Raw genomic sequence first — 72089 nt, 5'->3', positions numbered from 1 at the left:
TGCATAACCTGCTCTCATTATCAAGTCCATACCATTTTGAAAGTAGGCTTACATGTTTCACTTGTTTATATAAGAATTGACTGTATTTCTTTAATTTTGAAGGTTATTGATTATTTTGTTTGTTTCTTACAATTGCTGTGTGTTGAAGCTGTAGTAATAAGTCAGACCCGTCAGCAGAGTGAGTGTGTTCTACTGCATCTGATGCCTAATTGTTCTACTGCTCTTGAGCAGAAAAGATCATTTACAAATAAAATTATTTTTTTAAATCAAGATTCTGCTTAGTATAAAAAAATAGCTCATGGCAAATAAAATACTGTAACATGGTTAATTTTCTTATTGTTTATTTAGCTAACTATCTTAAAAACCAACTTACTTGACAGACTGAAAGACTTGCTGCAAACATTTAAAGGAATCATCAACTGCAGTACTCTTTCTATAAACATTGTCCTCCGGTTCACCAAGATTTGTTTCTACAACTGACACAGGTTGCAGTCTTCTATAACAAAAATAACAAAGTCAACAACAGGTAGTCTATAAAAGCTTCGGTTTCAAGGCCTTTCGTAACCAAAGATTTATTAACATTTAATACTATTATAATTTAAACATTTCTAAAAAGAAATCTTTAGTATCTGAGAAGCAGATTTTAAGACAAATTCTAGAATTTATAAAAATTAAAAGAGTAGCAAAACGTCTTAAGAAAATTGTAATACATTATTTACTTTAACATCCAGTATACTCCTTTGAGAATTATTTAACTATTTGACAATTTTAGAGAACATACTTTGTTTAAAAATATGATTTGATAATATAACAGATTTAATGAAGACTTACATACAACATTAAGTATGTTATGTTGTTGAGCTTAAGTGGTAGAGAAGACTTGACAACCCTAACACCATCTATTTAATAAAGGCATTTTTCACTTTATTTCATTATATAAACAAGTTTTATACAAAGTTGTTTTATCAATTTCTACTTTGTTAAAGTAGAATTTCTTGTGAGCAATGAGTAAATATATCACTCACGATAAGTATTTAACCACAGTTCATGTGATTTGTTTTGTAAGCACATTTTACTTTTATATAAGCATACATGCTTCTCCTCTTGTTTCATTCACAAGCTTCTTCTTGTGTTCTATACATTTCAAACAGCACAGTAAAATCAATAAACAATAATATACGCAATGTTTATATTAGGTTTTGTTCATACCAGCTGGTATATTTAAAACAGATTATTAATAAAGCCACTACAGTAGATGGAAAGTTTGCATTAAAAATGTGACTAAAATTCAGACTTTATTCTAAAATACAAAAGGAAGAATTCCTCAACTTTTAGAGGCCAGTGGAGCAGAGCCTGTGTACTTTAACCCTTTGAGTGCCGGAGCATCGCTATTTGTGATCTTGCATTATATGCAAGAAATGCCACAATCGCTATTTGCGACTTCTGCAGTAACGCTTATATTTTATCTAGTATTTATCTAAATTGGCTCAATGACTATACATACGCACTTCAAAGGCTTCAACGTAACTTTTGATGTAGGTTTTGTTGCATTCTGGTTAGATTCTGATTTTTACGGCAGTTGTAAAGTGAGCGTGTCAGTCGAGTTTAGAATCGACCATTACACGGACGAGCCGTCACATGTTTTGTTTGCGCTGGTGTTTATTTCACAAATGATTGTGAATATTGAAGTTTTTAAGTGTAAATGGGTTTGTAGTGTTAGTATCTTCAAATTATTTCGTTTCTGTATGTTGTTCTAGTCTGTGTGTAAGTAGAACAATGACTTGACCGTGAGTTACGGTGATCGTAAGCAGCTAGTACTTTACTAGATACATTTGTATAGTTTTTATGTTTTTTGTGTTTGTTCAGTGATATTTATAAACAATGAGTCTTAAAAACATTGCTAACAATGAAGACCTAGTATTGCAGGCATTAGATTTAAGCATTAGCAGTGTAGACAATACACAGAGTGTTAGGTTACTTTAGAAAATTTCTAGTTTTGTAGTGGTTCATATGTTCACATTTATTTTCCAAACTTTATTTATAAGTATAAAAAAGTTTGTATATGTCTTTTTGTAAAGAATTAAATGGAGTATAAGATAGAATAAATAAAAGTGAAAAAATAAAATATTTCAATAACACTAAAGTTGTGTCAAAATAAAAAACAAAATGTTTTTGCTCATAAAGTTTTTTTTAATGATTTTTGTTATTGGTATAAAAACGTTAAATAAGTGATCAATTTATTATATGTATAAAGAAAATACATTTATTTATATAAAAAAAAAACAAAAACCCAAGACATTATACCAATAAATAATTTTGTTATTAATTTTTAACCAGACCCTCGCAGAATCAGGCATTTTCGCTTGGCATTTTATGCATACCATATAGCAAAACGCCGCGGCACTCAAAGGGTTAATTATCCTAATTTTTTATGACATGTTTTGTGATTTAAGTCTACATACAAAACTTCAACTAGATCAAGTAATGAAAAGTAGTTTAATTTAAGCAATGTATTTTTGCATAATGACAATATACACACAGAAAGAGTTTGCAAGCTAATATTAGGTACTGAATAAGTATTATATTTTCTTAAAAAGTGACATATAACAAAAGAACTTATCGTTTATAAATATAATACATGTATTTTCATGAATAAACAATTTTTATCCAAAGACTGCAAGCCAGTTGAATGTCCCAATTGGAAAGGTTTTCTCAGGAACCTTTTAGAGCTCCTCAAGAAATGGAATAAAAAGAAACAGAATTTATGTTTAAAACAATATCTGATTAAACTGTCTTTTCATTTTTAACAGTACCTTTTTATTGCAAAAAGGGATTTTCTATCAAGTAGATAAGCAGACAGAACCTCACAGAAAGATAAATTTGACTTCAACAACCTCATATGAAGATTTGTTGCAGTGGTTATATAAATTAGCACCTTATTTCTGCACTTGATAAAATACACAGCGTACTCTGAAATTCCTAGATGACAAATGAAATTGTACATATTTACCTGTGATTCTGGGAGAAGAAGGTGAACCTGAGGGAATGTGTGGCGTTCCGATCGGTTGCTGAGGTTGTTATGATACAGAAGACAAAGAACTGGGCTGCGCTATGACCCAGGACTCTTCTCAGCTCTCTGTGTAGAATTGTTTCTCTGAGTGAAATACTGTGGTTGCAGTTGCGCCGGAAACTGTACCAGCCCACTACTTCCTAGAATCAAATGATTGCCTACACATAACGCAGCTATGCTGGTAAGGGTTGATTCGATGCAAATGTTGAGTTTAGCTCCAGATCTTCCAGAAATCTTCAGATGCTGCACGTAAGAGGAATATGAACTTGAGCTAAACTTAACATTCGCAAATTAGTGTCTCATTACATTCTTAATGGTTTGAGTAAAATCATTCAAATTGGTACTTTTTCTGGAGAAATTTTGTATATTTTTGTAAAACGATAAACAGTAATATAAATGTCTAGAAGCAACATCTTGCATAACTTATTACTATTTATTAGCCATGTTATACATAGTGAGAATAATAGTTTCACCTGCTCCACATAGAATGACACCATAAATCATTCAGTTTAACAGATGTGCTGTGATAATCATTAGAGTGAAATCTAGAATACAGAAATAAATGTTAACCCTTTGACTGGTAGGGTTTTTTCTCAGTAAGTCTGCCCTAAAAAGTGAGTTTTTTTTCAATTTTCAATTTCTTTAGGTGATTTGGGTTTACTATAGAAAAACACTCAATGAAAACGTTTTTAAAGTTCTGCTTTGTATTTATACAGAAATTAATCTAATTATGCTATTGCGCAATTAAGCTATTATATTTTTTGATATGTACCTATCTATTATAATATTTAGGCAATTCTTATTATTATTAAAAAACTGGTTTATAATAATAATAATATCCTTTATTGAATAAACAATCAATCGCTCTGCATGCGTTAATACTACCATAAATATAACAATAGTAATATATATATATATATATATATATATATATATGTATATATATATAAATATATAATGCCAACAATAAGGCTTTTGATATCAGAACTAGGATTTCAATCACACTATAAATTATAATATTCAAATATTTTCTTTCCAGCCGACTATTATGAGCTCTTCAATGGAATAAAACGCCTTTGACACCAAGAGGTGTTTTAATCGAGATTTGAATTGTTTGGAATTATTTAGAAGTTCAACACTCTCGAGATGTTTATTGATAAGTCTCACAGAAATTTGAGATGGCCAGTGTTGAAACATTGTCGTCCAGTGTTGTTTATTTCTGAAGTTGTCTCTGTCTATCATCTCATATTGGTGGACATTCCTGCCTTAGGCCATTTCGCATTTGAAATGGCAATACAAGGCGACGAGGATATAGAGACAGGGTAACATTTGGAAGTCTCCTGAAGGCAACTTTGCACAACTCTCTGGAATTTAATTTTAAAAGAATTCTAACCGCTTTCTCTTGTGCTCTAAATGCTTTTTCAAATTTTTATTTAGAACAGCTGCCCCAAAACGTCAAACTGTAAAATAAATATAGATGTCTCAAACCATGATAGGCGGTTTTTAATACATTTATGGAACAAAATTTGCAAGTTTACGGAGGACATAAATTCCGAAAGCAACCTTTGAGCAGACGCTTTTGATTGATAGTCCCATGTCAACCCTCAATCAAGGTATAGACCAAGGAACTTGGTAGATTCAGCTTCTTCCAAGAGAAAGTCATCCACCATCACCACGGGTAGATTCTCTTGCTCCAGTTGCCTGAGGCTGAAATTCATCAAATTTGATTTTGAACCGTTTGTTTTCAAATTTATTCTTGAAAAATGCTCAATGCATGAATTTAGCTTAATGAATGACTTCACTATAAGATCATGTTTAATTGTTTATCTAATGCAGAGAGTTAAGTTATCAGCATACTGAATCATCTTTCCATTTTGAATTGAAGAATTCAAGCTGTTAACATAAATGAGGAAAAGGCTGGCCCCAATATTGATCCCTAACGGAGACCATGGAGCATTTTCACTGTGCCTGACAGTGCATTCACAATCTATATGCATTGCTCCCTGTATGTAAGATAAGATGAGAGCCAATCATGCGGCAAACCCTGAATATCTCATGTCCAAAAACTGCTGCAACAGTGTCGTATGATGCACACAGTCAAAAGGTTTGGAAAGGTCGAGAAATATGCTTAACATATGTTGTGCAAAAGATTGTCTGAAAAAAGCTTTTCAACATTTTTAAAGAAAACAGCAAAAATAGAAATCAGACAATAGTTGCTTGAAATGCAAGGATCGTCTTTTTAGAGGAATAAAACTTACCTTTTCAACACTACCTAAAACTTCTTTTAATGTAGTTTCATCCACTCTACCAAGAGAACTGCAGAACACAAATGGGAGGCCAACAGGAAAGGTTCCGTTGATGGCTGAAAAACAGACATTCCACTAAAATTCTTGTTTCAATAGTTTCAAGAGTTTTATACAAGGTAGGAATACACCACACCACGTGTCCCAACAGGTTTTGCTGAGGTTGGGAATTTCATACAAAATTTAAAGTATAAAATCTTTTTCAACATGTATTGCTACATGATACATTCACATTTTTTTAATTAAATTTCTTTTCATGCAAGTGCTGAAATAATACAACATAATTGGTCTACACACCAATTCAGTATTGTTTGAGATAGGCTATATGTATTAAACGAGGCAGAGTCAAAAAGTTCACCCAATGCGCTTGCTGGTGGGAAATTTGTTTTGCAGCAGTTGGTACTACTCCTGGAGTGAGAATATCTTAGTGTTGATAATGCTCAGTTGCCACTATTTATTTGTGGAAAGAGTGTTTTTGTATGTCTGTAATTTAACTTTCTTGATTTAAAAAAATTGCAATTAGTGAACTGCGATAAAATATTAAATTCTGTGTTTTGCGTCGTCTCTTAGTGAGACTATTAAGTAATTCGTGCTTACAGAAACAGCGATGAGGATGAGTCAATTTTATGAATAGCACAAATGTTTTCGCGAAGGTCACAGAAGTATTGAAGACAGCCCTCATAGTGGATGACCTTCAACTACAACCAGTGATGTTCATTGAGCGAATGTAGCAAGTCGTACAAGCAAAAAAGAGACTAATGATTGACAAAATTACATTTGAGGTAAATCTATCACATGGTAGTGTCCACACCATCCTTCAAGATCACTCGAACACAAAGAATTTGTTTGCAAATGGTTCTAAAAGTGCTAATTGACATCCACAAAGAAAATCAAATGGTAATGACTGGCGAAGTTAATTGATATAGCTGATGCAGATCTGGATTTCTGGACAAAAATTGTAACTGGTGGCAGAACATGTTTTCTCTACAACCCTCAAACAAATCGAAAGTCCTCTGAAAGCGAAACGAATCATCTCTAAGGAAAGAAATATTTTGCTTGGATAAAGCGAGAATAACGTTTTTTGACTAAAAACATTTAATTCACAATAAGTTTATTCCAGGGTGGCCTACAACTGTGACCAAAAACTTGATGTGGAAATATTTAGGCATATAAGAGAAGCCATCAAGAGGAAATTCCATGAAAAACAGGTGGACAAAATTAGTTTTTGCCTCATGACAACATCCCTGCACATGGTTCTTGTTAGTATAAAGCCAAGAACAGTGTTATCACGCTAAAACATCCACCCTACTCGCCTTATCTACAGCCAGCTGATTTCCACCTGTTACCACAGTTGAAAACATCGTTAAAGGAAAAAACGATTTGCAGATGCTGAAGCGGTCAAGGAAATGGCAATGAATACAATTAAAAAACTTTCACATGATGATTTCAAAAAGTGTTTCGAACATCCTATAGGAACGTTAAGGCAAGTGTGTTCTTATCGAAGAGTATTTTGACAAAATAGATTTGTCAGTTGTTTTAACTTTCTTCAATAAATTATGTATAAAATAAATAGTTCTATATATACGAGGGCCATCCGGAAAGTAGTACCCGTTTGTGAAATAAAGACACAGAAGTAAATATTAACAAATATAAACATTTTTATTGAAAAGAGCATACCTTAAACTACTTCTCCACATAATCTCCAAGCAAATTTAAGCATTTGTCATAACGTGTGACGAGTTTTTATATTCCAGCGTCATATTCCTCCGCCGCCAGGCGATTGAAATACGTAGTCACGCCTTCTTTAAGTTCTTCATCGCTGTCAAATCTTTTTCTCGCCAAAAACTCTTTAAGTTTTGTAAAGAGATGAAAATCTGAAGGGGCCAAGTCCGGGCTATATGGTGGATGGTCAAAAATTTCCCAATTGAATTGCTGCAGAAGTTGTTGTGTTATCCCCGCTGCATGAGGCCTGGCATTGTCATGGAGGAGAATGACGCCATCAGACAATAGACCTCTCCGTCGATTTTGTATTGCCCGCCGTAATTTCTTTAATGTTTCACAATACGCATTAGCGTTAATAGTGTCTCCACGGGCCATAAAATCAATAAGCAGTACACCACGTCGATCCCAGAAAATGGTTGCCATAAGTTTCCTGGTGGACAGAACAGTCTTGAATTTTTTTGGTTTCTTTGGTGAATGAGTATGATGCCACTCCATTGACTGTTATTTACTCTCAGGTGAAGCATAACAAACCCACGTTTCATCACCGGTAACTATGTGATTCAAGAAGGTGTCTGCTTCATCAGAATAACGTTCCAAAAATGTGAATGCAGCAGCCATACGCTTGGTTTTGTGCTCATCTGTAAGCATGCGAGGGACCCACCTTGCACAAATTTTTGAATAATGCAGATGGTCTTTGACAATTTCATGAACAATTGTTCGAGAAACATTAGGGAAATGTTCACAGATGTCATCAATTGTGACGCGCCGATCGTTCCTCACAAATCCGTCTACTGACCTCAGCAGTTGATCTGTAATGACAGATGGTCTCCCTGAACGCTCATCGTCGTGTGAGTTCCCCCTCCCCAAGTTGAAATTACGACACCAGCGCCGAACAGATGACTCTTCCATCACATTGTCTCCATACACTTCCTTTAATTGGCGATGAATATCACAAGGTCGAACGTTTCTTGCGTTGAGAAATTTTATTACAGCCCGCACTTCACAACTGGCGGCGTTTAAAATTTTTTTAAACATTATGAACTGCCACAGAAACAACACAGGCAATGCTAGCGTCACGGAACTTGTAACAGAGAAGGTGACCTTGACCGACGGCTACTCGCGTCATCAGCGCCTCACGCGGCGGAAACGGGTACTACTTTCCAGATGGCCTTCGTATATATATATATAAATCAATTCCAGCAAGGTTTTGACTCTACCTCGTATGGCACATGTTTTAATCTGTCATGGATGGATTGAGTTTGTTTACAAATTTATTTATTCTGCTGTTTTCTTGTCATCATGGTTACCCATAAGACCCAATGTGAAAATATTCCCTAACATTCAATGGAGTGACAAGCGCAATCAACGAACTCAGTGTTCCTCGTATAAAAATGAAGCATCGTACACAATTTCAATTTAACAGGTCAGTTCGTTTTCGAGATATCATGCGGAGAGATAGACAAGCAGAAGTGAAATTTTTCCAGCCCCACAAGTGATAGGCTTCACTAAAGCTCAGCCAAGGATATGACTGTTTTTTATGGCATACAGTAACAATATGTAAACCATGGGTTTCAATCAAATATGAGATGTGACTAGATAATACAAATTTAGAGCTGGAAAAATTTTAATCAATTTATTTATATTGTTACATTGTTTACCGTCAGCATACTATGATTCTTGATGCTTTCTTGACACCACACTATGAGTAGAGAATGGATTACATTAAACACAACATTATTGAAGTCTTTTGTTTATAAGTATGTTTGTAATCTCCACCACTTTTAGCTTCAATAATTCAAATCTCTTTAAGGAAAGAGAAAGGTCTGAGATATGTAAACCTTAGTATCCAAAAACAAATTCAAAGTGAACTAAGTTCTGATAAGATATATTGTAATTGGCCAAACATTGCTAGACATTTAACCTTCGGTGAGCCACTAACGTCTATGGACGTCATGGCTGAATATGTTATAACGGCCACAGACGTCAATGGACGCAAATGTACGTCAATGGACGCAAATGTACATTAATTGTTTAATTTTATTTAAATGGAGTTAAAATTTATAAACGCGAATGTACAATACAAGTTGATGTCAAAATAAAGCTTGCTGGGATACTGGTGCCGTATTGAGGTCAAAGGAACTAAAGCGTAGAGAAAATGGTGTGCTGTCTATTGTTTGTGTGTCACTGTCAGAGCCGCAGACGTCCCCTCACACACACTCACTGCTTATCGGCACCGCGCCATCCCTTGTGCTGCCTGCTGTGCTACGACGTAGTCGTCTCGTTTATATTGTAGTGTAATTTATTTTGTGGAAACTTATGATACAACATCAACCTGTAAATATATCGGAGCCTTGTAAATATAACTGCAAAACTTGTGCGGGAAATCCCTCTCTACACCCGGACATGTGCTTCGAAGAGTACCATACTAAAGTTGTTTATGGTTAAAGACAAAACTTGTAATTTAATTTATATATAAACTGTGAGGGAAAAAACTGCAGTTTATACAAACTTTTCATAAAAAAAAAACAAAAAGTTTCATTTTAGGCAAATTTGTTTCAATTTTTTAAATTTTGTATTTAGGTTAAATAAGTATTAAATAATTATATAAATATTTTGTTTTTTGTCTTTTTTAATCCTTATTCAATGACAAACTTAAAATACATATTAGCTTTAGAGATATCAATACTTTTATTTTTAAACTTGGTGTGGCTTTTTAGGAAAATTGGGCAAATAAATTTTGGCCTGCAAAGGGTTAAAATAGCCCATAAAATTGTTATGGTGAAGAATCCTAGAATGTACATCAAAAGCATGTTAAGTAACAGAAAGAAAAAGCAAAATCTGATCTCCAGCTCAGAAAGTAAGACTATTTTTAAAATTTTCATAAATTATTTAACTAATTGGAAAACGGCAAAATGATCACGGATCTGGATTATGTATTGTTATTAAACCAATTGAATAAAATATTCTATAGAGTGCCCTAGGATTGCTTATAAAAATCTGTCTTCATCCCCTAAACACACAAGCTTATATCTCTAAAGTTTTTGCCTCAATATTCAGAGAGGCAAGGTTCCAAAATGTCCTACATCTCAGCCTGCTCTCCAGATTTGGTCCCAGTGTATAATAATAATATATTTTCATTTATTAATAATGTAAAAGAAAAAACACATTATGATTATGATAATAATAATTTATATTTAGTAATTTATTACACTAAATTCTAACATATTTATCATTATTACACAGACATGCCATGAATATCGTTAAAACTGTAACCAAAACAGGGTGGAGAAATTGAAGAGAAGGTATACCTTATATCCAAGGTCACCTAACAAGATAGAAGTGTACGTAATTAGATACAGAAAGGTAATTCTTCTCAACTATATTTGTACTAGAATATAATGTACCAACTCACAGATTGTCGTTTCAATCTTTTCCTCCTCCATTTCAGCATCACTTATCGTCTGTATTGTGACACTAGACTTCTCACCTACAAGAAATCCCATCTGAAACAATAAAATCAACCTTAGAGATAGAGTAAGTTGACTTATCACTTGTAGTTCTTATAAAAAATTCAAATACAAGTAATTCATAAATTTAATAGCCGTTTTTACTCTATGCATATTTAAAAGATGTTTTAGACCAAACATTTTAACCATATAAACAACAGAAGACGAGGATATTAATTCCAGTAGATCTACATATTTCATGAAATACAGAAATCTGGATTTTAATACCCTGTGATGTCTGATTTCTGCAAGGACCTAAGAACAGATATTTCTCATCCCCACAATTTCTTAACATTTTATTTGGCATCAAATAACACGTGCAATACGCTTTCCTGAGGCTGCATGCTATATTTCAAGTATATAGCTCATTACATTCTTGAAGATAATCTGCGGACAGACAGCCATAAAATAAATTTTCACATCCTGCGACGAGTAACGAGACCCGCATTGTTAACCTATTTCAAAGTTCTCCTGAACTAAACAATTTAGTGTTTTAGGGATGTAAGTGACAAATAATGAATTTTAGAACATAAAAAAGTGGAACTACTTTTCTTGCGAGATAGTAGGAAGTCATGGTTAGGTGAATTGAAATATTTGTTTGCTTTGACAAGTTGTATTTCCTAGTTAGTTGGAAAGAGCAGAAATGGCCAGAAGCATTTGTGGTCAAACCGTCTAGAATTTGATCTTGTAATGATAAGTACTATCTGAAAGAATGATTTTCGATTGTTTCACCAACACATGACGCTCTTGGTCAGAGGCACTTGTGTACTGTAGGCCAATATGTACTTTAATTCTGAGAAGGTCTAAATTAACAAAATTACCTTTTATATAGATCAAATTCCCCTGATAACAGCATTATTGTCATTTTACATATCCAAAGATGGCGCAATGGCTGATGTTAGCAGCAACCAATACGAGTTTGACTCACAGTCATAAGACGAAGTGACGCCCGGCACAGATACATATCAAAGAAAACTCAGCACAAGAAAGGAAGTTCATCTTGTAATGTTCTATAATTTAGTAATTTATGATATTCATCACTTTACACCTTATATTTTTTTTGTTTCAAGAGGACAACAGCAATAGGTTAATAGCTTAAAACCCATCATTTGTCACTCCTGCCATTAATTTCACATTGGACTAACCTTTGCTCATAATTTTTGGGTTATAAACCACAAGCAATTGTCCATGATTAATCTCCAGTCCTTGGTGATTTTTCACCAAAAGAAATTTAATAACAACACGCACTTCATATTTGGCAGGATTTTCCATTACAACACTCATGTTTTGAGGTTATAACTGGACAACATGTGAACATATAATGTTCCACTTTTCACAGTTAGAAGCATACTGAACCACTGTACACATAGCTGCAGTATAATAAGGCCGACGTGAAACTGGCCACAGATTCCATCCATAGAAAGAACGATTACTCTGACCTCGTTCCTAACTGAATCCTAACCAAGTTCATCAAGTTAACTCATGCAAAATATATATTAATTTATAATGTGAAGATAAATTACTTCAAATACAGATTTAAAATGAACAAAGTCTTCTTTTATGATAATAACTGCTATTGGTAGCAGCAACTTTCGGAACTATACTGATTTAACAAGACAAGTTCTGAGAAACACTATAGATAATCCCAAACCTCAAAAATGTAGGAATAAAATTTTGACAAAACTTTGTATACACATTCAATTCAGTCTACTATATTACATTAATACCCTCATTCTTACACCACACTTATTTTCGAAACTATACAGATTTTTCAGATCAAGTATTGAAAAATAAATCTATGGATAGCTGTATCTCAAAAATGTACAAGCCGATTTTGATAAAACTTTCTATACACATTTAAGTATGTAGTCTTCTATATTATATTACTACCCTCATTCTATGGCAAGACCTATTTTCGGAGCTTTATCGATTTTATATGTTAAATATTGGAAAACCCTATGGATGGCTGTATTTAAAAAATGTACTAGTCAATTTTTATGAAACTTTCTTTCTATACACATTCAATACATAGTCTACTATATTATTTACTACCCTCATTCTTAGACTGTGCCTGTTTTCGAGAATATATAGATTTTACATGTCAAATAATGAAAAAATCTATGGATGGTCTTAGGTATGGCCCAATAATAATCCTGTGAGTGTGGATGCGATTATTCCGTTGTGTTGGCGCAGTGAGCACTTGGCCAATTCTGTGGCGCTGATCAGAAATATAAATTGAAATGTAATGCAAAGGCAATCATGTAAAGTTAAAAAACTTAATAAATCATGAAAAACTCAAATATAAATATATAGGCCTAGATGGATATTAACAGAGAACACTTACCATTAGTGTGTTGGCGGATATAGCTGAGCAGCAGCAAAAAAAAGTGGTGGAGCCTGGTATGTGGGTGGGGGTATTTTGCCTTGAAAAGGAATTCTGCCAGGTACCCAACAAAATGGTCAGTCCAGACACCATACCGAGGGATGTTGGCACTGACTTCCCTCCAGCGTCTCTCAATCGTGTTCGTATGGGCACCCGTGTCAGGATCGACAAAGTTTATTGAATGATTCACCGTTAGGTGCCTAAATCCCTCGTCACCGAGACAATTGTAGGCCCTCCAACAGTCACTAACAATTGTGGTACCTGGCAGAACCCATTGTTTAATTATGTCGAGCAGAGTGTCCCTATCGCGTTGTTCTACAGGAACAAGGAAGGACTCTCTGCTCTGCCTTTCTATTCCCCCAAAAACCCACTGTCCCTGAATTCTTCTGCCGCGATTGTACTTTCTCTTTCCAAATTTAGCCTCATCAATTTCAACGACTGTCAAAGGTCCGCCAATTTTCTTCGACGTCATTGAAATGTGATGAAAGTACACTTCACGGCAGAAAGAATACCAGTCCACCACACAATTTGCAGAAACGCCAAACTCCAAGGAAGTATAACGTTGTCTCTGAGGCTTTAGGTAAAGCAACGTGGTCACCAAACCAAAATAGGCCTCTAAATCAAAATGTGTTCTTTGAAAAATGAACCTGCCCCAGCCGATTTTTTAAAATTGCAACATTTAAAACTTTTTTTACTACTTTTCCTATTGCAACAAAACGACAAAGTCTTCCGGTTTAAAAACACCACTCGACGAACAAATACACTAATTTTTAAAAATTCCATGTTCAATTAAAAAGGAGATATTTTCGTTTAGGTTAAAACGTAAACTCTTTACGTACCCTACGAAACACTCCGACACACAATTCACTAGGGTTGGTTGAACTAGTGGATGGTTGATTCATCATTGTAACGCACTCACTCAATCCGACCTACGGAACACGATATCTTGTGAAGCACTGACTCAGTGACTCATGCCCCGGAGAACTCAGATAACAGATATGCTATCAGTCCCGGCCGCAAATAATATTCAAGTAAACAGACTATCCAGACACAGCACACAAACTGAACAATAAAACATTAGAAACTTAACTACTTATGAATATACCCCCTAAAATCATGTTATTTGTCATTTGCACCCCCTAGTACTATATATATTTTTTGTTCAGGAGGGTTAGCAGAATACGTTGATAACGTCAAATTCGTGATTTGCCGCCCCGGCCTTTTATCTTATAGCTACCGTTCCTTTTTTAACCCTCCGAGTGGTGAAAGACGCTGCAGCGTCTATTAAATCTCGTTTGCGAGTGGCAGAGACGCTCTAGCGTCTATTAACGCAAGCCTCTCTTGTTCCGGTATTTCCGATGTTATGCCGCGAATTAAACTCTATATATTAGGTATGGTTAGAAAGACCAGATTCCAAACTTTAATTTTATATAGTATTTAGATATGCTGGCACTAATGGAACTCTTACAAACGGTTCATCCACCTACTGTACAACCTCCTGGACCAAGTGTAGATCTTCCTCACGGGATTGCTTATTTACCAGACTTTGTGCAGTGTGTGGACACACCAAAAAAGGGGGTAAAAGTCACTTCTGGTGCCCAGCTTGTAATTTTGGGGTTCATAGGGAGTGTTTCCCTTACTTGGAACATTACTGGAGGCCTCTCAAACCAGGAAGAATGAGGAGGAATGAGGTTGGCTCTGATACTGACTAAAATGCAGTAAAAAACTTGTACATAAAAGTTTTGATCAGCAACTAGAGCGTTGTTTTTAGGAATAATACACAGAAACGATACATATTTTAGTTCAGAATTAAATTTTAAACAAAATGGCTATTTTGGATTTGTGTAAAAAAATTAAATTTAGGAACATTTACTCAGCCTAACATAAAACAGAAAAATTTGAATTTTTATTTTTGGAATTCAACCCATTGGTTTTTTACACCAATCCAAGGTAAGTGTTTCATATTATTACCATTCTATTTTGTGTGTTATTTAGTTTAAATCGATGTATGATATGTCATACTTATATAATACACAGTATTTTATATAAATTTTCTTTTGCAAACATACAAAATCAGTAAAAATGTCCCGCCACTTAGAGAAAAAAGTACCGCCACTCGAAGGGTTAAAGAGCGCTTAGACATAGAGACATATTTTGGTTTGGTGACCACATTGTTGCATTTGAAGCCACCAAGAAAACGCTATATTTCATTGTTGAGTTGAGTTAGCCCCTAAATAAACTGACAGGTGAAATCTATCATGTGGATTTATCTTTTACTATACTTTTCAATTCTCTTCTATTAGCCAATAACTTTTCCCAATATGGACATTCATAGAACATTGCAACTTACAAAACCCTCACCTCATTGGGAATTCTACTAAAAGTTTAATAAACTTTTCCTACGTTGGGAGGATAGAGAAATATAAACCTAGTTAATATAATCAAAGCACAAACCACGATGTTATAGACCTATATGAAAGTCTCAAGTACTTGCCTGATCTGACAAACTGCACTCACAGTCCCGTAAAAGTAATGACAGACAAGGGCCTGTTATTCTAAAATTTACATCTGTTTTGACAGTCATCTTATTTCAATGACTACAGGGATTGCAAAATCTAAAAGGTGTAAACAATTTCAAGTTTATTTACTGAAATTCACTGATTCACTGATATGAAACATAACCAACCACCCTAACATTATCACATGCACCAGAACCTTGCTAAGTTTGTTTTCGATTTCCATGCAGCCTTGCACCACATGTCTTCTTTTGCATCCTCTTGACTTTTTTACCATACGTGTTCCAGGAAAGTGTCAAGATTTACTATGTGGTGTCAGTAATAAACACGAATATCTTACTACAGTAAATTATTAATATCACAAAGATTTATAAGTTTTCATTTCTAGTAAAGATTTCATATATCTATTTATATGAAAATATATATTTATCTCATATATATGTATAGGAAAATAGATATTCATTTATTTAAATAAATAAATATATATATATATATATAATATTTATGTTGTAAAGGTTTTGTATTGAACATAATTTTCTTAAAACTATATAGGCTTTCACTTTCCATTGCCAAAGACACAGGCCTTGTGATTTAAAAATTAATTAGTACCTAGAACTCAAATTGAAATTTCATTATAAACTAAGAAAGTATTATGATGTACAATCGTGGAAACATATCCAATATTTGATAGATACCCACTAATATGATGAATTGATAAAAAATTCTTTCGCTTGAGGGGCGTATTAGAGGTGATCCTCACCAAAGCTAGTCCCACGAAAAGGTTTGTTGTTACTACCTTTTTATCCAAGGTAGTTTTCTGGCAACTTAAAGAAACTTATAACACACAAAAAGGTGGCCAACAGACGCTTTAAAAAAGTCTTAATCTTGTTGATTATTATAAATGATCTAATCTCAGAAAAACTTTTAAGATACAATCTCGCGATTGCTACAGACCTTACATGTCGAATGTTGAAATGAATATGTCTTCAAATCCTCGAGCTTTTTGGGGCCTAGTAAAGGCGCAGAGGCGATTGTCGGATTTGCCGTTTAGCATGTATCTTGACAAGGAGGAAGCCAAAGACTCCGCATGTAAATGTCAACTTTTTCTACCTACTTCAGTTCAGTTTATTCTCCTCCTTCACGAGATTCATCATACTTCGACTTCGCCTTCATGGAATTTCTCAGCACTGTGACAACAATGAAGGAGGAGGTGCTCAGTAAACTCAAAAGCTTGGATACTTCAAAGGGTGCCGGCATGGATAATAATCCTCCATATATCCTTCGTTATTGTCGTTTTCTTTTTGCAGAACCGTTGGAGGAGCTCTTCAATGATTCTCTCAAACAAGGCATTTTTCCCACAGTACTGAAACAGGGATCTATCATTCCACTTTAATAATCGAATGACTGTAGTAACGTAAAGAACTATCATCCTTTAACCATCCTTCTGCCATCGAGAAATTATTTGAAGGAATCGTTGTAGACAGGCTTAATCATTTCTGTTCTAAAATGATCCACCCGTCTCAGCATGGTTTTGTGCGTGGGAAGTGAACAATTTCAAACCTCCTTCTCTTCCAAGAGTACGTGTTGAACGCAAGAACAAGCAAGTAGACGCAATTTATATTGATATGGCGAAGACTTTCGATAAGGTCGACCATTCAATTCTTGCATCAAAGTTGAAGGGTTACGGAGTGGCTGATCCTCTATTGCCTTGGCTCTCCAGTTACCTTGAAAATCGCTCTCTTAATGTCAAGATTGGCTTATCTACCTCGGCTTATCATTTACGCCTTCTTCTTAAGTTCCGCAGGCCCCCTTATTAGGTCCATGCCTCTTTAATATCTTTGTTAATGACCTACTGGACAATGTTAGCGTGGGTGCCTTGCAAATTCGATGATTACCTGAAGATTTTTGCTCAGTTTTCTTCAGATGAGGACTCCCGAAGGATTCAGGAAAGCATATCTGCAGTTGAAGAGTGGTGCATCGGGAACAACACGTCTGTGAACCCCGCCAAGTGCTCTGTTGTCACATACCACAGGAACAAGTCTCCTATGCTTGCATCTTACTTCATCAATAATGCACAATTATCTCGATTCCAGAATTTGAGGGACTTGGGTTTTTATTTTCAGAGTGACATGGGTTTTAGTATGCACGTGGGACACACATGTAACCAAGCAAACAAGATGCTGGTGTTTGTATCACGTTTATCCAGAGGCATCAATAGTCCTGCAGCTCTTCGCTCTTTGTACTGCTCCTTCGTGAGACAACTTCTGGAATACGCCAGCAATGTGTAGTCCTCCTACACTATTTATGCAAGAATGAGGTTGAAGGATCTGAAACGACGCTTTGTTCGCTTGCTTGGGACCCGACTATGATTTGAATTACTGGAGGTCCCATTGGGAATCTTGTTCAGTGAACTGAATCTTCCATCCCTTGCCTTGCGTCGTGATGTAACTGATGTCATACTTCTGCTAGAGATCATTAATGGTCGGATGCAGTGCCCGGAAATCCTAGCTGAAATACATTTCAGAATTCCGTCCAACACCAGATCCCGAGACCTGATAAGATGCAGACACCACACAACGGACTTCGACTTCTACAGACCTCTAGCGAGGAGGCCATTCATTCACCATGGAAATCGTATGGTTTCTGAGTATGACTTGTTTTGCGACAGTATCCCTCAGATTTGCAGGCACGCATTTGATATGCTCTCCACTGGTGCCTGAAGTGTGTACGGAACTTATATGCGTGTTCTGCAGCATTCCTCTATCTGTCGTTCTTGATTTCTTATTATATTCATTTTGTTTCTGGTTGCATTTATCTTGTTCCTTGTTGTATTTACCTTGTTTCTTGTTGCATTTATCTTGTTGTATTTATTGAATTTACACGAAGTAATGGTTTATCCCCCCCCCCTAATTATGTCAGTTGCAGCTGTAGTCACTGAACACTTGTTATGGCTTTCAAATTTTTATCCCTGTTATTCCTTGTACAGTCTATTAATTTAAGTATTTATCCTCAGAGTAATTATATCTTGTGATTGTATTACTGTGAGTATTGTTATCTTTCTATTATTGTATACATTATTCTAGCGGGTTATCAAGTATCAACTACGGCTGTAATATTCTAAATACCCATCTTGTTATTATCTGTATATTACTGGCTCTTTACAGTTGACTAAATAAATAAAATAAAATATGAATGTCATTTGTGTCACATCTACAATATGAGGGTACAGGTCTCAAGATCCAAAAAGCTTTTTTCATACACTCTTGTTATTTAAACATCAAAAGATAATTCAGTAATTAATAATAATTATTATTTAAAAATATATTTTTAGTAAATTGTAAAGGCCTAACCACTTTAGACGTCGTCGTAAAATCAAGAGAAACTGAACTTTATTATATAATCTTAGAAGTGATCTAATATGTGTGTTAATATAATCGACTGATGAAATATTTAGGATGTTTCAAACAAAAGGTTTTAAACATTTAAATAAGTTGCCTTTACCCAAAAGGCAATAGGCCACAATCAAATCAGCTTAAAAAGTACACTATAAATTATAACTCAATAATTTATAAGTAATTATATTTAGTTAGTTAATGGATGGAGCTTGGTTCTAAATAATCCAACCATGTAAATCGAGGCCTGATCAGTTGGAAGTCGTTTTAAAATATCAGGCCCCCAGTACAGTAGTACAAACTCATGCGCATCGCAATGATATCGTGCACTTTATAATGAAAGTGGCTATCCCCTCGTTACGAGTAGGGACGTACTAGTGCCGCAACGCACCGGAACACCATTCCGGTACTATTTTAGTGGAAGAAATATTAATTTTTGTGTAAAATGTGTTTCAATCCCTAGAGAAAGGCAGGTATTTGTTGCTTACATTTAACTTGATGCTGCATTTCATACTCTTGTCATAGCCAATATAATGGCATGAGATACTAATTTATCAGTTCCGAGTTTTTATAGTTAGTTAAGCCAATTTTCAAGTGTTTTAAAATGGTTTTGTACTGCTTGTACTTTTTATAATAATTAGTCCTTAATCAACTTTTGTTCAAATTGTTCAACTGTTTTGTCTTTCTTATCACCACTAAGACACCAATAAAATTACACTAAAGCATGTCGACATGCCTTATTGATAACTTTAAACATCATAATGAATCAAGCTCTTCATTTAAAGATGTGACGGCTAGTTGCGTAAGCCGATTTATATTTGTCCTTCCAGTTGGAAAATGACAAATGACTTTCGCATTTCACTCCCTCAGCTCGCTCAAAAAGAAGCGATAGAGGGGTCATTGGGAAGAACACAATTCAAAACGATCAATGTTGTAGTTCATGAGAGTTTTAAATGACCTTCCCGAAGTCAAAAGCCAAAGTTTAGTTGGTTTTTCCTAGGACTGTTGATTCTCAAGTGGCAGCCACAACTCAGCAGCAGAGACCCTGCCTATTTATTTATTTATTTCAACGGGAGAAACCCAATACATCAAAAAATATACAATGAAAAATTTACAAGTGGTGGCTAACATGCATAAACTGATGAATGACTAGGAGCTACGTATTACTTACAAACAAGCACATAATTAATTGATATCAAAACAAACATCCGTAAGTTACCAGTCAACAACAAATGAAAAATAAAATATTTAGAAGAAAAAAAAGATAACAGAATTAATATCTATGAAAGGATAAAAATTTATATAAAAATCTGAAAAGTTATAGAAAACGAATAATAAATACATTTCCAAAGAATCAAAGCAGTGCATCTACATATATACATACACATACACAAACACACACACACACACACACACACACACACACACACACACACACACACACACACACACACACACACACACACACACACACACACACACACACACACACACACACACACACACACACACACACACTAATATCTATAACAAATGTCGCTAATAATATATAATTCAACAAAAATCAATAACCATAAATGACTCTTGCAATTTCTATAATACCAAGACATTTACAGTTTTCTTCTTGACCACAGTGACACTATCAGCGAAGAAGTCCACGTGAGGAAATATTATGTTTCCTAGACGTTGGATACGTATGAGGGGCGAATAGGTCTGCCGAATAGTTCTGAAGATCTCGTACCCATTGGACAGCGAAAGAAAACTCCTCTTATGATCTCTGGACAAACAATGCCGCCAGTGATAAGTTCGTGCAGAAACATAACCCTCTGGATACTGCTTCTGGTTTCCAGAGAACAAAGTCCCAATTCTTCCTCGATAAGCCGCAGCGGTACGTCTCTGTAGGCAAATCCCAGCCTCCAACCAAATAGACGGATGAATTTGTATTGACGGGATTTATACGAATACTAGCCATTAATAGGCCTCGGTTAGTAATTGAGGGGGGTAGGAGAGCAAATATACCGTGGATAGCCAAGACTTCGAGTTAGGCTCTAAAGGATGAAAAGCCGGCTGGCAATACTACATGGATGTGCAACAGTTAATAAACTTGTAAAAGTGTTGTAAGTGTTCTAATTACTCCTATTGATCTTGAATCCATAGCATTAGCAGCCCTCAGAAACTGCAAGTTTGTAATGCATCTAGTTAGCAATCTAGTAGTTTTTACCTATAATAAAAAGATAAAACATAAATTTCAACCATTTTACAAAATATCCATAAAATATATTAAAATTTATTTCTCACAGATGGTATATAATTTTTCTGCGGGATTTGTTAGGTTTATGTCTGACTTTTAAATCACAGCTTTCCTCATTGTTATTAATTTATATATGACAGTAGTTTATTAATTTACACTAGTTGTTTTCCACTTCGTACTTATTTTATTTTATTACCAATGGTAAAACTATTTTTCAAATTAATGAATAGTGTGTAATTCCTCCTTTATAACTTGTGATTAAATTTCTCCGAACATCCATTAAATTCGATGTTTTTGTCGTTTTCAGGCAAGGAAAACTTAAACTATGGAATTAGGTGGTAGTCAGAATTTACTAAAACTAAGGACTTTAATACATATGGAGTATTTAAATCTCTTGTTGTTGACTTTCACTACTTGAGACACATTTGAGGCACGTGGTGTCTCATAGTCAGACGTTTGGAATTTGTGTTCTTGTTAAGTTTGGTTATGTTTACGTTGTCGTTAAGTGTAGGGAAACCTCGTGTTTGTGTTGTGATGAATGAATTATTTGTGCATGTGGTTTATTAAAGATTTATTTTATACATAAATTAATCAGTTTTATATTTTATTTTAAAATGTCTTCGAATTTTTTTCATCAGAAAATCTAAAAGTAACCTGAAACGTGCCAGCAAGACCAACCACAGTAAGCAATTTAAGCGTGCAAGGAAAGATGTTGAAACGAAGTCTATAGATAGCGATGAAATTCTTAGTGATGATGATAGCATAATACACCATTCAGAAGAAGATTCTAACGATAATTTTGTAACTGCTCAAGAAAAGAAAATAACGCTTGCCAAGAAATACATAGAAGAAATAGAGAAGGAAGAAAAAGAGAGGTTAGAATCTGGTGATGTTCAAAGTAGTATTGTCACTAGGCTAAGAGATGATGTTTTAAGTCAAGCTGGTAAATTAAATAAGAAATTAGCCGATAAAATTACAAAACCTATTGATGAAGACATTAAAGTTATGCGATGTAAAGATCATAAGTTGTCACTTACCTGTGTTGTAGTTTCTCCAGACGGCAATTTTATATATTCAGCATCTAAAGATGCTGTTATTGTTAAGTGGTCAGTGGAAAGTAAAAGTAAAGTTGGCGTAATCTTAAGCAAGCACAAACAAAAGGATGAAAAATGCAAAGAACATTCACATAATTCATCAATTCTTAGTTTAGCAGTTTCATTTGATGGTAAATATCTAGCTTCAGGTGATGAGGGCAGCATTATTCGAATCTGGAATACAGATTCTCTAGTGCACTTACATTCTTTCAAAGGACATAAGAGTTCAATTACAGGCTTGGCATTTTGTAGTGAATCTAATAATCTGTATAGTTGTTCAAAGGACAGATCTGTAAGGATATGGAATTTAGATGAAATGTCTTATGTTGAAGCATTATTTGGTCACCAGTGTGGTATTACGGACATAGACGTTCTGAAGAAAGATAGAGCTGTATCATCGGGTGGCACGGATAACACATTGCGGGTTTGGAAAGTTCAAGAGGAGTCTCAGCTTATATTTAATGGTCATCAAAAAAGTATTGACAGAGTAAGACGGCTTGATCAACAGCATTTTTTGTCCTGTGGAGATGATGGTCAAATATGTTTATGGGGTGTTTTGAAGAAAAAGCCTTTGTGTATAATTCATGGAGCTCATGGTGTTGATTTGAGCAATAATCAACCAAACTGGATCAACAGCATATCATGTTTACCAAATTCAGATTTAATTGCATCAGGTTCAAGTGATGGATACCTTAGATTTTGGAAATGTGAAGAAAATTTTAGAAACATTTCTCCACTTTTTACAGTTCCAGTTACAGGTTTTATTAATGCGATATCATTCTCAAAAGATGAAACTTTTCTAGTCATTGGAGTAGGACAAGAACACAGATTAGGAAGATGGTTCACTGAAAAAAGAGCAAAAAATTCATTGATATTTATTCCTCTGAAGCAAATATCTTAAAACCAAAGTGCCATTAATGTAAATTTTAAGTTATAATCATATAACTTATATGTAGTTGAAAGCATTAATAACATTGATGAATAAAATACTGTGAAACAGCAATTCAATCAAGGTAAGTGACACACTAAACATATAAACGTAAAGATATTTTGTAGTCACCATTTTCTTTAGGATAAGAGTACGATAAGTGGACCGGGTTTTTTATATAGATTAGTACAATCGTTGACACTTAGCCTAATATTCATTTATCGAATACGCATTTATAAATCATATCAACATATCTATAGTTATAACCACAATCACATTTTAAATTAAAATAACTAATACAATACACGTCATAGTGGTAATCTTATAAATAATAAATTAGCTCCAACGATGAAACAAACTATTATAAGTGAAAAAAGGGAACACTCACAAATATTAATGAAATGATAACAATATAAAAAACATTTCTTACAGGAAATACGAAATATTGAAATATGAGTAATTGTTTATATGTTTTGTCCTGTAAAGCAATAATTTACCGTTTTCGAGAAGTTGTTGAAACATCTTCTCTAGAAAACCTTATTTCTCCTGTGCGCAAATACTCACAGAGATGATCTGCAAGCAGGTCAGCTGATTTGCCACTTTAAAAAATTCGTTTCATGGTCCTCCACGAGCTTTCAACTAGGTCTGTTATTATCTATAAAATAAGAAAATATGTTGTATTATATGAAAAAGTGTTTATAGTTGATACAAGTTAGTTATTGTTCAAAATCAGTATCGGTTAGTTATAATTGAGTAATATTGTTTGTCAATACTGTTATAAAAACCAGGTCAGCTTATCGTACTCTACCCTTTCTTTATAGTATGGTAAATGTGAAATCAACGACCGGAGTGGCAAAATACGAGTTTCGCATTTTTAACCTATTGCTATTTTTGCCTAATGCTATTGTCTTCCTGAGCAAAAGAATATAATGTTTCAAAGGAATGCAAATTACAAATAATGACGTTATAAAATATTAAAAGTGGAACTGCTTTTCTTGTGTGGAGTAATATTTCTTTGCTGTACATCTGTGCTGGGAGTCATGTGGTCTTGTGACTATATGAATCAACCTCATATTGGTTGCTGCTTACATCAGCCGTTGCATCATCTTTGGATATACAATAGAGTCCCGTTAATCCGACCTAATTGGGACCGAGCCCTATTCGGATTATGTGATTGTTCGGATTAGCCAGAAATTACAGAAAAATACGGTTTTAAACTTGAGAATGGGTCTATTTTGTTATAGAATTATCAACATTTTTATTTAAAATATGTTTTCTGACTGTTGCATTGCATTTCTTGACAAATAAACGTATTTGCGAATACTAAGCACATTTACCGTATTTAGTGTGAGAGTTCTATTGTTAAGCAATGTGAGCGTACTGGATATTGTACGGGTCCACGCGCTACGGGACGACGAGAACCTGGGTGATAAAGGAGAGTTGGTGCCACACGCAGACGGTGCAGCAGCGCTTAACCTTGCACTACGATACTTAGAGCAACAGGCTACTGCTACACCTGGCGATATCATGTTTATCACACGATGGGGAAACTACGCGTCATCCAATAGACTCTCTTCAATGCAACAGAAGACAATAACTGAATTTTTGTCTTTTAACAAATTGTACTCAATAATAATATCAGTACTGTACGTCCAATTTTTGTTTGATTTCACTTCTATAACAGTAATTTAACTCATACTTAACCTATAAGTTTCAATTTGGTACTGTATTTAACTTCATTATTTATGTACTGTACCGTACACAATTTGTCTTAATAAAATACTGATGCACCCATTTTAATTTTTTAAGTAATTAGTTCCTATAACTGTTCATTATCGTTATAAATAATTCCTCCTGGACCTGTTCGGATTAACCGACGTTCGGATTACACGTGTTCGGATTACCGGGACTCCACTGTATAAAATAATAATGCTGAAATCAACCCAAATAAAGGACGATTTTGTTAATTTAGATCTACTGAGAATAAAATTTCATACAGATTGACAGAATTGTCTGTGGTCATCAGTGCGAAAGTATGGCAGCATCGCACTAATGGTGAACATACAAAAAAAATCCCTCGAGGTAGTATCCATCTTTAAAAATCAAATTCTAGAAGGTTTGATAACAGACACTGGTCATTTACTGCTAGTAGGAATCGCAACTTGGCAAAGCAAACAAATATTGTACATCCACCTAACCATAAATTAATACTAGTCTATCTTGTAAGAAAATTAATTCCACTTTTAATGTTCTAAAATTCATTTTGTCATTTTCATCCGCCCAAACCTTGATTGTTTTGATCAGAAGGACAATTGCAATAAGTTAATTATGTGAATTTCGTTAACAGTATAGATAAAAAATAAATTTGAAAATAATGCAAAATTTGAAGGGGCGGGCCTTGTAGGTTCCTAACAAAGTTTCCGCCTTGGTAGTGACTAGACAGTAACCACCTGTGCCAGATTTGATCACTCGCGGATTTATTAATTTTACTGTCAGTGGTTTACCGATGGTAAGAACGTTGGTTTCAATTTAGCATCTGTTATACCAAATGGTACTTTTTAAAATAAATTATATCCCAGGGTAGTTGAAATCCTTCAAGTATAGAACTTAAGTTCACCCTTCTGGGGTGTACTCAGAACTACCCTTATGTTATTACCTCAGCAGCTGGTAAGCTAAAAGAGTCATCTGCTTTCCCAGGCAGTACTTTTTAAGTCTAGGCATTACACAATGGTACTAGTTATCAGGATATTACCAACTGTTTTCCTTTTGTGTAACATACAACCAAAGAAACTAAGTAATATCCTCACTAGTGGCAAAAAAACTCAGCTGTTAGTTTCATTGTGTTATTGTGTGCAACACCTAAACTCTATAGCATTCATTATCATGCCAAAAATTAGTAATCCTTTGGTTTTTGTTTATATATATATATATATATATATATATATATATATATATATGGTATTGTTTCAATAAGTTTCGAAATAAATGATGTAATAGTAATAGTCATATTAAGTATTTGATGTTTTAATATCGTGAAAAATAGTGTTCAAAACTAATGGGAAAATTTTCTCTTTTCAGTGATTGTATAACAACTTTTATTTCAAACACGCCTCGCTCTAAGAAAATAAAATGTTCCCCATAAGTTGTGAAATATACTGTTTACTTTATTTCATAATTTTTTTTATTTAAACAGTTTCATAACATATTTTAAAAACATATAAAGCAAACTAAAATAAGTTTTTTGTTGTAATTTTTTATGTATTATATCTATTTAGGCTACTATACTATGTCAAAATAGCATGTACCAACCAAAAATATACACAAATAAACTTAGCAAATTGGCTATCATGCATTTTCTATAGTTACTACTTTATCAACTTGTTTGCAGGTATGCACTTTTATGATATATGTCTAAACAATGTTATATGCTAAATTTACCAACTCCTAGGGACCAAAATATGATTTAAAACAGTTTCAGTCCAGTTCTAAGCCATGAAACCATGATTGATCCCATTCTATGTAATAGATCCTGTGGTCAATGCTAGAAACAGATTGATTTAAATATAAACTGTCAAGTTTATTCCTGTCTACTACGTTTGTAGTCCACACGCCACTCTATGTTCAAATAGAATATTTCGCATTAGGGTTTTGATAAAACAATAAGATATTTAGCCTACAATTTATTTTATTAACCTCATTATCTTATAAATAAAATGAATCGCAAAATGTGTTGGTAAGCGCAAATCTTGAGAACGCCTGGACCAATTCGGTTAATTCTTTTTGTAAAATGTCCATTGAAATCTGAGGAACGTTTTTATGAAGAAAATGTTAAGAAAAGTTACCTGGAATATTTTGGATTTCTGAAAAATTGTAGTTTTTACGTTTCATAATTCAAATTAAACTGGCACTAAAAAGCTGTTGACTAAAAAGCTATAGTTCGGCAAACTTTCTGAAACATCTGTTTACATTTAAATTTTATCAATAATAAGTAAACAGTGCTTGATCGGTAGTGTAATGCAGATAGTAAATAAAACATTAATATATAAATTTTACTCCAGATTGTGCCAGTGACGAATTAAAATCTAATCCATTAAATACTGTTATAAAACTAACCTTAATGAACAAAGTTACGAATGTTTTCACATAAGGTACTTTAAACTGATGGGCTTCCTTGACATTATGATATTACATTTTAGCAATGGCTTATGGAAAAACAGAGAAATGAATACTAACATGCCTCAACAATTCATTCTTTCCCTGGCTACAGTCTAAATAAAAAACAAGTGTAACTCAAAACTTTAATAACAATTATTTTGAATTGTTGCATAACCTTAATAAGGATTGTCCTCTTATACCGAAAGTACATAAGAAGTAGGTAGGACTTCCCCCTTGGTCGTAATAGGCTTTTCAGTCTTACTTATGTGTGTATTTTCTTCATCAGGACAAGGCAAACTCAACTATGTCAACACGATTTTGACCAAAATAGATTTCTGAGAACTAGATAATCGAATGTATACAATATTTTGATCGAGGCAATATGGCAAGCTAAACTGTGACATAGTATGTAAGTGAATTTAAACGGTCTTAAGTAGGCACTTTTTAACCGAAGTAGGCATCTTGGTCTTACGTAAGTATATATATTTTGTCTTCGTCAAAACAACGAGGCAAACTCTACTATGGTACTGGAAATATCTTAGACCTGAAATATATGACAAGGACTGGAAATATACGCTTTTTGACTGAAGTAAGTTTCCGAGACCTGTGTGATCCGAGATTTGTGTTTTCTTGATCGGGATGACAAGGCAGATTCAGCTGTGACGTTATGTATATAATTAATTAGAACCAAAAATGCTCCTACACGTGCCAAACATGATATAATAATTAAGTTAAACTCTGATTATATTTACCATGAACTTAAATAATATCTACCTGATGTATGCCTACGTATGTTTTATAATTTGTATAGGACTCCCATCATATTACATCATAATTGCTTTTACTAAGTTAAATATTTTAAGGGCTTCGGTTCTAAAGATTGCGCGTGAAGTCGCGGGTAATAGCTAGTATTACATAAAAAAGTAATGTGATTTACCACTGAAATACTACTGTAGCAGATCTATTATACAGATTCCAACATCAAATTCGCCATTAGGTAACCTCGTATAAGCTATAGTAATGTCAAGTATTGGTGTATAATGTGTTCAATATCAAGGATTGCATAGCAAATCAATAAAATATAGGCATCCCTTCATTACCCACTTGAGAATATGGACTAAATGCAATGTTTTTTCTTAAAAGATATTTTGATCCTTTAGAACCCAACTTCTGTATAATACGGACGTCAAAAATATCTACATAAAATTCCGGTATAAAATTATGTATGCTTAAAGAATGTTCTCTTGTTTCTGACATAACCGATCTTATAGCTGCTATTTATTTTTTGCGTTATTCTTTATATGTGTATAATTTTTAAATTAAAACAGATTTATGTTTGGTAATTGTTTATTTTTAACTGTACTTTTATATAATGTGAGGATAAATACATGTTTGTATTATGCATAATTTATTGCTCAAATAATTTTTTTTATTTATTACATTCACCCTGTATAAAAAGAAAATTAAATTTTGAATTGTTCCGGCTCAGTGGGAAGAAGTAGCTAGATTTTATCACATCTGAAACATTAATATGGTTTATTTTAGAAATTAGGGTTCCAATTACACTTGTACAAAAACATTTTTTTATATGCCCATAAATAGAATTATGAATTTTTGAAAACTTTGAACAGCTGTCATGCTAGAATGAAATGGTGTATCTAGCTAGCCAATGAACTCAACCAAGATATTTATAAGAACATTTTTTGTACCCAGTTTAAACTTATTTCAGCATTTCTTTTGCTAGTTCTTGGTGATCAAAATATATTTATATATATGTAGGCGTTATATGTAGCTCCAAAACCTACAGACTTGTAATGAGATATTGTCATAGACTGTATGAATTATCATTCTGGCACCAACAAATATGTTATAAATAATAAATTAGTCCCTTGTAGTGGGGTCAAAGATTTTCTAATTTTCTCTGTTACATATTTTTGGAATATATAATTTTAATGAAGGTCATTCAGAAGGACCCAAAGAAAATTACAAACATTTTATAAATAAATCATAATTATACTATTACATAGGACATATATACAATTTTTATTTTGCTGTTTTTGTCATCAACTCTTTTTTATACATGTTTTTCCTCGTGGATTAATACTTGACAATTAAATTAAATAAGGTTACAAACCTTTCTGTCATCAATCCAACTTTTTTATGTCAATGATGACTAGTTTCGGGATAGCTCCCACTATCAAATGGGTAAATTATGAACATGTCAACAAAATAGATAAATTGGCATATAATACAAATAAATAAACAAACACACATGGAAAAACAGAGCACAACGAAGAATTGAATTATATTCAGTTTATACAGTTTATGTATGTATGGCTGTCCATGGACTGAGTTATGCAAAAATTTGAAGTGACATTTGTGTAAGTTCAAAAAAATTACAATTTTGTTCCAAGTCATACAACATGCAAATCTTTTGTAACATGATATAAAGATTACTTTTACTGAGAAAACTTGAGGATAAAATAGATTATTGTATTCTGTCAGTTACATATGGAGGGGGAAATTAAATTGTTGGTAGCTAGCTCATTGTATTTTATCTTCAACTAATTCTGAACAATAAGTAAATTTAAGATGTAAGCTAACTAACTCTTGACGTTAGCTAATTTCAATAGCCGTTTTTAGATAATTAAACATGTTTTAATGTAAACTCTCACAAGTAACTCTGTTTTTAAGATTAAATAAAAAAATTAAGATCAAAAATTGTTTATTAAAATCTAAAACTTTGTATAACAATGTTATATTTTTATTAGGAAAGAGTGTTATTTCCCTTAAAGTCATTGTCACAAAAACCAATAAACAAAATAAGTATACACAATAACTCTTTAAAAATTTTGAGTTTGCAAAATTCTAAATTGCTCAATGCATTGAAAATAAACCATTAGTTTATTAATTTCTTTTATATCTGGTGGAAGTAAAAAGCATATTATGTAAAAGAAGAAATCCTTTAAAACAATAGTAAAGTTTTAAGTAAAAAATCTGCATATGCATATTTTGTTTTTATACCAATATTTATTTTTTATATACCAATATGAAATATATATATATATATATGTATTTGTATATATATATATGTATTTGTATATATATATGTATTTGTATATATATATGTATTTGTATATATATATATATATATATATATGTATTTGTATATATATATATATGTATGTATTTGTATATATATATATGTATTTGTATATATATATATATACAAATATATATATATATATATATATATATATGTATTTGTATATATATATATACAAATAATCGAGATAAACTTAGTTAGTATGACATTTTGTAAACTGCAATATGTACCCAATTTTACTAAATATTACCTATGTTATTAACACATTACTGCATCAGACACCTTACAGCGCAGAGCCGGATTAAGAGTGCTCTGTCTCACCCAGTGTACACTAGCAGTGAAGGGGTTACAGAATCTGGTGGTTTTTGTACTGCAGTTTTAAATGTCTAAAATTTAATTCACATATATTTTGTATCAATCAAAAGCTCAAGATATGCCTTTTATAGATTTGAAATTCATCCGAATATAGGACTTTTCTCCACAGGTCTCCAGAGTTCCGATGTTTATCATTTTTTTTTTCCCGTTAGGCTTGGTATTTATACCATGAAGCGACTCATATTTTCTCTTCAAAATTTAATAATTGATTCCTGTTACTTGCCACAGTTTTTCACTATAAATTCTAGTCCATAAATAATTTGTTAAGAAACATTTTATTTTCATGCCATTTCAATTTTTATATTATACTGTATATTTGTAATTACATATCTTTTTGGGCATACATTACAAAGTTTGAGATGTGTTCCCCAAAGATGATAACTATCCATTTGAAAAAGGAATGTTAAATGTATTGGAATTGAACAATTTTCTTTCATCAAGTTTTTAAACATATTTTTATATTTCTATAATAACCAATTCACTGATTGAATATATGATAAATTGAGTCCTCAACACCATTCCTATATTTTTTACAATTGGAACCCTCTAATAACTTCATCTGATGTAATCGTGGTTCGTTGCTAAAGTGTCCAAATCTCTACCTGCACATCATGATTATAACATGTCTTTTTAAAGTACTTATCCTAACCACGTCTTTGTTAAATTTGGTTGCACTTGTTTGTACTATTGGTCTTTGTCAGAACTTGAGAAAACTTTATTAGCTTTAACAAACCATTTCTTTGTTTTACCTCTATACACATCTATTTTTTGTTATGTAATATTGATTTATATTCTGTATGAAAATGCATATTATTACTAGTTTGTTTAGCAATTTTATTATCAATTTCATTTCCTTTGATACCTGTGTGTCCATGTACCCACTGTAAAATTATGTTTTTATTTTACTGGTAATTTATGAAATATTGAAATGGGGAGCCATTCATTTTTTTTCCTTTCCAAGTTGCATATATTATTTACAGAGCCACTTCAGAATCATATAATTATTGTTTGAGTTTTCTAACTGGTCCTCATATTTTAAAGCTTCATTTACTGCATATTATTCTGCAGTAGCAGTTGATGTTGATTTATGTAATTTCATGCCAATTTGTGTGTTGTTCTTTGCATCATATACATCTATCCCAACTCGTGATCTAATCTTTGATCCATGTTTGTATATATACAATGTGTTCTTCATTGCCAAGTTAATTTTTGGATTGACATTTGTTTCAGAATTCTTTCACTAAAGACCTTTTCACTAATACTTGAACAATTTAAAGTAGTAAGCATTTTAATGTCTGTCTGGTCTACATAAATAGGGTTTGTTAGAAGTTTGTTTTTGACGATGGAATAATTGTGAAGAAAACAGAATTTTTCCGGACATTTGCTATCGTTCATTGATACAAAAAAATTAGTAATATTATGTTTCGTGACTAACATGACACATGATTACAAACTAGGTTAAAATAAACAAATCATACCAGAGCGTTGTGACGTACGCGTAAATCAAGAATTAGGTATTATGATATTAGGTGCTATAAGAATCTACCTTATTAGACAGTTGAATTTTTGGTGCGGTGACATGAATACGTCTTTAGGTGCTGTGAAACCCCACGTTATTACTTGCTGTCTAAATTTGAGATAAAGCGTTTACAAGTGGAACAGATTTTTGCAGTAAAACAGGAAAGTTAGTGTCATATTTAGTTGGATCAATCACCACCATAAACACTATATCATGTCCATTAGGAAAGAAATTCTCATCCATGTGCTTACAATTCATTATTCTTAAATAACATAAGTCTTACGACCTCAATTCATTTGAGAAATATTCGAGACTGTGATTGGTATATAGAAATATTATTTAAAAACAAAATAGCAACTAAAGTTGTAAACAGTACATGCAAGATTAGACAACACTTAAAATAAACACACTTCCGTTCTCTATGAAATCCCAGGTGTGAATGCAATTTGTTTTTCTCTTTTAAGCCTCAGCTTAGCTATGTCGGCTTCGATGTTCACTGGTTTTTTTTTTTTTTTCAAAGTACACACACACTGTTTAGTGTCTATGCATGATTGGCTCTCCCCAGGATTTGAACCCGTGATCTCTCAGTTAGAGCCGAGACAATAACCATTAGTCTACAGAGGAGGACGATTGCAATGTTAATCTTATGAAAGTATCTTGTTTAATTTAAACAGCTGATTACTAAAAGGTGTTGCTCAGGCATTATTCTCAAGTCTAACCAACTTATTACTGTAATATGAGCTTATTTATTTATGATGGATTATACTTGTTTAGATAAAAATAAATACTTTGAAATTGTATTATATATTTATAATTATTTGAAAACAATTGATGTTTGGTTCCATGGAAAAAGTTTGTTGTATTAAAAAGAACAAACATAACTTTAGTATTTTTCTTAATTGATAGAACTTTGAAAAATATGTAGTATAAAATACTGAATTAATTGTTACTGTATAGTCTTATTATAATGACATTTTTGGGGGATTTTTCAGTTTATAATATTCTAAACCATTAAAAATTTCTGGTATATTAACAGATTTTTTTATATTTTTGATGGAAAATAATTGTACATATTTTTAATTTTGTAAAATTGTGCTACCAACATTACAAAATACTCATATTCTGATTTTTCCCAAATTTCTTATATAACAACATTTTAATTTTTTATTGTATAATTTATTTCTTTATGAAAATTATGTTTCTAGGAAGAGTGTTGAACTTTAATCCTGGATCACATAACCTGTTTTGGAGTCTCGTGTTCACAAAACATTTGTAAAATTTACTACTAGCTTTGTTATTTTTTCTCATGCTTTTGCACTAATTAAGTAGTTTTAAAAGTACATATTACTCTCAATAGTTCTAAGTCTGTAAAGGTAAGTGTCAGTTGGTTCATCTGTATCTCTAGCCGGTGGTGTGGCGGCTCTGGTGGCATGACAGCTTGTGGTGTGATGCCTATGATGTAACAACTCTTGGTGTGGCAGCTGGTGGTGTGACAGTTTGTGGTTGGAGCTGTAACAACTCTTGGTGTGGCAGCTGGTGGTGTGACAGCTCGTGGTTGGTGCTGTGACAGCTCATGGTGTGGCGGCTGGTTGTGTGACAGTTTGTGGTTGGTGCTGTGACAGCTCGTGGTGTGGTGGCTGGTTGTGTGACAGTTTGTGGTTGGTGCTGTGACAGCTCGTGGTGTGGTGGCTGGTTGTGTGACAGTTTGTGGTTGGTGCTGTGACAGCTCGTGGTGTGGCGGCTGGTTGTGTGACAGTTTGTGGTTGGAGCTGTAACAACTCTTGGTGTGGCAGCTGGTGGTGTGACAGCTCGTGGTTGGTGCTGTGACAGCTCGTGGTGTGGTGGCTGGTTGTGTGATAGTTTGTGGTTGGTGCTGTGACAGCTCGTGGTGTGGCGGCTGGTTGTGTGACAGTTTGTGGTTGGAGCTGTAACAACTCTTGGTGTGGCAGCTGGTGGTGTGACAGCTCGTGGTTGGTGCTGTGACAGCTCGTGGTGTGGCAGCTGGTTGTGTGACAGTTTGTGATGTATATTGTAGTCAAGTCATTGCCTCCTTTGAGAAAAGTCATCATCATCCGAAACATCACTCTGCTCTTCTACTTCAAAATTTGGGTCAGCATCTGTATCCTCAAATATATCTATTTCTAACTGGTTCTCTTCATCCTCACTATTTTCGTGAACTGTATCATTCCCATTTTCTGACAATGTCTCGTCCAGTAATTGTCAAATCCTGGCTTCCTCGTCATCATTCATTCTCACAAAATAATACTAAAATTCACAAATTATTATAGACACTATCAGGTAACTATTAAATACACTTCCGGTTAATGAATCACCGATATATAAACTCGTAAATAAAATATTCAAGAAAAATGAAAAGTTGCCTCAGCAAAAATGTCACGCATTCACAAAACCTGCGTAACAATGAGGAAGCAAGATTTAAAATGCATAGAACAACGTGCCGCAGGTGACTCCCAGCCCATCACTGATCTTGACTGGCATTTTTAGGAAGGTAGGGGGAGGGGACGGCGCTCCCACACCACACTACCCTAATTCGACTGTTTTAAATAGGCTGTGTTGTAAATTTTACGAAGGATTTGTAATCTAGGGTTAAAATCATGAGCAAAGATTTATATAAAAAAATCTTGCAACATTTTTAAAATCCACTTTTTACTTTGTAATAAAAAAAAAAATATCATAATCATACACAATTTCTAATTATGTACTTGTCATATGTTTACATGTAATATACAATTTTACTGCACCTTTTCATGAATCATTTGTTAGTTTTAAAAATATTTAATTCATTGAACAAATTTATATTTTTTATTAATCATGTTTTAATGTGTTATTAATTTCTTAATAGGCCACAACAGCTAATCAATGTTACACAATATTTAACTCTAATTTTTAAAAATGTTTTAATTATTAAAGCGTATAATTTATTTACCTTCAGAAAATAACATTTTCTATTGAAAGTTCTTAACACATTGTAGAATTACCGATATTTTGATTTATTTTATTTGATACGATGGTAAATTTATGATAGTATTACTTAAACATAAACTACATTAATGATTAAATAATATGTATACTGAGAAAATGTTACTGTACTATACAAAAGGTAAAACACAAAAAAGCTAATGGAAGAAATATTGTTTGTTTCAATACTACTTAAGTTAAAATTCTGAACATTACAAAAAGTATTTTCTTTAACCTCTATATTACAGCTCAAGGCACTGAACGAATATATTTATAGAGAGGTTAATACATACTGAAAAAGCACTAGAAATTAGTAACAGCTTAGTGTAATGAAGCATGTATGTGCATAAGCTGCTTCTGATATCCAATCCTGGGTCATTGTATTTACTCATGTCACTGCTAGTAGTAAATAGCAAATTATTTTTTCCTTACATATTTTTTAATTTTTGGTTTTTCATTTACAGGCAAGAAGAAAAGATCAAGCTGAAGCTAATCCTCAATATGGACTTTTTATGTACGATTTTTATTTTTGCTTATGTAATGTTTATTTCTTCAACTGTCTGCTGTACACTATTTATTTTGTACAAATATGTATTTCATAGACAGACTGTGAAACAGCAACATTTTTATTTGAGGTCTGTATAATATTTTTATATATTATAATTTGTTTAAAAAACTGGTATTGTGAGTCTCTTAATACCTTACTTAGATTGAACATTTTATTAAAAATTAAAAAATAGATCTTAATACAGAACAATGTCTGAAAAACATATGTTGTATGCAATTCCATTAATTAGATAATATGCTACATTCTATTGTTTCCATTTATTTAAAGTAAAACCATCCTTATACTGTAATTTAGTGAAATATAACTATTGTAGAACAAAGGATGCATTAAACTGTGCCACATACAACCTGTCTTACACATTATCACAAATTATAAAATTGGAAGTTTTTTTGTTAATTTATAGTATCATTTACTGAATCAAGTTTTTGGCAGTGGACACTGGCACAATAAAGAACATTTTATTGGGGACCTACCATTATTAAATACCAAAATAAATCTAAATATTTAATATAATGCACTGTTTATTTATTTTTTAATACATTTATTTTTATAGACTTTAAATTTCAACTATTAGTCTCTGTTATTACTAAAGCACTCCTCATTTGAGTTTGTCTTATTACAAAGGGAAGACTGATTGGTAAATAAATGTCTTAGTTATTCGTGATTCTATAAAAAGCCTGATGCACAAATTGGATTTGCCTACATATTATGAAATGTACACTACTAGATTTGCCTCCATATTTTGAAATATCTTTGTTAAACGTTATAACCTAGCAGTGTTTTTACCCATGGTATAAGATGCCAACATGACAATTAATAAAATGTTAATCTTAGAACAGAAATATTTTTGTTAAACGTGACAACCTAGCAGTGTTTTTACCCATGGTATAAGATGCCTACATGACAATTAATAAAATGTTAATCTTAGAACAGAAATATCTTTGTTAAACATGACAACCTAGCAGAATCAAGAATATTTTATTGCCATCCCACACAAACGATGCATTGACAAAGTCATAGTGTTTAAAATATGTCCTTAAAACATATATAATATACAATATACAAATAAAAACACATACACAAACCTTAACATAGCCTACATGGTACAGTTATATCCTTAATGCTGAGCATACATGCATGAACTACATGAAAATCCTATTACTTATATTGTAAAGATACATTTCTTCGATAGAATAGAATGCATTTTGCTTCAACCATTTAGACACAGCTATTTTAAAATTATTACATGAAATTTCCCTAACTTCTAATGGTAACTTGTTAAAAAGCTTTATGCCTATATACAGATAACTATTATGGGTTTTGGCTAGCCTAGCATGTTTTTGGTTGATTGAGTCTTGGTTTCTTGTATAATGAGTATGTATTGAGCTTCTTAAGTCAAATTGTTCTAAATTTTCTTTTACATATATCAAACTCTGCAATACAAAAATACAAGGGAGTGTAAGTATATCATATTCTATAAAGTAAGGTTTACACGAGTCACTATTGCTAAGATTAAAAATTTTTCGCACAGCCTTCTTTTGGCACAGAAAAACCTCTCTAGCTCCGCTGGAGTTACCCCAGAGAAGGGTACCATATGTAAGGTGGGAATGAAAGAGGGCAAAATAAGCCTTTAAAACCAAACTAGGACTAGTACAGGATGTCAGTTTTTTTAACAAAAAGATCACTCTCGATAACCGAGTACATAAGGCATCAGTATGTGTTCTCCAGGTGAGCTTAGAATCAAGATAAAGACCTAGTAACTTCACAGACTTATTCTCAGAGTTGGCACCTAGACTAAATATAATATGCTCTGATTAATCCTCATTAACATATAGGCTATTTGCAGAAAACCAGAGATGTGATCTCTCTCTCATATAATTGATCATTACTAGATTAAGTTGAGAAAGTCTATTGGAGCACATCAAGGTAGTGTCGTCTGCATAAAGGACACACTTGTTGGGAAGAAATTTTGGGAGGTCGTTAATAAAAACAGTGAACAAAAAGGGACCCAGGACAGAGCCCTGGGGTACCCCCCTTGTCACCCTCTTGAGATCAGACCTCTGGTCACTTATTCTGACATACTGGTACCTGTCAGATAAATAAGAAGTCAAGAGAGACAACTCAACACCTTCCAGCCCATAGTGGTTTAGTTTTTCAATAAGTTCTGAGTGAGGCACCACGTCAAAAGCTTTACTAAGATCTAACAGTAAGGCACTAATCTCTTCTTTACCTTCAAAGCCACCAATGATATAGGAGACAATGCTTTCAACTGCTTTGACAGTGGAGAGACTATGTCTAAATCCATATTGTTCAGAGGAAAGCAAGTGATTGTACTCAAAATAACATTCAACCTGTTGTTTAATTAGGCTTTCAATTACCTTGGATACTACAGGAACCAGCGCAATCGGGCGGTAGTTGTTTACATTAGACCTGTCACCCTTTTTGTAAATTGGCACTGTTACAGTTGTCTTAAGGCATTGTGGAAAAACACCAATCCTGAGCATCCAGTTAATAAGTATTGTTAAAGGATATAAAATTTCACTTAAAACTTTCTTTAAGACAAAGTTTGAAAGTCCAAAAAAATCTTCTGATTTTGAGTTACTAAGTTTAAGTACAGTGTTATAAACATCAACAGGGTAAACATCATTCCACTTAAAAGGTAATGTCTGGGGATTTCTTATACCAGAAGATTTCAATATTTCAATAGCACTAGCAGTATTCAGATTGGCCCCATTATTATTTACATTACTACACACATTAATAAAATAGTCATTAAAATCATCAGCAGACAATGGAAGCTTGGACAGAGAAAGATTTTTAGATAACCGCCCAGATTCGGCATTGATTACATTCCAGGCAGCTTTGCATGGGTTTGGAGATTCCAATATGTATCTATCATTTGCACTTCTTTTTGCAATTTCAACCTGTTCTTTATAAAATTTCTTAATTCTTTTATGTCTTTCTAACAAAGTAGGATTATTTTTACTCACTTCATAGCTAATATCCAGTAATAACCTAATTTTCTCTAAAAAAGGAGTGTACCAGTTTTTATTTCTACATCTAAGTTTTCCTTCAGATCTAGTTTTAGTCATTAAAGGACAACAATCATGAAAGTTGTGAGACAAATGCTGCAAAAAGGAATTAAAAGCATTGTCAAGGTCATCAGCACCTAAAATCACATTTGACCAGTTGCTATTAGTTAACCTACACTTAAATCTATTACTAATATTTACATCGTTCAGCACCCTATAGCTGTATGTTGTTTTTTCACTCACGTTTGGCGGTGAAGGACCTGCAGCAAGAAATTTAGTCTTTAACAGCAGGCCAAGATGATCCGAGAGATGAGGCTGTACAGTTCTACAAGTGTAATCAGTTGGGTGAAGATTGGAGATGAAGTTATCCAGGCAGGACTCAAGACAAGTTGGTTGTAGATTCACACAGAAGCAGTCATAAGATTTGAGGGTATTAATAAAATGTGTTTTTACCCATGGTATAAGATGCCAACATGACAATTAATAAAATGTTAATCTTAGAACAGAAATATTTTTGTTAAACGTGACAACCTAGCAGTGTTTTTACCCATGGTATAAGATGCCAACATGACAATTAATAAAATGTTAATCTTAGAACAGAAATATTTTTGTTAAACGTGACAACCTAGCAGTGTTTTTACCCATGGTATAAGATGCCAACATGACAATTAATAAAATGTTAATCTTAGAACAGAAATATTTTTGTTAAACGTGACAACCTAGCAGTGTTTTTACCCATGGTATAAGATGCCAACATGACAAGTAATAAAATGTTAATCTTAGAACAGAAATATTTTTGTTAAACGTGACAACCTAGCAGTGTTTTTACCCATGGTATAAGATGCCAACATGACAATTAATAAAATGTTAATCTTAGAACAGAAATATTTTTGTTAAACGTGACAACCTAGCAGTGTTTTTACCCATGGTATAAGATGCCAACATGACAAGTAATAAAATGTTAATCTTAGAACAGAAATATTTTTGTTAAACGTGACAACCTAGCAGTGTTTTTACCCATGGTATAAGATGCCAACATGACAAGTAATAAAATGTTAATCTTAGAACAGAAATATTTTTGTTAAACGTGACAACCTAGCAGTGTTTTTACCCATGGTATAAGATGCCAACATGACAAGTAATAAAATGTTAATCTTAGAACAGAAATATTTTTGTTAAACGTGACAACCTAGCAGTGTTTTTACCCATGGTATAAGATGCCAACATGACAAGTAATAAAATGTTAATCTTAGAACAGAAATATTTTTGTTAAACGTGACAACCTAGCAGTGTTTTTACCCATGGTATAAGATGCCAACATGACAATTAATAAAATGTTAATCTTAGAACAGAAATATTTTTGTTAAACGTGACAACCTAGCAGTGTTTTTACCCATGGTATAAGATGCCAACATGACAAGTAATAAAATGTTAATCTTAGAACAGAAATATTTTTGTTAAACGTGACAACCTAGCAGTGTTTTTACCCATGGTATAAGATGCCAACATGACAATTAATAAAATGTTAATCTTAGAACAGAAATATTTTTGTTAAACGTGACAACCTAGCAGTGTTTTTACCCATGGTATAAGATGCCAACATGACAATTAATAAATGTTAATCTTAGAACAGAAATATTTTTGTTAAACGTGACAACCTAGCAGTGTTTTTACCCATGGTATAAGATGCCAACATGACAATTAATAAAATGTTAATCTTAGAACAGAAATATTTTTGTTAAACGTGACAACCTAGCAGTGTTTTTACCCATGGTATAAGATGCCAACATGACAATTAATAAAATGTTAATCTTAGAACAGAAATATTTTTGTTAAACGTGACAACCTAGCAGTGTTTTTACCCATGGTATAAGATGCCAACATGACAAGTAATAAAATGTTAATCTTAGAACAGAAATATTTTTGTTAAATGTGACAACCTAGCAGTGTTTTTACCCATGGTATAAGATGCCAACATGACAAGTAATAAAATGTTAATCTTAGAACAGAAATATTTTTGTTAAACGTGACAACCTAGCAGTGTTTTTACCCATGGTATAAGATGCCAACATGACAAGTAATAAAATGTTAATCTTAGAACAGAAATATTTTTGTTAAACGTGACAACCTAGCAGTGTTTTTTACCCATGGTATAAGATGCCAACATGACAAGTAATAAAATGTTAATCTTAGAACAGAAATATTTTTGTTAAACGTGACAACCTAGCAGTGTTTTTACCCATGGTATAAGATGCCAACATGACAAGTTAATAAAATGTTAATCTTAGAACAGAAATATTTTTGTTAAACGTGACAACCTAGCAGTGTTTTTACCCATGGTATAAGATGCCAACATGACAATTAATAAAATGTTAATCTTAGAACAGAAATATTTTTGTTAAACGTGACAACCTAGCAGTGTTTTTACCCATGGTATAAGATGCCAACATGACAATTAATAAAATGTTAATCTTAGAACAGAAATATTTTTGTTAAACGTGACAACCTAGCAGTGTTTTTACCCATGGTATAAGATGCCAACATGACAATTAATAAAATGTTAATCTTAGAACAGAAATATTTTTGTTAAACGTGACAACCTAGCAGTGTTTTTACCCATGGTATAAGATGCCAACATGACAAGTAATAAAATGTTAATCTTAGAACAGAAATATTTTTGTTAAACGTGACAACCTAGCAGTGTTTTTACCCATGGTATAAGATGCCAACATGACAATTAATAAAATGTTAATCTTAGAACAGAAATATTTTTGTTAAATGTGACAACCTAGCAGTGTTTTTACCCATGGTATAAGATGCCAACATGACAAGTAATAAAATGTTAATCTTAGAACAGAAATATTTTTGTTAAACGTGACAACCTAGCATTTTTTTTACCCATGGTGTAAGATGCCAACATGACAAGTAATAAAATGTTAATCTTAGAACAGAAATATTTTTGTTAAACGTGACAACCTAGCAGTGTTTTTACCCATGGTATAAGATGCCAACATGACAAGTAATAAAATGTTAATCTTAGAACAGAAATATTTTTGTTAAACGTGACAACCTAGCAGTGTTTTTACCCATGGTATAAGATGCCAACATGACAATTAATAAAATGTTAATCTTAGAACAGAAATATTTTTAAATGCTCCTTTACCAATAGGTCAACTAAGTGGAGAGATGCACAAAGTACAAAATAAAAGATACAGAATTATAGAGAAAAATTTTCAAGAAACATTTTTTTAAGCATACAGGTAATAACATATGTATTTGAGGTGCCGCTTGTTTCCTCGGTGCTCCTTTAAAGTTTCTCAATTCGACAGTTACCAAGATAAAATAGTTTGCGGTTAGTGATGTGCTGCTCCTGGACATCCATAAGGTTGCTCAGATTTAATTGACACATAGGTTTTTTGTTGTACCCACTGTGGGTTCAACTGGAAGGTATAAACCAGCCAGACGTGAACCCTACTGTAAACATTGAAAATGTAGTAGAAACTTGAAGTGAAAATATAATGAAAGCATTGATGACGAAAGAAATGATTAAGTACAATGTCTAGTATCACACATGTGTCTATATCTATATTTATATCTGCTGATAATTTTTTTTACATTTGTGGTGAGTACAATTAAATACCTATGAAACAATACAAAATTTGTGTCAAAAGTTTATATCTTACTTTGGAATTAAACGTGGTGATCAGGATAAATATTGGGCGTTGCATTTGGTATGTTGTGTGTGTGTGGAATATCTCAGAAAATGGACAAAAATGAAAAAAAAATTCTCTGAATCTCCAGTTCCTATGATATGGTAAGGAGCCAAGAGTTCATTCTGATGATTGTTACTTTTGCAGTGTTGATGTTCCTAGTCATAATTTTTTTTTTAAACAAGAAGGCAATAAGCTATCCTACCCTTTAGTCGCCATCCGACCAGTAGGGCATGTTGTAAATTTGCTGGTCCCTGAAACACCAGATGGTTTAAATTCTATTCAAAGTAAACTATTTTCTGATGTACAGTCAGAATTACATGAGCAAGAGGATGATTAATCCCAATGTGTTACAGAAAATATAAAGTTTCTAATTGTTCACTTAGATCGAGCCAAGTTGGTTAGGGATTTTGGCTTAGTGAAAGAAAAAGTTTAATTGTTTGATTATCGACTAAAAGAAAAGAACTTGGTTGGAACCAATATTTATCTACGAGTATAAACGAAAAGAAAGCAGCAAGTTTTTAAACAAGAACGTGATTTAGTGTACTGCTCAGACATTCCAGGTCTGATAAATGAGTTTGGTATTGAAAACAAAAAATGAAAACCGTATGCTTATTATTGGTTCATCCAAAACTATTTTAAATGTTGTTTTGTTATACAATGGTAACATGTTATACGCATACATAACTGTTGGTCATTATGTTCATTTGAAAGCCTAGAGATAGTGTTAAATGTTAGTAGATATGTTATTCTACTCATGGTTGGATGATATGTGGTGATTAAAACATGCATGCACCTTGGTCAGCAGGGTGGTTTTGCCAAATTTCCATTTGTGTGAATGGAACAGAGGAACTAGTGATCAACATTGCTGCAGAAAGAACTAGTTTGTAAGGGAGTCTTTAAAACAGTGAAAACATTCTACTCAAAAACGTAGATCCAAAAACAACATGCCCCTATCACTTCTACATATCAAGTTAAACTTTATGAAGCAGTTTTTGAAACCTTTGTCTGAAGACTGACCATGTTTCAAATATCTCTGCCAAGGTTTTTCACCTTTCAGAAGCCAAATTAAAAGAATTCGCCTTTGTCGGACCAAACTTTAGAAAAATTATGGTTCACGTTCACTTTGAATGCACAATGACCCTAAATGAGTAAGAAGCATGGTTATAATTCAAGCGAGTTGTTACAAAATTCTTGGAAAATTAAAAAAGGCTCCGGATATATTTATATTGTAGCTAACAAGTTTAAAAATTAAGATGTTTGGTGAGCCTGAATGTTAACTTTTTAAAGTCAACTTGATTACTTTCTGGAATATTTGAGAAATTTTATTGAGAAACAATGTGAGCGTTTTCATCAGGATATTAAACGGATGGGAAATCACTACCAAGGAACACCAACATGATTATTTCACCGAGAAGTCCAGCAAGTAACTCATCATAGAGAAATCTACACTAGAAGTTTCAAAGAAAAATGAGGAAGATAATGTAAACCAATTCCAACTGACTAGTGAAATAAATAACACCACATTATATCACTGTTTTAAGTAGCGAACTGTAAATATAACCCATGTTAACTATGTAACACAGTTTTTCATTAGTTTCACCATATACCGAATATGGGGATTTTATACTGTATAATAAAAACAGATTGCTCAAAAAATAGGATTGATACAAACAAAACTAAGGCCAGATTTGGATTTAGCACATACAAATCTATATAAGTGTTCAAAATGTGTTTTTTACCTGAGTTATTCCGTATATTGCGCCATTTCATATTCGACTTATTTATAAGTCCAAGCACGTGAACAGCTCATTGGTATCTGTATTGTACCATGTATTACTATATTGAACACATGTGTATTTTATTATTGACGGCAATCCAGCAATGCGATTTAAAAATCTAGTTTCCGTACTAGTAAATTTGCTGCTAAAATCAGTTTGGCTCAATACAATAAAAAGAAGTCATCCGCTCTAGAAAAATGTTTTGCTGGTTCAATATCAGTTTGGTACCAAAATATAGCTTTGATATGAATTCCACTTAGTGCAATTGTGTCTAAGGAATGAATTGTAATTTGCTAGGATAATAATAATGTTAAAACACATGGAACAATCTATGATGTAAAGAAAACATTGCGCTCTTTACATAATTTATTTGTAGTCAGCAATAGGCTTATATAAAATCCAAAAATACCTCTTTTCCTCGTTTAATTTTTCACGTTGGCTTATATAGTTTTCAAATTTTTATTTCAAAGTGCAAATAGTTTATATAACAGTTGGAATAGATAAAGTACACATTTATTAAATTGTTTTTACCGTACATTATTTTATATTTTTATTCCTTTAAAACTAGTAATCATACTGCATTCCAATTTTAATACAAGGCTAAGAGGATTGCTTACTTCGCAATTTACAAACTTCAGAATTTAATCTTTGCAAGACATGAAGTTGCTGTCTTAGCCTTGTGAGGTCTTAAAATTCTTTTCTTGGTATCATGTTATATCGTTGGTTAACTTAAAGTTATATTTCTTCATTGGTACACGTCAATGAATCCAATGATTGTAAAATGGTTTCTATTTTGCTCTGTTTTCATGAAATGATGCAGCGGCTGGTCATAACCGGAAAAGTGAGTGCGACGTTGCCACGTTCGCACACCTTGCTATGCTCCGCGATCACCACCTGAATACGTTAAGAAATTTCCCACGAGCTTTTCTCATAAGGGCCTGCACCTTCAATAGTAGATTTTAAAATGTTTCTTTTTATTTATTGCCGTGTATCTTTTTTATTTTATTTTGTGATAACAGATGTCATCATGGAGTTCTATATTATATCAATCACTTTCACAGTCTTAACTCTCAAGATTTATAGTTATTGGCTAAACTTGTGATAGGTTTTGAGTAAGGTGATCCGTTCACTATTAGTGGTTTTCTATTTTCATGGCATGTTTTTACACATTTTACCTACAATTCTTGAGTCACAGATCGAATTTTACTTGGTTAAAAATCCCTGGTAATGCGTATACTATTTCATTTCTCTTCAGAGTTGTATTGCCCCCATTAGTTCGATTGCATTAAGCTGACAATGCGCAACCAAATAATTCTATGTCATTTGAATTGTTACGTAATTTGATCTATTTCCCCAGAGTATTCGGAAACATGGGTTGGCATAATTAATCAAACTGGGTTCGTTAAGATTCGAATTGTGCAGCATCTGGTGGTAAATGTGTCTCTGTATAGCCCAGTCAACAAATGATTCTACTAGGAAAGTTAATAAAGGGAAAATTTCAACAGGCACTTGATAAAAATCTATTTCATGTACACGTTCAACTCCTTGTACACGATAGTATTTAATCTTCGATCATGATCAGAAGAGAGTGGGGGTTGATTGGGATTGGCGAGAGGGGTGAAAGTATTAAATGAAGAGTAATTGTTAAATACAAAATATTTGCTATTTCAAACTGGTTTTTATTTAGATGAAAAATAGTAGATTAAATAAGTCACAAATGTGTGTGATAATAAAAATTAAGTGAAAATACGTGATGACATTGCTTGCAAGTACTCAATCCGGGTAGTCGCTGTGTTGTTCATCGTTGTAGACGTTTTTAGCAGGAGGTACACGGTTCTGAATCACCTGGATTTTTCCATATGAGCTCCTAATAGTACATATCAGAAAGGCCATGACATATTGATGAAACTAAACCGAGTGAAGGCGCTAACCACTATACTCTACTTCTACGTCCCAAAGCTAAACTATTACTTTGCAGAACTAAAAATTAGCCTTATATTACAAGTAGTAATTTCACCCACTCGTGCACGCAAAGATTATAATTTAGATTTATAAGTTTCTAAAATAATGTAAATCATAAAATAAATAATATTATATTTCAATTGTTAATGCTTGTAACTTGATCTTAATTGAATATAAGTGATTTCTCTTTAGGCTATTAGGCCTTGTCCACAGGTCTAATGAACTTTGGAAAGCTAGTATATTATTTTTAACTTGAAAATGAATAAATAAAAAATTGCTCAAACAGAAAACACATATAGGCCTACTACTTACTAATGGACTTTTGTCTAAGTACAAGTGGTGTTAATATCGTTAATAATAATCTCTTCAGAAGCATATAAAGATTGATTAATTGTAGAAATACCAAGATATTACTACCATAATGGTTTTTTTTAACTGCAGATTATTCCTTTCTTGGACGATGAGTGAATCCCTGATTTCGGCATTACCATCTCAGAGACCTCACATAGATTTCTGGTTCGGGTTTGACATTTTATTACACTAAAAAATAATTTCATTCTAGTCTATTCTAACGGCTCCGACCTACAGGTTTAGATCATTCACAAAAAATGTTGGTATTGAATATTTTTGTATCTTTATTGTAACTAAAAATTAGATAGGGACACGACAATGTGACAATATCTGTTAAGTAGTTATTCAACAAAACTTCTATCACTTACCTTTGATACCCAACCGTATCCTCAAAAATGTACCTCTTAAAAATGTTTAAAAGTTTTTTTAATCAAAATTGTACAAAAATTCGTAACTTGTGAAATATATTCTTATTAAATTTGAAGCATTTTGAAAGAAAATCCAGTAAATTTTATTTTGAATAACCAAAATAATTAGCGCTTAGCAATGTAAACAATATAACTCATTACACATGACAACACCAAAAATTCCCTCAGTAAACAACCTTTAAGGTGGGATTATTTACAACTTGCTACTTTAGCTGAAAATAATTAAATATATCCAACATTCCTCAGAGATTTCCGAGCTCCATCTCAATTCACTTTCCTAGTCATCGTTCGTTGACCCATTTAGTCTTTTTATCAGCACTAAAAGTGTACTTAAAGGTGTTACATCATATTTTTTAACAAAACCTTTTAATGCATAAATGTATTTCATTTCCTTTTATTCTAGACTACTAGAGTTGAAATTAACAAGTTGAACCTATTTACCTATTATTGTTAACATTTTATACTAAATGACAATATACTTTAAACCATTAATTTATACTCTAAAATATTTATGTAATATACGTTTAAAAATATAAATATGTATACCAAAGTACGATTGAATATGTATTAATTTTTCAACGTTGGTAGTAATGTTGTGTGGTGACATCTGACTTGACGTCAGTCAGCAGTTCTCTTGTATGCTTCATCATTCTTCCTCTTTCCAAAATGGCTCCCTCTACCTGGAAGTGTCAGTCAGCTGTCTCTACAATATTTTTCGATTTGGATAATACTCTGATCAGTACAAGGAAAGGAGACAAGAAAACATGCGATAAGGTATGAGTTTAAATTGAACGACTCCAAATATTACGTCTATTTTAGCGTTCTTAAAGTTATTTATTGTAATAATCATAACGTTACTTATAAGTAGGAAATGAAACGTCATTGCTTGTGTATTCGCGTCTGCGCATTTCTTCATTGTGCTTTTCAGTGTCGTCTGAAATAGTGTTTGTGACGGTAACCTAGCTAGCTCAGTAATGATTACGGTAACCCTACACGGTTCCAAATTTAGATCTGGCTTGTTCCCTTTTCGATTGTAAACCATGCTGTGCAGGAGCTTTCTGTTCAGTCGAGAAGGAAACCGTCGGTGGTGGTGGTGTGTTGTGTCTTAGTGCATAGCTCAGGGCTAGATAGACAATGCGCATAGTCCACTTATAGAACTGGAACTTTATAAACGTGGTGATAACAATCAAGAAGTAAAAGTGAGGACGGTATTGTGAGTAGATAATAATTTAGTGGAGAATAATAGGCCCTTTATTAAATCCAGCCATTTATGAATGCTGGCATTCAGTTGTATAGGCAGCAGATACAACAAATAAGGCTGTAGAGTATTTTAAAAATAAGTGTATTGAATTATATTGCTTATAAAAATGGGTGAAATTCCAGAACCAGTAAAAAAATGTTTAGCAATTTTGTCAGTTGCTTCAAATGACACTGAAAAATTTGCAGCTCTTTTTATGGTTACCAAGCTAACAAAAGGGGACCAGCTTAATTCCACATGCAAAAAACTTCTTTTTGAAGCTATTGGATTTAAGTTTTTGAAAAGACTATTATTAAGTAAGGAGGTTCCAGCTGATTGTCCACCTCTGGTATACAAATCAGTAGCAATATCCGTATTATCTAGCTTTTGCTCAGATGAAGCTGTTGCTACACATCCAGATATGTTAGCCAATATTCCAGTCTTCCTTGAGATTGTTCAACAGGCAGATGAAGAAGATTTTGAAGACAATCTTGTAGTTATAAGTGAAGCTTATCAATGCCTGCAAAACATAGCTTTATTTCCAGCTGGTCAAAAGGCACTGTTGGACATAGGAGCTATTACGAAGATGTCTGAAATATACTCTCAGCAAAGCTTTCAAACAGATGAAGCATTAAATATTTTAGTGACTTTAGCTGAGAGATTTGGACCATCAGCTTGGGATAAAAACAATCCAAAACCATTTCATGGCTTGATTCAGAAAATTGCACTAGACTTTGAAACTGACACTAGTGAAAGAAAATTTGAATTATGTTCAATTTTGTTGGGCCTTCTTCGTAGTTGCCCTCAAGAAAGTGTTGCTTCGACTTCAAGTGATGAAATATGGCCGGGCTCAATTCACAAGGGGTTATCAGACATTTTAAAAAGCAGGATCGGTAAATCTCAGCGAGATCCAGCATTAAAATTAGCTTCTGTGGTACTGGAAATTCTTGGGGTTGAATGGTGCCTGACTGATGAAGATAAACCAAAAACTTTCTTTCTCTTGTTAATACAGCTTTCCTCAGTTGAAGTTCGTATGCAGTTGGAAGACAAAACTTTAAAACAAGCTATGGTAAATGCTGATCTAATATCTGCTTGTTTTTCAATGCTTGAAATCTTCATTTCATTCATAGCCAATGATACATTAGATTTAGAACAAAAAGAAAAACAACAAATTTACACAGCAATGAAAGGAGCATTTGCAGCAGTGATAACACTTCTAACTAAAGTATCTAAAGATTACCCCAAAGCTAAAGATACGATGGACATTAAAGAGAAAGTGTTTATTTGTGCAATGGTTCGGGTTTTGTCTGCATGGTTGGCTCAAGAAACATCAGCCATGAGGAATGCTGTTTATGCCTTATTACCATTCATGCTAACTCTTGCGAATGAAACTTTTTACGCTTACAGGACTCGATACTTTGCAGAAAAGGCCCGGAATGACTTAAAATCCGATGAGTCTGTAATGGAATTTGAATCAGATCCCTTAAGCCAAGTTGATATTTTAAGAATTATGTTACCAGCTCTTTGTCACTTAACTGTTGAAGAAAAAAGCCGTCAGATTCTGCTTGAAGTGAAGCAAGATGAAGTATTGCTTGAGTGTTTGACATTCCATTGGTCAATAGTCCATTATAAGAAACCACCTGTACCAAAATCTGAGCGTAAAAAAGCAAGAACCGAACCAGAACCTCCAATACCTCCAAAGTTACTTGAAGATATGAAAGACTCTAGAGCAGCTATGATAAGTACTTGTAATATATTTATGAACATTACTGTGTTGGAACCCAAGTTGGTGGAAGAAAGTCCTCTTTTTGAGCTATTGATGAAATTTACTTTCAACAATTTGCCAGAACTGAAAGGTATACAGGAGAACTTAGTGTTACATGGAAACATGGCCGTTTTGGGATTACTTCTCCTTAAGCAACAGTCTAAGCGGGTAAAGAAAAATGATTTTTCCATCTGCAGGTACATTCAAGCTACCATCCGTTTTCTTTGGGATGCTTATGTTATTGATGAATGTAATGATCCACATGCTTTAGTTGTTGCGATGGACTATAAGCAAAATTGGATTGAATTGATGGAACTGTGGTTCCTTGGAATGCAAACAATGAGCGCAGTACTCGCTCTGGTACCCTGGATATCTGAGTTTGCAATTGAGAGTGGTTGGGCCGAGGGAATCGTAGATATGTTATTAAAAGTCAGAATGGGGTCTTTGCCTGCTAATACAAAATCTGCTTACGAGGATTTCTTATGTAATCTTGTTGAAGCTAACAACAGTGTCACTCAAGTTCTTAAGAAACGTGATGCTTTGACAGTTTGTCGCAACCATAGGTTGATGGAATTAGGAAAGAAACTGTTTGGAGATTAGAACTTAAACTCTAGTCAGTATTATTGTAATAATTATATTATTTTTTTACCTTTTAACTAAGTGTTGGACATTTTTTATAATCAATTTGAAAAACTACATTGTGTTGATCCCAAAAACATTAGAGCTTAGGTTTATTAACTTATCACACACTCAGTATTGTTATTAGTCTGTAGCATGTGTCTAATGATTTGACTTTGTTTAAATGAAGTACCTAACTTAAACATGATCATAACATCAGTTTTCATCGAAGAAAATCAACGATTAGCATGATATAAGAATCATACACGAATCTTCACTGATATTGTGCCATAAGAAATGTATGAACAAACAATTTCAGAATTCTGTTCTTCTACATCAGGTGAGTGGTTTTTAATACATTTTTACTTTAATATAAAAAATACTCTAGTCTAAGATAATTAGCAAGTTTAGAACTTGTTTTATAACACTTGTCTATAAATGGTATTTTCCTACAGCGGTGCTTGTTTATTTCTTAAAAATTGTACTTTATTTTATGGAGATTCTAAAATAATTTTGGGTACTTTGGGATTATACCGACCACACCAGTATGAAGAACACAAAAATAGAAATTTATAGAAACAAACATGATAGAACGAAAAAACAACTCTTCAATTACAAACTTACAAGCATTTCCAGGTATTGTGATCGGTATTGTTGTCGCTGTTATCTTATCTTTCTCGAGAATCCTGATTACGGCAGGCCGCGCGGCATCACGTGATTTGCACGGTACATCATTGCCTTTCCATTACAATTCAATTTATATTTCTGATTAGCCCCTCTAGAATTTGATATTTTACTGATAGGTACTATCTCGAGGGATGTTTTTCTTTCGTCGACATCAGCGCGGGGCAGCACCGAAGGTGCTGTCGAAGCCCGCGCTGATGGCCGGAGGCACTCGCATTTTGGGTGGCGGAATGTGATCAAGAATAAAAACAAGTTTTGAGTGTTTTTTTAATAAAAAGTTTAGTTTGGTAAATGTTTGTTTTTGTTGAATTTTTGTGTTTGGAGAAATGTAGAGGTAAAACACGGAAGTACAACAAAGCGATGCACCAGCTGAACGGGCGGCGAGACTCTGCAATCACGTTATCTACTAGACGCTCGACTTTGACCTCTGTCTGAGGATGGGGAGGTGTTTGCGATAAGACAATTCCTGTTTTATATTGACGAAATATTGTTCTACGCTAATCTAGTAATCAGTAGAAACGAAATGTGAAATAACGATTCATGTCTGGGTGTGGTCGGTATAATCCCAAAGTACCTAATTTTGTTCAATTCAAACACAGAATTTTATTTTAACCAATTTTCATTACTTTTAAAGCATTTCCATTTTAAAGTTCCATAAATTCAGTCCGTCATTCAATGAATGGATTAATTTTGTACTATTTGAATTTATATTAAATTGATTTCTTATAGGGTTTAAATTTACATTCCAGTATATTCAAAGTCAATATTAATGGGTTGTATCAACTTTAATGTTGTTATTTGTGGATTAATTCTGCTGTGTTGAGGCAATAAACAATAATGTTACGTATCTAAAGTAAACAGATTATAACTACTTACTATCATATAGGCCTTGATCATACTCTCATACTTATTATATGTAGTGCATAAATTTTGTAACTGGCAAAATTTTTGTACCATAATTAATCCTACTGATTGACAAAATGTGTTAATAGAAGACAGTACAACATTTTAAAAGTAAGCAAATTGTATACAAACATTTGAAATGTTTCACATTTTGGAGGACAAATAGACCAGGCTATGTCACTTGTATTTTTATGGTTTCTCTTTACAAAATGAACTTTTTAAGTATATTTCTGACGATTGTGTATTTCGCAAAGATGAAATAAATTAAATGCAAAATAATATATAAAATACTGGATTCGTCTGTAGTAGTCTATTTCAATGATGTGATTTTAAACTGATCGGTGTTTATTTCTAAAAACTTAATTTTGTTGTTTCTGATATAAAAGTAAAGGAATAAAGTAAACATGACTGACGATTGAAAGGTAAATTGAGATGCAAGCAGTGATAATGCAGGCCCATACACTGTATCACTTCTTATCTCATTCAAAAAAGGAGGGGTTGATGTGCTCGTGTGATGATTTGAGCCTGATTTTCATAAACTACTGTATGTTGAGTGATGATTTTAGTAAGCCTGCTGTTTACAAATGTGTACCTACCTATTACGAGTAAATATTTAATATTATGTACTACAAATTGTAGATTTAGGAACAGAATATAACCTTACTTTGTTTACTTCATTTTATATTTTTGAATTACAATTTTAGGTTGCCTTTACAACCCCTATATTCGTCTCAAACGTAATTAAAATCATTAACTGTAATTTACTTCAGTAGTTACAAAATTTAAGTTGGTACAGTATTTGTAGAGAAATGCCTTTTTATAGTAATAAAATGATTAATTAGTTCTGTATTCTACAAGGATACACCACTAGTTTTAGAATAAAGTGATAGTAGTAATATTGTGAAACCATCTCGCTATATAAATAAATACATATTGACTTGACACATATCTAAACAAAAATAAATGAACTAAACCATAAAGTTTTAGGATAAATTATAATAACCACCAATTAATTATTATTTGTTATGTTCCTTTAATTAGCTGATTGCAGTTGATTTGCATCTTTAGTCCGACTTAAATAAGAAATGATCATAGCTGAACTAAGTGCAACAATGAACAAAGTAATCAAGTAATACTTAAAAAAGCAAACGAATAAAGTGATACATAACACCTATAACATCCTATCACATTTTTTAAACATTTAATCTCATTTTTAAGAAAAAAGTTGTAAGCTATTGCTTAAAAATTATAGTATAATTAATTCCTTATGAATAGTTATTTCTGTTTTAAAAGAATATATCAGAATAATTAATTTGATAGGAAAAAGGGAACAGAAAAGAACTAAACGAGTCTTTTCAGATTCTTTGATCCAACTCATTCAAATCAATGACATGTTTTTACAGGTCATAAAGGAACAAAACATCTTTACAGTAGTTACATAGATTAACAGCATTTTTCAAAGACCCCATTTTGGTAATGTTTAGTAACATAGTTATTGAACTGATAAAAGTTGTTTAACTAGTATGAAAATATGACTACAGATTTTAAACCTGTGGGGACTAAATTTAAAGGTATGTCACAGAAATGTTATCAGAACAAATTTTGGTTCATTCCTTAAAATATTATTTTTGGCAAGTAGGCCTACTATTTAATCCTAAATTTCATATTTTGTATCTTAGTTTTGGTAAACTATATGAAAGTGATATCGTTAATTTAATATTTATAAGTTGAAATACTTCATTTTCAGTTTTATACAAATTGGTGTGTCTTTTATATTGTCCATGTTCATAAGACCTTTAAATAATAATCAACATGATCTTTGTTTCACTATGGGTTGATTTGATGGCAGATAATTTCTTATAAATAATAAATAATAGTATTATTTACAATTATTATCGGCTTATACGCAAAGGAAAAATATTACAAGCATACTTAGTTACAGGGCTAAAATACTTAACACATTATTTACAGTTATGTAACTTACTTATGGTATGAAACTACTCTACAGGTAAAATGTACACCAAAGTTTAATTTTGTGAAATTAAAATATGTTTTATCCTGTGTGCACAACATTTATTTTATGTTAAAAAAAAATAAAATTTACACTTCTTAAATATTCATTATAAAGAATTCTTTGTAATATTTATCAATTTAAAGAAATCACATAGAATGTAGTTAACAAGTTTTTCATGTCTAATTAATTAAATACAATGTCATCTAGGATGTTTGTCAAAATTATATAGATCTTTGTTCATTTTTATATAAACATTTATTCAATTTGACTTAGGCTACTGTTTTTTAAATGAGACCTAAGGGTGTGCTCTAAATGAAGCATGAGATACAGGGTAGATAGATAAGGTTTCCAGCATTGTTACCTCAAGTTAAGCAGAAATTTGCTGGAGGAAAGTTTTATTTTCTGTGTTAATGCTATTGGAAGCTACAAATGGTTTCTGACAAAGCGCTTTAGCTATAAGATTTTGAAATTATGTATATGGGAACAGTGTAACAACATCAAATTTTAAATCGCGTTTGATGCTGAATACATTGTACTGAGAGAATAATAATCAAATGGCAGTGTATCGATGAAACAAACATAAAATTAAGGTCTCTCGGATATTAAATATGGTGTTTCTCTTAAGACCATATTCAATATCTGAGATACCCCTTTACTTCCATTATTGATGTATGCATTCAAGAAATTCTACTTTTCAAACATTGATTGTCAGGAACATTAATCCATGAACTATTTGTTGCTATTTAATCTGAACTTGGAATTTCACCTAAGGTAAGGTATTCACATAATTTTTCGGGGTGATTTGAACTAGCAATGTTTAGTTGTTAATTGTTCTAAAAATATATTCTACAAAAAAACTAATTGAGTAATACATGTCCAGGAACACAATTGACATGGCTGGTGAAGATGATGGTTTCATGAAAGAAATTATAACAGAAAGGTCTATGTAACTTTCTTTATGACCATCAGGCATAACATCAAGCACACAGGTGCAATAAAGACTATATTTTAAAATCTGATGAATAGACACAGCTTTGTCAGAAACTATCTGCAGATTCCAATGGTAGTAAAGAAGAGTATACTGGATAGCCTGAAAACCAAAGGAAGATCAATTTTTTATTGAGGACATGTTTCTTGAATATAGATAAACAATAAAATTTTGCCACGTGATATTCACATCCAAACCAAAACTAAGTTAAGTTTTTAGGTAAGCACAAAAAACCTCAGGTCATAATGCACTGGGTTTGTTGGCCATACCTCAACAGGAAAAAAGTTAACGTTGCATTTTGTCGATAAGATTAATGATAATAATTTGTAAGTTGTCTTTAATTTATTTATGAATATCTTATTACCACAGTTTATTTTGTTAGTTGACCATTTTTTAAACAAAATTTATTATTTGTAAATGTTCTTAAAATGCTATTTTCCTGATTTTTACTTGTTTCTTCAAACTGATTTTAAATTTGCAATTTTTAAATCCATGAACATCTAAGTGGTATCCACTAATACTAGGAGTGTGAGTATTATTTTTTTGTACAAAATCCATGAACATCTAAGTGGTATCCACTAATACTAGGAGTGTGAGTATTATTTTTTTTTTTTGTACAATCACCGATCTTCCATACACCACTTATTAACCTACCTTCAGTGGGATAGAGAGCACCCCTTTTAATATTAGAAAATAGTTTTTTAATTAAGATAAATTTTAAATAAAAATATATTATTCCCTATTTCATCTTGGTATGATGTCTTGCAACTGTAATTTTATTTTGGGTGTTGTGCTTTCGGTTTAAATGAATAAAATCAATGGAGTATATTGGACTTGAAAATTCCCAATTTAATTTGCTACTTAAATGTTTTCATTCAAAGTTGTTTGTGTCTGCTTTTTAGTAACACTTTGTTACACCTATCATCAGACTAGGTTAACTGTCTAATCTTTATTTAAGAGAATAATTCATATAATGTTTTATATGTTTAACCTTGTCATTAAACTAATTTCATAGGAACCAAGAAGCTAAGTTTTAGTTTAACAAAAGTTGAATTTCATTTCAAACAAACCTGCTCCATGGTTTTATTTGCAACTTCGGTTCAGTTGTGGACAAATTATTAAATCTGTTTGAAATTACATAACGTTTATGGCCAGTTTATGCAAGCTCTTCAGTTAAATTGTTCAAGGTTGCTGGTTAACTTCATTTGATATTCAAAGTCAAAATGCATGTGGGTCTTTATGGAAAATTAGCCAAAGTATATAGAAAATCTTCATGGTATCTCTAAAATAATTATGTTGAAATACACAGACATAAAGTCTTAAATTTTATAATGATACTAGTATTATTCGATTTGTAATAAAATTTTATATACAAAAATAACTTGCTCTGAAACAATTTAAGCAGGGATCTCTCACTTTCCCGCAGAAGAGAGCAAACCATTTAAAAAAATTATGTTTTTGTCTTTAAATTAGTTTTGCTTTCGACTATTTTAGAAATCTAAATAAATGAACAAACATATAATGGAAAGTTCAGTTGACCGAGACTGGAAAATTATCTTTCAATATTGATTAAGTTGTTATAATCTGTTATTGTATTAAAAAGTGTCCTTTAAACTGTAAAGTGGGAAATGTATTAATTTTCTTGGTAGTTTTGCTTGATAACTACCATTATTACCAAATTTCATGCTAACATTGTTCGGTGTGTTTTTAATTGACTATTATATATGCGTGTTAAACTCCCATGTAATTTATAAATTTAAATTTTGGCACATTATAAATGACCATCTCTGTAGTAAACATTTCATAAGACTTCCATGAATTACCTGTGAAATGGTTTTTTATTTTTACTTCTATATTCTGATGCTCGCAACAAGTTATTACAAATTCATAAAGAAATGGTTAACTTGAAATAATACGTATTTAAAATTACATTTTTATAAACCAACATTTTGTTACTTTCTTTTATTTAAGTGCATGGATACCATGAAAATATGTCATCACTATCAAATGAAATTGATGATCACTAGGTGTATGCATTTCATGATTGCCCCTCATTTTAATTTAAAAATTTTGTTTGTGCTGATGTTTTTGCATGTTGGTGTTTAGGACATGTTTAATCTTGGGTTATGTCTTTCAGCTACCTTTCCTCCCGGTGGGAGCAGCCATGCAATCGTTGCATCTCCTCGACCTACCAGGTTAAGTAGTTTTGTAGTGGAATGCACTAATTTTAGATCATTTCGGTTGTCATTAATCATATTTTAAATTTAAATGTCGATAACTTGTTTTAGATCAACAGAGTTTTAGTTATGGTAAGGTAAGTGGTAAAATTATGATCATAATAAAAATAAAGTAATTTTTTATTTTTAATTGTTGAGAATGATTTACTTAAATATTAGTCACAGTAAGTAACAACCCGTGTATGTGTTGAGTCAAAAGGTTTGTTTATGTTGTTAAATGAAGTTTTTATTTTAACAGGTGAAGGAACCGGCCAAGTAATTTTAAAATGGTGCTCACATTGTGAAATCAGTTACTGTATATTCTTAATCATTTCTTTTACAGTTACGCTTTTTAATATTAGATGTATGTAAGTATCTTAATTTTATGTTATTACAAGTGAAAGCTGGAATATTGTATTGAAATTCTGTGCTTTCATCACAGTTTCGTCATACACAGACGAGTATATTTAGCCTGCACTTTGAGAGCCAGTCATGTCTTAATATATCCCTCGCCATTTCCACAATCCTATTCGGATTGAGGTCTACGTGACTTGGAACTTATTTTGATTCTTGCGACCTATTTAGTGCTCTAGTTGAAACTGGCTCAAGGTAACCTTTATGGGATGATTTCTGCTTTGAATGATATGACATTATTTTGCATCTTAAATTTAAAAAAAAATAAGTAATTTGTTCATTCACTTATATAAACTGAATAATATATACAAGATTAATATAAAGAGCTTTGTTTTAATGTTTTAGTTTCAATTATATGAGTATTTCAATATTGTTTGTAAAAAACAACTTCTTTACACATTTTTGTATAATATAAAAGTAACAAAAGCGTGTTTAAAATAGTAATGTTACACTTACATGTAAACATTATTAAAAATAAATGAAGATTAGAAACTAATTGAAGATTAAAGTTAAATTAAAGAGTAGAATTTTTTTATAAATGTTTTCAGTTTCATATCATGGGTTTCAAATAAGTTTAAACAATATATTTTCATTTTTTGGTAACTAAAAACTACTAAATTAATTTAACAAGAAGTGGTGTATTATCATTTTTATGTTTGTTCTTCCTTTGTATTTTTATTCAGATGAATGGAATACAATTCCTAAAAGAAATTGTTCAATCTTGTAATTGAAAAAAGTTTGTAATATACCTATTAAGGTATTGAATTATCAAAACCCAATGCGATATTGAATTCTGTTAAAGTCTAATTTATTGTTTATATTTCAACTTAAAGTTGTAATGTTTATACTAATGTGCCCTAATAATGACAGTTGGTAAAAAAATAATGAATTTAAAGGGAGTAATGTTAAATAAGTAATCTGTCAGTGGAGTAAAAAAATGTTTTTAAAGTGGTGTTGCAAGTTGAGTGGATGTTCCATTCTCACTGGCACCAGAGAGGCTGAGTGATTCAGTGCTATAAGCAGAGCGACAGTTTGTCACCTTTAAGTGCGCTGGGTGTTCTATTCCTAGCTCACATCTGGAATCTCGGTCTGGAAGCCGCTTCACCACAGCAGCACTTGCCAGAAAATGCAAACCCACATTGTTCTGTAATGCCAAATAGCAAAATTAACACTCGTGCAGTTATGTTTTGCACTAATAGCATATTTTCTGCATGCACCACTTGATAAAAATTATAAATAATATTGGGTGATAATTTTTGTTTTGTTTTCAAATTTGTGATCAGAAATTAGTCAGTTAATTTATAATATCTAAATTTAACTTAAATCTTTTATATGAAAATGTGAGGTTCTTTTTACAAATCTGCATGGATAAAGATTAAAACACTTTAGATCATTTTATTTTATACACAAAAAAAGTATTGTATCTGAGAAAAACATTGAGGCAGATTGGAACAAAATTCACAGAATAACATAAGAGTAAATGATACTGATTTAGGATATAGCCTTATATTTCAGCCACCAATAACCAATTAAGATATTAAATTATATTAAGTATATTGACATAGATAACAAAAATTCCCATTAAAAATGAGATTATTTTAGTGCTTTCTTACCACAAAAAAGAAGTTTTTTTCGTATGTTAATAACAAAACGGCTAATTTTTGTAGTACTCACTCAGAATGCAGTTAGCTTAATTATTTGCATGCATATGTTTCAATAAAATATATAAATTAAATTATTATTCACCAATCTCGTGTGTGTTCAACACGATTCATCATGTACCATAAGTGCAAGCACTAAAGTTACTAGTTGCTTGTATATTTTGTCATTTACAATTTTTGTAAAATAAATATTGAATTATGATATTTAATGTTGTCATATTAAATTGCAATTAAGATTAGATTAATTGAATCACACGCATTCTTGTCTTTGTCTTATAGTAAATGGGGATCTGATATATCAGACTCTGGTCTTATAACGGTTAAGACAAGCAATATGCAAGAATAAGTTACACAATCAAAGCTCATTATATTTCAATAATGTAAAAACTTTCCAAAATATTATAAAAAGTGTGATAAAAATGTTTGTGATGCCAGAACATTTAATTACCCAGTCACATGTTTCAAGATCAGAACAAGTTTTCTTGAAACTTTTAGATTTATATTTTGTTGTGATATATTGTAACCATGTAGAACTCTGTACAAAAATAACAAGTTCCCAGACATCCACCGCTCCAGCAATCAGTCAATAGATACAGTTCTGTAGAAATGTTACATTGATGATACAAAAAATTAAAGACCAGTATTAATTAGAACCATAAGCCATTTCTGAACTGGCAGAAGAAATCAAAAAGCTGTGGCTAAATCTTGTACAAAATACCCTTTCTAATAGATGTGATTTGATCCCGTGAATAAGTCTGAGGTGATGGGGGAGTTTGTCAAACACACCTCGTGGAAGTTGAGGTAGACATATTCTAATTTTGTCACGTTATGGCTGGACCAACCAGTACTCAAATGACAAATTATTTATAGCAATTAAGTGACTTCTCATAAAGCTGAGCTAGTATGGAAAGTTAACTTCCCTTTCATGAGTATATCAATCCACCCTGTTGATAAAATAACCACTGAGTTAAAAGCTTCCAATACACTATTAATAGGAGGAGAGAGACAAATGTACCAGTCTAGTTTTTAAATTAAAGCTTGTGGTATAAATCAAAATAATCCCTGAACAAGTATTCAAAATAACTAAATAGAACTAGTAGTTATAAACTCATACAGAACGTGTAAATGAAGTTTCCCAGAATGACATGGCTCAACTAAAACAGGTTATAATTAATTCTTTACCAATTTTCTCACTGCACCTATAAATTTATAACCAGATTTTGACAGTTTTTTAACTTAATTATACAAATTTTGAGTATCTATTTTGTACAGTCTTTAATCTAATTCAGACAAAATAAAAAAATCCTGTGCAGATGGTTTTTTTAAAAGAATCATTAACTGGTTTGTAGCATTGTCAGCACCATTGCTAATTAATGCAAACTTTTCCCTGAAAGTTTTATAAATTGTTTTGTAGCAATTGTTTTTAATTTTTATGTCAACAGGGTCATTATTAATTATTTCATGTTTTCATCTTGCAGGGTTTTGTGATGTTCAGCAGGTGTGTGAACTTTTTTCTTTTTTTACAGCTAAACTCAATTTTGGTTGAGAAGTTCAATCTATCCCCGGGTGATGCAAACCGATCAACAGCAAAGTTCCTCCAAAGTTTTGTCTCTTGTCCACACAACCCTGAGTATGATATCGCAGAGTGGAGAACTATATTGTGGTCAGAAGCTCTACAAGAATACGCCAACATTGCAGGTTTGTACATGACCGATAGCTCCCAAACCTCATTGGCACAGATCATTTTATGTTGTCTAATATTTGCTTTGTTCGTAGCAACCAGTTGTAACAAGTTTGAAGTTTGAATACACAACGATCAAATACACCAGAAACGAATGTAGCTACTAATGGGTAACAGTATTATTATTTAAATTTAGCTTGAGCTTTTTAAACCAAATTACAGAAATGTTACCTTTTGTTGTAAACATATAGTAAAAATCTATCACTAGACAATGGAATAGGGTAATTAGTTTATGTCACCGTCACAGTTATAGTTATACAAGGTCTGTCTTTAATTACTTTAAATAAAACTAGAAAATTTTCAAAATCACATTTATTTTCAGATCCTATACATTTTCCAGAGTTTTCAGAAACAATGCAATGTCAAGCAATGTACACTGCTAACTTACATGCCTGAAGGAAATTTGTTTTAGAGAATGTTGTGAAGCATTTGTTCTCACAAATCTTTACTTTACCAAATTTTCTGGGATTAGAAATTTATGAACAGAGCAGGCGTCATCATGGACATTGTTGCTGCAATTTTTAAAGCCTCTGACCGACTTACACTTTTCGTCTTCATGGAGTTAGCAGCCTAAACTTCACAGTACCAAAACCAGAAATTCTCTTTCACAATCGTTAAGATTAAAATACGTTTTTAGTTATTTAAAAAAATATATATATATATTTGAGGTGGTTCTCTTTAAAATTAGCATTTTATAAATTAATACCATAAGTTTACAATATGAGATCAGTAAGCATCTGGTTAATTCATTAAAAAAGCGTTATAGACCTAACTTTCATACAGTGTGTGTTGATGTAAACAATTGCACTTGTTTCGTGATTAGTTTTGTTTATGACATGAACATGTTGATTGTGGCAACCACCTCAGGGCATGCTGGGCTGTAACAGTACTCAAGATCGCTCTGTATATAGCTGCAGTGGTGTTAGGTTTGCATTTTCCTGTCTTGTTTTTTTGACATGATTTGTTTTAGATTCGAAAAACCATCATCGCTCTTGATAATATCAAATTAAAATCAGTCATAGGAGATACCCTAAGGTAACAACACTAAAATGTAACACATGCAATTAAAATGTTACAAGTGATTCACTATAGGCCATGACAGATCTCAAGATAATAATTGTATGTCTTTACTAATTTGTATACATTTTTTCATTAAAAGTAAATGGTAAAGTAAAAGAAGATTTTGTGTTTAGAAGCAATGAAAATTTAATTACTTTTAATCATGTCAACATTTCTGTGTTATATTGGTCAGTGTTTATATTTATTAACCACTAGTGTTTATTTTGTGTTACCAACCCTGAAAGTATTTAATATTCTGTCATTGAATGTATTTTTGTTCTTTCCTTATTAATTTACCATTTTTCAACACTGTGTTTTCTATTTAAGTTGTATCAGTAAAGTATTTTAAAGATTTTTTTTACATTTTTTGAAATAACTATACTTATTTTTGTTCTGTGTGAATCAACAATGTACCCTCCTAGAATTATATTGTTGTAATTCTTGTGATTCATCTAGATCTATGAACTATTTAAGAAACTGCTTTAAGAAGATTACATAAAAAAATCACCAAACTCATGTTCTCAAGGTAAGGTAAGAATTCATATTTTCCCTGGTCATCCGTAGTAAATAATGTATGTCGCAGGTACTCGCTACAGTACAATATTATGTTGTCTCTGAACAATTTTATAGGAAACTCATTAGACAAACATCTTAGTAGTGTTTGTCAATGGTGTTCTCACTGAAAATCCTGTTTTAATATAACCAAAATATAGCAAGATACTCTTTATAAAATATGGGAGAGCAGTGAAATATTACTATTCATTTCAATACGCTAATTAAAAAAAATGACGATTTCTTAACTAATATTGCTGCTGGTTACACATTGGAATCCTGTGTAATGTAACATCAAGCGACATGAGTTTTGTAGTTTTGACCTTTTACTATCAATAGTATTTTCAACATTTTTCTCAAATGGCTATGTCCTGAACCTAACTGGATATCAAGACTAATTTAGTATATTTTATTGGTATTTAAAACTTGTTTTAAAATATAGATGAGATTTCATTACTAGTTATCAGATTGAAGACTCATCCATAGCTTTGAAGGCTACAAAGTTGTTGATATAGGTTTTACAGCTGACTTTTGCATAGTTGATCTCTTAAAGGGTTCATTCCATTTTCCTCAAAAACATCGCCACTTATACCAGAAATGTAATTTACTGTGAACATCATAATAAACTGACAGTAAATGATCACATTTTTGTGGGTATATTGATAATAATATTAAATGATCCATAATTACCTCAATTCAAGGGAATACAAATTAATGTCAAGATCACATTTTCCAATCTTATTTATGTTCCATAAATACGGTGTATTAAATATTGGTATTTTTCTATAGCTATGCATGATTTCTTGAAAGACTTTCTGTTTCTCATGTTTTTATGATTTCCTTAAATGGTCTGCAGGAGAGGTGTATTCAACATGGCTGAAGCTACGGTACAAGTATCTGGCATTGTCTGCTGATGTAATATCTCTCCTCAAGAAAATGCGTCGGACGTTCACTCTGGCGTTGATAACCAATGGAACGTCAAGTTCGCAGTGGGAGAAAATCTACTGCCTAAAGCTACGCTCATACTTTGACTGCATTTTAGTGTCGGGTGATTTGCCCTGGGAGAAACCAAACAAGAACATTTTTCTCCAGGTGGGTAAATAATACAAAACAGTACAAATTTGTTCAGTTACAAAGTTGTAAACAAAGTTGGCCTAAATTATTGTATGTATTGTTTATTAATTCTTGTTCTCCTCCTTAACTTATACTGTTTGCTGGCAAAGGTGAGAGCAGTTTTTGGCCCATAAGAAATCTAAAATGTTTAAATGTAAACCCCATTTTGTGATACCTCATTTTAAAGTTTGTGATAAGAAAAACTGGGGATCTGTATGGTGATTCTGCCCAAAATGGTGACCTAGTAAAGTTTACTTCTAAACTAAATTATTCGAGTTTTTGATAAATTAATCCTAGAACTGGTGTGAAATTATCCTGTCCTGATGGAATATTTTAGACCTGCTACTAGTGTATTTTTTCTCCTATTGTTTTAAATTCAATCAATGATCCCCAAATCTAACATATTGTATTAATATATTTATCCTGTCAGTGTTCAAAATGAAACAAGAATAAGTGTTTTCTAGATAAAAGAAAATTAATATATTTTTTACTGATAATATCATTATTTAAACAAGACAACCAGGTTTTGAAAATGTATAGACTCCAGTATTGATGGTAAAATATCAGTGTGAATATCCTTTGCAAACTTTCCCTGGAGAAAGTCTGTCATATACAAGGTATCCAAAAGGAAACTTGAAATAAAGAAACTCAATATTTTCAATTACTGTATAGAGTATAAACCCAATACAATCTATCTGCAGAGCATAATATACTCATCAGAAACTGGCTTACTCCAAATAATGAATGTTTCTTGGAAACGTTTTTGGATTGCAGTAAAATTTCAAGCTGTTTAGACAAATCTAGGTAGAGAAGTGTGCCAACTTGTATTTATTAACAACCATTTTAGTACAGTTTATAGATTGGGTTTTAAAAAACTTAGTTCAGTCTCTCTTTGATTGCTATGGAGCACATGTAAAATATCTGGAATACCATAACAAACATTCTTATTCTAAGCTGGGTGTAGTTTGGTGACTTGTTTAGATAAATATGTTTAAACACATTGATTACAATCTGAATCTATTCATGTATCCAACTTGCATTATTCAATTTTAATAAATTCACCGGCCAGGGTTACATCTTACTCAGCTACTTGTATCAGTGAACTATGATGTTGGTATAATGGTTAGTCATAGTAGTGTTTAAGATGGCTTTCTGAAAAACGCTGAATGGTTGAAATCAGCTTAAAATTAAAAATACTAAAATAACCTACTAATTGTATTTGTAAATGCTTTTTAAACAAAATATTGTTAACGTTGCATGTTTATTTTTGTCAGTATATTTGGATGTATATTTCTCAACTGAACTCATTAATGATATAATTAGTATCTACCAGAAATTTATTTAGAAAACCGCTTTCCCTAAAGTGCACTATCAAGGAAGTACAATTAAAAAAAGTCTACTTTCAAATTATTATTCTTAAATTTACCACAATAGTTGTAGTAAAATGTTAAATTTCAAATAATAACAATTCTCTCATTGAATTTGTATTCTATTCACTTTTATTTTGATGCAACAAGTATTGGTGTTCTAAGCCTAAATTTTAAAGTTTTGTGCAGGCATGCGAGATTTTACGAGTGCAGCCGGAGAACTGTGTCATGGTGGGGGACAAGCTAGAGACTGACATACTGGGGGGAAAGGAGGCCCGGCTGGCGGCCACTGTTTGGATATCGGGGCCGGAGAGTCCCCGAGCGTTTCAGCTTCAGCCAGACTTCACCCTGGCGTCGGTGCTGGAGCTACCGCGACTGCTGCCCCTGCATAAGCCCTCCCTGCCTGATATTGATGATCTCAATAGCAACAGCAGTGACGGCAGCTGATCCCTGCTCATTGTGTTCTACTCCCACTACCATCGGAGCAGAAACCGACAAGTCTGAGGTTGTGCAAATGTACTCTCGGTTGTTTCACCATTATAAATTTAAGTATCACTTGAACTCCTATTTCATTATTGTGTCAGTGCATTCAATACCTTTTTTTACCCAAAACTTGTAATTTTCATTATCAATAATTATGTTCTTTTAATTTATTAAAGGACATAAAAAAGTCTGCTGATTGTAGCAATAATTTCAAAATGAAAGTTTTACGCACGCGAGGAAATTCCTAAGGTCATGTTTGAGTTAATTTTTTTATTTTGTATTTAATGTGTCACTAGTGCGTATTTTTTCATCATTGTTTTAAAATGACATTAACTTCTTATTTTAACACCATTATGTATATAAAAGCCAATTTTAATTTTTTTAACAAAAGCAATGTATTTTTAGAATTTGAGAGAAAACATTGTATTATATACTAATTTATTAAATTTAAGATTGTTTAATTGATTATTATTATTTTCCCTTATTGTACGCCCAATTTTTATATACTTTTAAGTTGCAATGCTCAGACACACAGCTCACTCTAGAGACAGGTATTCAGGAGAGGGAAAGGGATATCAGCAGGAAGACAAGCTTGTGAGTAAAGAAATTTATTCGACTTCTGGACATGGTTCAAACAATAACTAAAGGAACCCCAGATCAAGTACCAATAAGTCTCTGTAAAGGATTTTTTTCTGCAGTTCCTTTTTATGTTGTAGGAAGACAGATAACCTGTTGACGTGTGCTCCAAACGATAACAACACTAGTGTATGGTGACACTCGACAGGTATTTTTTTCCATAAGCTCAATAGTTGCGGTGGTATTTAGCGATAGTGCAGTGATTTACTTGAGCAAGATATTGGCACAACTCCCCAGTGATATTAGCAACCATCAAAATGCTGAGCATGTGCTGTTCAACTCATTGATAACTCAAAAATAAAAATCAAATCAACATGTTCCCTACTGAAATAGGTTACTGGAGTATAGTTTGGAAGTTATGCAGCTTATATCCATAAAATCGAACATCAGAAATGTAAATGCTGTCAAAATAATAATGGGGTTGCCGCTTACCCAAATTATTTACTTTTTCTGTAGCTTCTCGATTCCAGGCTGCTGGAACTGTTTTTACTACTTCTCAAGTTGTTTCCGATAATTGAAGGTTTACTGTATTTACATTTCTAATGTTCAATTTTATGTGTATAAAGCTGCATACTTCCAAACTATACTCTAGTAACCTCTTTCAGTAGGGAACATCACTTAAAAGAGGAGTAGCTATTTACAAAATGAACACCTTTGATTATAAAGTGGAAGGACCTAATCTGGAAGAGTTAAGCAGAGAATTGGACTGTGACCTCACAGAAGTGAAACTTCAGATAAAGAAAAACCAACCACTTTATATTATTGGCATCTACCATCCTGCTTGATCATGGTTTATCCATTTTATTTGTCTGTCTTCATAATATTCCACCAAATAATGATGGTATTTGTATTGTGAGCGATTTCAATGTTGATATTCTAGACAAGAGGAAAAAGGAAAGACTTGGATGGCATTCTTGCTTCTTTGGACATCGAACTTCCTCCTACTGGAATCACTAACACATCAATGTCATAAATTGACATTGCACAACCCTTAACTGTAATTCCATAGCCATGAAGGTTATCCATGCAAGGCTTTCTGGCCACACAGGCCAAGTTACAGCTGGAAATTTTTTTCACATAGCTACTTCATCGACAATAAAACACTTTTAAGCTTCAAAACATTACATGCTTCAAAGAATTTCTCTCCAGAGCTGGGGCAGAGTGTAGCAGTCAGCTGATGCGTAAACAGCGTATTCCACCTTTATATATACATTGACAACTGCCCTGGACATTGCCTGCCCTAAGACCTCACCTAGAGGCAAATCTTACAAACGTAAGAAGCATGAACTGTTACACCCTGGTGCTAATTTTCTGAAGAGGCAATTCCCTTAAAGTTCGAGACAGATTTGTTTCAACTAATTGTGTCGGGGACAGAGGAAGAAAGCTTGACCTTAAGCTGAAAAGGTTGAGATCTGCCAATGAATCTTTTATCAATAGAGGTACAAACTAGAGCAAAGCTATTTAGCAGACAATAAATAGAGAGAGTGATGTGATAGATGACATTGAAATCTAGTAACATCAATAAGTACTTGACAATTGCTGAGGAGACCTTGAAACCATTTAAAGCTAGAACATCTGGAGTAAAACTTGTAGGACTAGAAATTGATTATAATCTTAGTTGAGATTTTCATGTAGAAAAACATTTATTCATGATTATATACTTCAAGGAGGATAGTGCTTCTGTGTAAATTTATCCAAAATCCATCTATTTTGCCTATGTGAATTCACATATAATTTACAGTTTGGCATCTTATAAGAGAACATCAAAAAGGAACCTTGATAAAATCTTATACTTCAAAAGAAGGCAATAAAATTATTCTGAATTTAAATAGGTGTCAAATCAGTGAAGGAGCACTTTTCAAAGTTTGGTATTTTAACAGTCTATGATAACCAATACATCCTAGATTGTATAGTTATGGTGAAAACACAAATTGAAAACTTCGGAGCAATGCCTATTCCTATAATACTAGACTTTGTAAATAATTAAATTTAGCCCAACACATTTTAAGTTTTTACAATACAAAAGCAATCTACATGGATTCAAAATTTTTAAATGACATGCCATTTTAAGTAACAAGCGATAATTATTAAAAAAAACTGTAGGAAGATTGTTAAGAATATCTCTTGCTTAGGGGTGACTCGTCGGAACAGTTATCATGTTTGTTCTAATTACAAAAAATATTATAAACTAAATATAACTTATTTGTGTAAACAATTTCATAATAAATCTCTTTGTAGATCATAAAGTAATAATAATAATAGCAAAGATTCATTGGCCTGCCATACAGGGGAAAATGTTTGTTTTTCATTACATAAGAGATAATTGTCACTGTTGTTACAATTACTTTGTGTTATTGCAATTATACATTAGAATGTACTTTTTAATGTATATCTTTACACTATTTTATATATGTGTGTGTGTGTACAGCAAAAAAGGGTGTTTGAGGATTTGATGGGTTTGCAGCTATTTATGTGATCGAAAACACATAGTGGTAACTAAGCAATCCTTAAATGGTCAAATGAAAACTGGAGTGCCCCAAGACTCTGTAATGGGCACAATACTATTTGTTTTATTATATCAGACTTTCCTCAGTTTGATTACTACAGTTATCCTGTTATTTATGGTGACGACAACAGTCCTTTACATCCAGCAACATATCAATAGAACAACTTTATTATAATCACATATTTTAGTCAGCTTGGCCCAGTAATCATGTGTAAATAATTACCTAGTGTTAAATGAAGGTAAATTGACATTCAGAAGACACAAGGATACTGTTTGTTGAGTGAATTTCAACAAAGTATTTTGGCACCTATCACCTTAGATGAGAAACTTACCTGGAATAATCATATTTATGAACTAAACTATAAACCCAGCTATTTTGTTCTGAGGAGTAAAATCCATTAGTACTCCTGAGCAACAATGATTGCTTATCATGCACTTTTTGAGACACATGGTATTGAGTATTAGTATGTTATAGTTTTTTGAGGAAACAGATCTTGTGAAAACCTGTACAGAATCATGGTTCTACAGAAGAAAGATCTGGGAATCATAGCTAACTTAGTACTGCCATATAACAACTTACAAGAATCATAATTTATTGACTATTACATACCTATATATACTTTGTTATTTTACTTGCCTGCAAGCTTGACACTGAAATACAAAGATTTCCATGCAGAGAACTTCACTATTCCATCCCACAGAACTGCCCTGTTTGAAAAAAAACCTTCAGACGCAGGGACAAATCTCTTCAATCTACTTCTTACAGATCTGAAGACAATATTGTGGAAAGATCAATTTAGAGGTTAGCCCTCTAGTCACTAGTTAAAATTTGAGATCTTAAAGTAACTGGTCTTCCATGAACAATGTGTTTAAGTTCGACTAACTGACTGTGACCTTTTATGAAGGATGTAAACAATTTTTTTACTATAATACCTTGAATACCAATAACAGTTAGCTTTTAAGAATGAAGTCATGACTAAGACAGTTGAAAGCCTTGCTTAAATATATGCAAATACCAGGCACAGTTCTCCCTTTTTCGAAGGAATCCAAAATAAACTCAGCTGTTTCAACTATGGCTGTAATGGTTCACTTTCCTTTCCTAAAACCATGTTGGTGGCTTGTTAAAATGTCATTGATTTGCAGGTGATGTAAAACTCTTTCAAGCACTTTTTTCAATGATTTTGGATGTTGAAGGGATGAGAGAAATAGGCCTGTAGTTTGAAATACCATCTTTCTTTCCTTTTTTTATGCAAAGGTATCACTTTAGCAACTTTTAACTTTGTTGAAAGTGATCTTGGGAAAGTGAGGTCTTGGTAATAAGTAAAAGAGGGATAATAAGATTATCTTTGCAGAATTTTAAAATCTTTGATGACAGTTCATCTACTCCTGTACCACTTTTTGGTTTTAAGCCATCAATTACCTCGCCTATCTCTTCAGATGTTGAAGGAAAAACCGACATTACGGTACAAAGATTAGTACATTGTATATTTACTTTTTTTAGTGTGGGGTATTTTTCTGTTTTTTAGTTTGTTCTGCCACGTTAGTGAAGTATTTATTTAAGTGATTGGCAATTTCAGTGGGATCATAAATTTTTTCATCTCCTACTTTTAGCAATGTTATATTTGAGCAATGTCTTTTAAGTTTCTTTTCGCTATTAATTACTTCCCAAATCACCTTGCTTTTATTATCTGAGTTATTTATGTGATCAGTACTTGCCTAGTGGCATAGTCTTTAATTTAAAATCATATTCCTTCTTTAAGGAAAAAGCTTGCTTTTTATCAATATCCAACAGTACTTTTGTTCTGCGTGCAAAAATTTGCACTTGTATATTTTTATTGTAAAAAACTTTATTGTTGTACAAGTATTCTGAAAAGCCAATTTCAAAGGGCAGGTAGCGTAAAAAATTGTTATTAAAATTTTAATAAAATGATTGTACGCATCTTCTGCATTGTCAGTGCATAGAACAGGCTTCCATTTTTTAGTAGAAAGATGTTCTTTAAGCAGTGTCAGATTTTCAAAATTGGTGATGTAATGTGATAGTAGGTTTTAGGTAGGTAAATATGTTACCAGTGCACAGCTGTCCACTGTGATCTGAGAGTCCAGTGTATCACTTGACCTGGATCTCAGACAATTCCAGGTTTGTAAAAACATCGTCAATAGAGGTATCTAAGTCTTTGAAGATCCTAGTAGGTGGTAGATTTAATCTTATCAATCCATAATCATTTAACAATTCCTTGTGAACAGTTGTGCTTCTGAGAAGTGAATAAAGTCGATATTGAAATCTCCAATTAAAATGATATGGTTTTTTGTCAGTGGCAAGAGATCTAAGAGTTCTTTTAAGATGTCTAGATCTTGTTGTACATGTTTTATACGTTTATGAGGGTGACGATAAACTCTCACTATATAGATTGAGTGAGTTCATTAGCACAGCACTTATTTCACATACCATTAGAATACTAATACTTTTGGCTACTTACTGATGGTTGTAATTAAAAAATTCTTAATCATGGATCCTCAATTCTCATATATCGTTTCATGTAATATTTTCTTAAAGGGCTTTGTAAAAGCATACCAAAATTCCAGCAATATATCACAGAAACCATTGAATCAATGAACCAAATCACTCTCGTAAACGTTCTGTCAAAACCTTCTGAACATATATGATTTGTGTCATGTCACCAGGGATATGTACGTATTGAACATTTTGTAATACTACTTAGATATACTGAACTTGTGTTGTCTTTTATTTTAAACATAATTATGAAGTATATTGTACGACACATTTCAGGTACCTCTAAACAAGACTTATTTATGTTTAAAAAGTAAAAATTTAAGTTTAATATACCTAAGGTGGTTTTAGTTGTGAATTATACAACAAAAGGATTATCTACATCTAAGAAGGCATGCAGGTTAGTTGCCTGTCAAATATCTAAGAGGGTCTGAGGTTAGCTGCCTGTCAAACATCTAAGAAGGCATGCAGGTTAGCTGCCTGTCAAATACC

At 32.5% G+C, this 72089-nt stretch overlaps 3 protein-coding genes across 6 annotated transcripts in view; 2 read left to right on the top strand and 1 right to left on the bottom strand.

Annotated features, from left to right (window-relative positions):
* Positions 1–15713, bottom strand: part of LOC124352850 (BRISC complex subunit Abraxas 2-like) — a 23577-nt gene extending 7864 nt beyond the window's left edge. Inside the window, exons 1-5 of the mRNA XM_046802559.1 lie at positions 15479–15713; positions 10508–10598; positions 5329–5432; positions 3011–3210; positions 374–496 (exon numbers count right to left, since the gene is read on the bottom strand). Of these exons, the coding sequence (XP_046658515.1) occupies positions 374–496; positions 3011–3210; positions 5329–5432; positions 10508–10598; positions 15479–15568 (608 nt within the window). The 5' untranslated portion in view covers positions 15569–15713. The remainder of the gene's footprint in view (positions 1–373; positions 497–3010; positions 3211–5328; positions 5433–10507; positions 10599–15478) is intronic.
* Positions 15714–22010: 6297 nt separating this feature from the next.
* On the top strand, positions 22011–33749 carry LOC124352849 (U3 small nucleolar RNA-interacting protein 2). Its single transcript, XM_046802558.1, has 2 exons — positions 22011–23250; positions 33726–33749. The coding sequence occupies exon 1, from the start codon at positions 22149–22151 to the stop codon at positions 23136–23138; it is 990 nt and encodes a 329-aa protein (XP_046658514.1). The 5' UTR covers positions 22011–22148; the 3' UTR covers positions 23139–23250; positions 33726–33749.
* A 14016-nt stretch (positions 33750–47765) lies between these two features.
* On the top strand, positions 47766–66070 carry LOC124352848 (N-acylneuraminate-9-phosphatase). Of its 4 annotated transcripts, XM_046802557.1 has the most exons (5): positions 47786–47905; positions 57478–57535; positions 61158–61329; positions 63840–64075; positions 65653–66070. In XM_046802557.1, the coding sequence occupies exons 4-5, from the start codon at positions 63920–63922 to the stop codon at positions 65908–65910; spliced, it is 414 nt and encodes a 137-aa protein (XP_046658513.1). In that variant the 5' UTR covers positions 47786–47905; positions 57478–57535; positions 61158–61329; positions 63840–63919; the 3' UTR covers positions 65911–66070. The 4 variants fall into 4 exon arrangements, 3 of the variants coding, with proteins under 3 accessions (XP_046658511.1, XP_046658513.1, XP_046658512.1); XM_046802555.1 differs by lacking the exon at positions 57478–57535 and having other exon boundaries at positions 47766–47905; XM_046802556.1 differs by lacking the exons at positions 47786–47905; positions 57478–57535 and adding an exon at positions 50381–51091.
* The last annotated feature ends 6019 nt before the right edge of the window (positions 66071–72089 follow it).

The sequence above is a fragment of the Homalodisca vitripennis genome, chromosome 1 (assembly GCF_021130785.1).
Source record: "Homalodisca vitripennis isolate AUS2020 chromosome 1, UT_GWSS_2.1, whole genome shotgun sequence".
Lineage (NCBI taxonomy): Eukaryota > Metazoa > Arthropoda > Insecta > Hemiptera > Cicadellidae > Homalodisca > Homalodisca vitripennis.
This window is presented reverse-complemented; position numbering and strand designations above follow the sequence as displayed.

Coding starts and splice junctions, on each gene's coding strand:
- LOC124352848 (XM_046802555.1), top strand. CDS start 47,798: ATGGCTCCCTCTACCTGGAAGTGTCAGTCAGCTGTCTCTACAATATTT. Junction 61,330..63,839: donor AGAATACGCCAACATTGCAG/GTTTGTACATGA, acceptor AATGGTCTGCAG/GAGAGGTGTATTCAACATGG. Junction 64,076..65,652: donor ACAAGAACATTTTTCTCCAG/GTGGGTAAATAA, acceptor AGTTTTGTGCAG/GCATGCGAGATTTTACGAGT.
- LOC124352849 (XM_046802558.1), top strand. CDS start 22,149: ATGCGATGTAAAGATCATAAGTTGTCACTTACCTGTGTTGTAGTTTCT.